Raw genomic sequence first — 52,867 nt, 5'->3', positions numbered from 1 at the left:
AAAGCCTTTTCCAAAATAAGAACACACTAAAAGGTTAATAGCAAAGAAATAAAAACACAAGTATTTTATCCTGGTTCGCTTGAAACTCAAAGCTACTTCAGCCCACCGCCAAGGTGATTTTGCCTTATACACATGGACTTAATCCACTATAATCAACATATTACAATAATCACAAAAAAATCCTTCTTTGTCTTCTCAAGGATCCAACTATACCCTAGTCTCCTTAAGGACTCACAAAGAACAATATTCTTTGTCTTCTCAAGGATAACCTCCTTAAGGAATCAAACAAACAATTTGAATAATATTTGTGTGTTACAAGATGCTTTTATACAAACAAATTTTACACAAATGATAAACAAACACTTAAAGAAAAACTGTGTACAAAATAATGATAGCTTTTCACAAAGAAATAGACTTGTCAAAATATTGTATCACCGACTCTTTTCTTCAAGTCTCCAAGTCTCGCTTATATAGCATAAGAAAAAGACCGTTGGAGGGAAAAATAGGGAAATCTCATAAAACGTCTGTCCACTATTGGATGGTGAAAGGAGTAATATTGCGTATTCTCCTTCGCCCACAAAATCAGTGACATGTGTGATGTATAGTACTGTCCTTTGCCCACGAAATCAGGTAGTGGAAAGGATATTCAACTTGTACTATGTACTGTTTAATCACATCCCCTTTTGATCTTATCTTTAAGTTCATTGCTTCTGATGAAAGTTGATGAAACATGAAATGAAGAAGCATAAGTTGGATTCAGAAACATCAGAATCTTTGGTCAGAACCTTGATAGCGTCAGTAGTATGGCTTGAGATATTTAGTATCTTCAGAGTCTTCAAAATCTACAGTCGGAACCTTGATAACCTCAATTGTCTAGCTTGGGATCTTCAGAATCTTCAGCTACGAAACACAACTTTAGAAGCTTGCCATTCTTCAGAAGTTTGGTGATCAGAGTCACATCCAGAAGCACAAACTGAGAGAATGTTGCAGCAACAACATAGTGTATCCTCAAAAGCTTCTCAAGAGTGAATTAGTACATAAGCAGAAAGATCATTGCAGCAACAACATTGAACATCTTTCAGAACTTCTTATAACTGGCGCAGAAGCGGATTTGGAACTCATTGTTCAGAAACTGATGACATTGTACATCATATACTCAGAATCATAACTGGTTGTTAAAGCTACACAATAACTAACTGTCATACCCCAAAATTTGCCCATTAATCTTGCAAAACATTTCTCGAAGCACTCCAACTTATTCTGCAAGGCACTGACCTTAAAGGACAAAAGCCCAGCTCACAACAGACCCAATCCAGAAAAAGGCCCAAACTAGCTTGCTCGCTAGGCGAGCAACTCCTTCGCCTAGCGAAGCTTGCGATATATCAGAATTTTCGGGCTTTATTCTGAGCCCATTAGGTCACCACAATCACTATAAATACCGACACTTCAGTCACGAAAATAGACAGAGGAAGACAGACAGAAACCCTGGCATAGAAACCCTGGAGACTAACTCAGAGAATTCCGAGTAAAGAAACCCTGAAGGCCGCTCATCCGCACCGAAGTTACCTCCGCCCAACTCCATCCGATACCAAGAGTGGTCAGTCCCTTCAACATCGCAGCTCAGTTGTAAACAGGTTTGCGCATCACTACTGTTTTATGCTTTTAATCGGTAATCTCTACATACATAAGGCATCATGATTAAATTTTCGGATATGTAATTTGATTTCACATGTGAATTTAAGTATGCCTGAATATCCTGAATGTTTGTCCATGCTATTCCTGTAATTAAATGCCATAAAGTTCAGGGTTCCGGAGATCATGCTGCTATCAAACTCAAAACCCGTAGTCGCTCGCTAGCACATCGCTAAGCGAGCCTGTAGCGAGCACTCGCTAAGCCTTCGCTAGGCGAAGCAGGAGCGAACGGGACAGTGGCTGTTTTGTTTCTTTTCTGTTCTGCCTTATGTTTATCTAATCAAGATCTATTATAATTCTGCATTATTTGGTCTGACCTTATGACTGTTGTGTTTATTTTGTGGTGCAATTTTCAACTGTACTTTATCTCGATGTTCTAACCCGTGTGCTGAATTGTGTAAAGGCTTACATATTCCCGAAGAAACGGTCGGCTAGGTATTCCACTTTATTTGTGGGATACCCTTATGGAGATGGATTCTGAATTACTTAATTTTAATGTGGAGATTCATCCTAATTACTTAATTAATTTTAATGTGGAGATTCATCCTAATTGCCTAATTAATTAATGTGGAGATTCATCCTAATTACTTAATTAATTTTAATGTGGAGATTCATCCTAATTGATCATAATGTGGAAATTCATCTTAAATACTTAATTGCAAAATATTGCCTTTGAATATGTGATCTTGGACCTCTCTTTGTTGCCTTACGGTATTACGGTCATGTCCCGCGAATGTGGGGATACCTTAGCCAAGACCCTTCGATTAAATCATCATGTCCCTCTAAAATAAATCATAGCCCCTCGGATGTTGCCTTCGAATATATGATTTTGTCCCTCGATGACCCTTCGGTGTAGCCTACGGTTAAATGATGATAGTCCCTTCGAATGCTAAGGTATCCTTACAACCGTTGCTTTCAATGACCAATCGATGACCCTACGATGACCCTTTTACATCCAAAGGATAAAACTACTTATTTCTCAATAATAAGGACGGTTTAACCCTCACAAGGATAGGAAATGCCCATCAAGACCTTGGGTAGGTATAACTCTTAATTGCTTACTCACAATTTAAAATACTTTTCACACTTCACAAATACTAGAAAATCACCACTTGGTATACATTCATACTAGAATCATTACTGAGTTATATTTTTCTAACCATTTTCAAAACTAAACGAGATAACCACTTTGTATACATTCATACGAGAATCATTACAAAGTTAAATTCTCTTTTTCAAAACATTTTCTAAACAATTCACGAACACTTTTTCAGACAAGGAAAATAATATAAGTGATCAAGCAATTAAGAGCCCATGGATAACCATGGATACAAAGGGTGCTAACACCTTCCCTTTGTATAATGTACCTCCCGAACCCAAAATCTAATTAAGGTCTTTCCTGTTCTTTTCCACCTTTCCTTATTGGATAAAAGAAAAGTCGGTGGCGACTCTTGCTAACCGCGACATTTGCTTTCCAAAGCAAACACACACGAAGTCAGTTCACCGTATGACAGAACTGGCGACTCTGCTGGGGATAACTTAAAAAGAGGTTACCTTAAAAAACAAGATCACTTATTCAAATTGTCTGATTTACTTTTAACGGATTGCTTGGGTATTTTATGCTTGAGTGAAAGATCCTACACCCGGATCTAGTGTACCTTAGGTAAGTAGCAATAGATCATCGCGACTATCCGGCGTATACTGGAATGGTCAAAATGATGGCTACGGTTAATGTGACACTTTGGATGTCCTGATGTTCCTCATGTTTACTTGAGGAAAATTTGGCTCCCGCGTGGTGTCAGCAAAGCATTAACCAGACCTTTAGAACCCTAATTGACTCATCCTAGCCATTAGAAAGTAGTGAGATAACTGACTTCGGTTCCGACTGGGGTTGGTTGAGACTCGATACTACACTCTTTGAGATTGGACTTTAGGGAAGCTTCGGTCAACCACTTGGTGTTGCACTGAGGTGGACTTAAAGGAAGATCAATGATTTGAGATCCTTCTAGAACCGGTTACTATTCTAGGACAGGTTGAACCAACCAAACTTCAGTGAGGAGGGTACTTACCTATGGAACTCATGCAAGCCTTAAAACCTAGGAATGATGGTTGTGTGACTTGCTTGTGCTTGTTATTTACTTAACATCATAACATCATAACATCATGATATCGTGGCATTGTACTAACCATTTCAAGGACTTCAAACATTGAAAACATTTCATACATTGCATAGCATAACATAACATTGCATAACAGGTACTCTAAAGGGATCAATGTTCTCACGATCTTCCTATTGCAAACAGAAAAATGGACCTCGAACAAACTGTCAAAGATCTCCAGGCTCAGAATGCTCAATTCCAGGAGATGATCTTGAACTTATCCAAGGGGCAGGAGGAACTGAAGGCTCTCTTGCTTGAGAAAAAGAAAGACAAGAAACCTGTGAGTTACATCAACCCGGGAAGAAGGCTCAAAGGACAGGCTGCAGGAGTCAAGATTAGGATTCCGAAGGATCGAGAAGAGGGGACAGAAAATGATTCGGAAGATGAGAATGCTGATCTTTCGACCATGAGGACGACGATGAAGATTATGAAAATAAACAGTACTCTCAAAAGATGATAAGTATAAGTTGCTGGAAGAACGCATGCTAGCTATGGAGGGTCAGAAGGTGCCCGGTCTGGATTTCGAAGGCTTGGGTCTGGTCTCTGATGTGGTCATTCCTCGCAAATTCAAGATCCCCACTTTCACTATATACGATGGGGCATCTTGTCCTCAGATGCATCTGAGAGCTTATGTGAGAAAGATTCAGCCGTATACCACTGATAGGAAACTATGGATCCATTTCTTCCAAGAGAGTCTGTCTGGCACACAGTTAGAATGGTACTATCAGCTCGAGAGCTCTAACATCCACACCTGGACTGATTTAGCGACAGCTTTCTACAAGCATTACCAGTATAATTCTGGATTAGCGCCTACCCGGCTACAGTTGCAGACTATGACTATGGGATCCAAAGAAAGCTTCAAAGAATATGCTCAAAAATGGAGAGATTTGGCTGGCAGAGTCAAACCCCCCATGACTGATCGAGAATTAGTGGACATGTTCATGAGCACACTGACTGGCCCATTCTACAGCCATCTATTGAGAAGTTCCTCATCGGGTTTCACTGAACTTATATTAACAGGTGAGCATGTGGAACGCGACATTCGAAATGGAAAGATACAGGCGGCTACCTCTGATCCTCCGGAGACTCCTAATGACATCACTGCCCCTCTGCCTAACCATGACGAGACTGTCAATGCTGTGGAAGATACTGATAACGATTATGACTTGGATAGCTGGATTTTCCTAACAACTGGTGACGGACTCGGCAATTGGAAGGCTGAAGACACTATCCTGATCTCCTTTAGTCAGGAGTAATTGTTATTGCTTATTTTAATGTATTAAATTTTGTTAAAGGTTTTGTCATTTTCATAAGCACATTCATATTCAATAAATCAATGGACCTTTTTGCATTCAAATATTGCGCTCTTTATCTTTCCTGTCATCTTTCAAATAAGCTATGTTTTCTTGCACACACTCACGTAACAATTTGTCGATCCATATCCACTCTGGATCCTGTTGGTAATAATTCTGCTACTGTGCATTATGACTTTGAAAATCCGATCTACCAAGCCGAGGATGGAAGTGAGGAAGTTTGTGAAGTACTTGAGAACTTGTCAGACTGTTACTGCAAGAAGGAAATACCATACAGCCGCAGGAATAATCAATTGAAACTGTGAATCTGGGTACTGAACTAGACAAGAACATTACTGAGGAAAAATCAAGAGATAATATGGAATGATGAATGTCAAGAAGCTTTTGACAAAATCAAGAAGTATCTCCAAGAACCTCCAATTCTGATGCCACCAGTTGAAGGAAGACCTCTAATCATGTATTTGACTGTGTTAGAAAATTCAATGGGGTGTGTGTTGGGGCAACATGACGAGTCTGGTCGAAAAGAGCATGCAATATACTACCTTAGCAAAAGGTACCAGCTGTGAAACAAGATACTCACAGCTCGAGAAAGCTTGCTGTGCTTTGGCTTGGGCTGCTCGCCGACTAAGACAGTATATGTTGAATCATACCACTTTATTGATTTCTAAGATGGATCTTATCAAATATACATTTGGAAAACCTGCTCTCTCCAATTTGAACAACAAGATGATTACTGAACTCTGCACGCAGTTCAAAATAAAACACCATAACTCTTCCCCGTACCGGCCAAAGATGAACGGCACCGTGGAGGCTGCTAATAAGAATATTAAGAAGATTATACAAAAGATGACAGTGACGTACAAAGACTGACATGAAATGTTACCATTTGCTCTTCATGGTTACCGCACTTCAGTACGCACTTCGACAGGGGCAACTCCTTTCTCTTTAGTCTATGGAATGGAAGCCGTCCTACCGGTAGAGGTTCAGATTCCCTCTCTAAGAATCATGAAAGAGACAGGTTAAACGAGGATGAATGGATTCAGACTCGACTCGATCAGATAAATTTGATTGATGAAAAGAGACTGGCGGCTGTTTGTCATGGGCAGATATATCAGAAGCGCATGACCCAGGCATTCAACAAAAAGGTCAAGAGACGGGTGTATCAAATCGGCGAATTGGTGATCAAGCGTATCATTCTACCACAAAGTGATCCCAGGGGCAAATGGACTCCCACATACGAAGGGCCATTTGTAGTTAAGAAGGTATTCTCTGGTGGAGCCATGATACTTGCTACGATGGACGGCGAAGACTTCCCACATCCCGTGAATGCAGACATAGTCAAAAAATACTACGGATAAAAGAGACCCGCTAGGTCGACGTACCTAGGCAAAAGTAAGGGCATCCCGGCGAACCAAAAGGGTTCGGGCAAAAATTAGGGATAAACATATAAAATGTACACCCGGCAAGTCGAAAACCTGAAAAGGCGGCTTGGGCAAAAAAGGGTATCCTGGTGGACTGAAAACCTGAAAAGGCGGTCCAGGCAAAAATTAGGGATTAAAAGTGTATGACTATGTCCCGTTCTCAGACAGCTTTATCCAAGTTCAAGGGACTGAACAAGCCAATCAATTCTATCCGACAGCAGGAGATGAGACGCTTAAAGACATAATGACAGTAGTAGAATTAAAATCAACAGGGCTTTTCCTTCATAGCTTTTCTTTATGTTCTCGACAATTTCCTCTTACTAGGATTTCTGTCTCCATGTACACAAATTGCCTGTTTATAGGCCCTCTTTCAAAATCAATATAATTTTATTTCCAAAAAGATGCTTTTGTTTTACTTTTTCTGTTTTGTTTGCATAAACATCCATTGATTTAATTTGAATTGTTATGTGCATTTGAATATGATTGATGTGTACCAAAAATGCATGCATAAAATAGAAATAGCAATCACTACGAGACTTCAGGATCGAGGAGAAGGTCTAACCATGCTTTCCAATGAATCCGGGTGCCGATTCTATTCCCCAGCAAAGCCAGTTATTCCCCAGAAGCAATTGGCATTACTAGACAAATTGGCCATCTCTTCAACCCCCAGCGGGCTTCTGTTAAATATTTCTATCATCAGACGGAAATCAAGTATCCCTAGCTGAGAAGGGGTCATCAATACAAGTATCTCTAACCAGAAGATGGGGATTTATTTTCCCCAGGGGGTCGCCAGAAAAAAAAAAATTGTTCAGACGCATAATTCATTCATTACATCATTTCACAGCATCCGCATGCATACATTGTTCGCATTATTTTCATAAACATAAAATATCTCATGCATCATGACATGGCATGAGACTAACTTTATTTTTCAGGTTAATTATCCTCCTGATACAGTCAAAACAAAGGTCCATTCAGACGGACATCTTTATCAATTACATGCAGGATTCAACTACATCTCTCAGATATAATCCATATGAACATTCATTCCACAAACACTCGGATATCCTCCTAATGGTGGCATCTTTAAGCCCATCCCAGATATTCATTGCAAATACAACCTATACAAATTCTCAGATACTGCCTAGCGTACGGTACATTCCGAGGTGTAGTCTAGCGTACGACTACTTTCTTCTTCAGATACAGCCTAACGTACGGCTCATTCTGCAACTCCAATACGGTCTAGCGTACGACCCATTTGGACCTTCAAATCCTCAGATACTGCCTAGCGTACGGTACATTCCGAGGTGTAGTCTAGCGTACGACTACTTTCTTCTTCAGATACAGCCTAACGTACGGCTCATTCTGCAACTCCAATACGGTCTAGCGTACGACCCATTTGGACCTTCAAATCCTCAGATACTGCCTAGCGTACGGTACATTTCGAGGTGTAGTCTAGCGTACGACTACTTTCTTCTTCAGATACAGCCTAACGTACGGCTCATTCTGCAACTCCAATACGGTCTAACGTACGACCCATTTGGATCTTCAACTCAGATACGATCTAGCGTATGATCCATTCTGATTCTACCTTCGCCAAAATACCGCCTAACGCACGGTTCATTCTGCAACTCAGAGACGATCTAGCGTACGATCCATTCTGATCTGTCATCCCGGCGAAGTCACCCGCCTAATGGACAACTCATTCTACTATTCACATGCGGTCTAGCGTATGATCCATCCTGATCCTTTATCCCCAGCAGTATATAACACACTCCGACTCCCCAGCGAAGTCGACAGCCTAATGGGCGACTCACTATACGGTCTAACGTACGACCGGTATGACACCCATGTCTCCAGATATCGTCTAACGTACGACACAATCTGAAGCTCTCATCATCAAACTTCCTGGATGGCATCTTTAAGCCATCTCCATCAAGACTAATTGACAAGTGCAAATTTTTGGGGCATTCTAGTGTTCAATAATCTTCCACCTCCAGACCACGAATGGCATACTTGCCATCCTAACTCTCTCGGTTCAAGAATATTGAACAGGGGCAGCTGTCATACCCCAAAATTTGCCCATTAATCTTGCAAAACATTTCTCGAAGCACTCCAACTTATTCTGCAAGGCACTGACCTTAAAGGAACAAAAGCCCAGCTCACAACAGACCCAATCCAGAAAAAGGCCCAAACTAGCTTGCTCGCTAGGCGAGCAACTCCTTCGCCTAGCGAAGCTTGCGATATATCAGAATTTTCGGGCTTCATTCTGAGCCCATTAGGTCACCACAATCACTATAAATACCGACACTTCAGTCACGAAAATAGACAGAGGAAGACGGACAGAAACCCTGGCATAGAAACCCTGGAGACTAACTCAGAGAATTCCGAGTAAAGAAACCCTGAAGGCCGCTCATCCGCACCGAAGTTACCTCCGCCCAACTCCATCTGATACCAAGAGTGGTCAGTCCCTTCAACATCGCAGCTCAGTTGCAAACAGGTTTGCGCATCACTACTGTTTTATGCTTTTAATCGGTAATCTCTACATACATAAGGCATCATGATTAAATTTTCGGATATGTAATTTGATTTCACATGTGAATTTAAGTATGCCTGAATATCCTGAATGTTTGTCCATGCTATTCCTGTAATTAAATGCCATAAAGTTCAGGGTTCCGGAGATCATGCTGCTATCAAACTCAAAACCCGTAGTCGCTCGCTAGCACATCGCTAAGCGAGCCTGTAGCGAGCACTCGCTAAGCCTTCGCTAGGCGAAGCAGGAGCGAACGGGACAGTGGCTGTTTTGTTTCTTTTCTGTTCTGCCTTATGTTTATCTAATCAAGATCTATTATAATTCTGCATTATTTGGCCTGACCTTATGACTGTTGTGTTTATTTTGTGGTGCAATTTTCAACTGTACTTTATCTCGATGTTCTAACCCGTGTGCTGAATTGTGTAAAGGCTTACATATTCCCGAAGAAACGGCCGGCTAGGTATTCCACTTTATTTGTGGGATACCCTTATGGAGATGGATTCTGAATTACTTAATTTTAATGTGGAGATTCATCCTAATTACTTAATTAATTTTAATGTGGAGATTCATCCTAATTGCCTAATTAATTTTAATGTGGAGATTCATCCTAATTACTTAATTAATTTAATGTGGAGATTCATCCTAATTGATCATAATGTGGAAATTCATCTTAAATACTTAATTGCAAAATATTGCCTTTGAATATGTGATCTTGGACCTCTCTTTGTTGCCTTACGGTATTACGGTCATGTCCCGCGAATGTGGGGATACCCTTAGCCAAGACCCTTCGATTAAATCATCATGTCCCTCTAAAATAAATCATAGCCCCTCGGATGTTGCCTTCGAATATATGATTTTGTCCCTCGATGACCCTTCGGTGTAGCCTACGGTTAAATGATGATAGTCCCTTCGAATGCTAAGGTATCCTTACAACCGTTGCTTTCAATGACCAATCGATGACCCTACGATGACCCTTTTACATCCAAAGGATAAAACTACTTATTTCTCAATAATAAGGACGGTTTTACCCTCACAAGGATAGGAAATGCCCACCAAGACCTTGGGTAGGTATAACTCTTAATTGCTTACTCACAATTTAAAAATATTTTTCACACTTCACAAATACTAGAAAATCACACTTGGTATACATTCATACTAGAATCATTACTGAGTTATTTTTCTAAACCATTTTCAAAACTAAACGAGATAACCACTTTGTATACATTCATACGAGAATCATTACAAAGTTAAATTCTCTTTTTCAAAACATTTTCTAAACAATTCACGAACACTTTTTCAGACAAGGAAAATAATATAAGTGATCAAGCAATTAAGAGCCCATGGATAACCATGGATACAAAGGGTGCTAACACCTTCCCTTTGTATAATGTACCTCCCGAACCCAAAATCTAATTAAGGTCTTTCCTGTTCTTTTCCACCTTTCCTTATTGGATAAAGAAAAGTCGGTGGCGACTCTTGCTAACCGCGACATTTGCTTTCCAAAGCAAAACACACGAAGTCAGTTCACCGTATGACAGAACTGGCGACTCTGCTGGGGATAACTTAAAAAGAGGTTACCTTAAAAAACAAGATCACTTATTCAAATTGTCTGATTTACTTTTAACGGATTGCTTGGGTATTTTATGCTTGGGTATTTTCTTGCTAACTATAACCTTGTGCTACCAGTCGAGCCTTGTTTCTGACAAGCTCACCCTTTTCATTGAGCTTATTTCTGAAGACCCATCTGGTTCCAATAACATGGAATCCATTTGGTTTTCGAACAAGATCCCAGATGCCATTTCTGGTGAATTGATTAAGTTCTTCTTGCATAGCCAAAATCCATTTATTATCCAGAAGAGCTTCATCAGTAGATGTGGGTTCTATCAGAGATATCAAGCATAGAAGAATCTCTTCAGAAGGTTTGAATAAAGATATAGTTCTGACTGGAGCATTTTTATCTCCCATAATCAGTTCTTCAGAATGAGGGGTTCTTGATCTACTCTTCTTTTAATGAGTTGGACCAACAACAACTTCTGGTTGAGTCGTATTTGAGTTATTTGCTTCAGATTCTTTAGCTTTGCCTTCTAAGTCTTTTTCTCCAGAATCACTATCCATGGATTCTAAAAGATTGATATTCAAATATGCAAATTTATCAACTAACTTTGACTTTTCAGGGTCAAGCTTATCATTGAACCTAACATGACTTGATTCTTCAACAATTCGTGTTTCTGTGTTAAAGGTAATGTAGCCTTTAGAGCATTCAGAATATCCTAACAATAAACACTTTTGTGTTTTAGAATCAAACTTGCCCAAATTCTCTTTAGTATTCAACATAAAACATTCACATCCAAAAGGGTGAAAGTAAGAAATGTTGGGTTTTTTGTTCTTCCCCAATTCATAAGGAGTCTTACCCATAATAGGCATGATAGAAATCATGTTCTGAATATAACATGATGTGTTAACTGCTTCTGCCCAGAAATGTTTAACTATGTCAGTTTCTTGGATTATGGTGCAAGTCATTTCTTGCAAAGTCCTATTCTTCCTTTCTACAACTCCATTTTGTTATGGAGTTCTAGGACATGATAAAGCATGGGAAATACCATTTGAATCAAAAAGATTTTCAACATGTTTATTTTCAAATTCGCCACCATGATCACTTCTGACTCTGACTATTTTGCAATTCGTTTCTGTTTGCACTAGTGAGCAGAAAGTAGAGAATACATAATGTGACTCATCCTTGTGTTTCAAGAACTTTAACCATGTCCAACGACTATAGTAATCAATGATGACTAATCCATACTTCTTTCCATTGATAGAGGTAATTTTCACTGTTCTAAACAAATTAATGTGCAAAAGTTCTAACAGCCTAGAGGTAGAAACAACTATTTTCACTTTAAAAGATGTTTTAGAAAACTTACCTTTCTGACATGCTTCACACAGAGCATCTAAAGCAAACTTCAGGTTGGGTAAGCCTCTAACCAATCCAAGCTTATTTAGTTGAGAAATCCTTCTCATGCTAACATGGCTCAAACACCTGTGTCATACCCATTGCTCTTCATTAACAGACATTAAACATTTTACATTTTGATCCTCAAGATCAGAAAGTCTAATTTTATAACTGTTGTTCTTTCTCTTTCCGTTAAAAAGGATTGTACCATCTTTCTGACTAACAACCTTACATGACTTTTGATTTAAAATGATATCATAACCATTGTCACTAAGTTGACTAATAGACAATAAGTTATGCATCAGACCATCAACTAAAAGAACATTAGTAATAGAAGGAAGTTTATTGTTGCCAATAGTTCTAGAGCCAATGATTTGTCCTTTCTGGTTTCCTCCGGAAGTTTACTGTTGCCATTAGTTCCAGAGCCATAGACCTTTTGCCCGTCATTTGTTGCGAGCATCGGCAGTTCAGGTACCATGAATGGTGTTTCAGCTGAGCTACTAAGGATGTCTACAACATAATTTACTTTATCCTTAGGTACCCACTTTCTGGGTCCTCTCTTGTTAGTTTTCCCATAGTTTCTTACAACTTTGGGTCTTTTAGAAGAAGGATAATAATGGGGAATTTGTGCATGATACTTAGGTTTCAGAACTGAGTTCTTACCCTTTGTATGTTTCTGTGTCTATGTAGAAATATCAATCTCAGTGCCAGCAGACACAAAATGCACATATAGAGGTTTTGGTTCAACCTTCAGACTTTCGTCGATTTTTATAGTTTTGTACAACCTAAACCTCTGTTTCCATTTTCGCTAACTCCATAGATCAGAGAATCCATTTTGCTTCTATCTATGCTTTTAGCCAAAAAGTGTTGGAATGCCTTGTCATATCTAATGACACAATCAGTACCATAAGCTTCTGAGACTGTTTCCTCCTCTAGTTTTGACATTTTACTTTTCAAAGCAGAGTTGTTACTTTCTAAAGAAAATACTTTTTCATTTAGAGAGGAAATATCTCTCTCAAGCTCACTGTGAGTTTCAAATGTAACTACTTGGACTTGTTTAAGGTCTTTGTATTTACTCTGAAGACTCTGGTACTTTTCAAGCATTTCAGAGACATGATTCAAGATCAGAACGAGATAGGTTAGAAAATCTTCATGGAGTCGAGAATTTCGAATTCTGATTATGATAATACATGTCTTTGGTTCTTCAGAACCTTCGGGATCATCTGTAGTTGCGATCAATGCAACATTGGCCTTTTCTTCGTCAGAATCTTCTTCTTTGAATTATGAGTCATCCCATATGGCCATCACCCCTTTATTTCCTTTGGAAAAATTCTTCTTATGCCTTATGTCCTTTTTCAGCCTAGGAGAATCATTTTTGTAGTGACCTGACTCCTTGCACTCAAAGCAGATAACTTCTTTTCCAGAACCTTGCTTCTTCTGTCCAGACGAAGAATCAAAATGACCAGCGGTCCTTTTGGCTCCTCTGAACTTTCCTTGACCATTTTTCATGTGCTTCTAGAATCTGTTGACTCTCTTTGAAATTAAAGACAGTTCATCGTAATCTTATGAGTCTTCATTAGATCCTTTTGATTCTTCCTCGACTTGATAAGCTCTTGGCTTCTTAGGATTAGACTTTAGAGCAATAAATTTACCTTGCTTTCGAGCTCAATCTCGTGGCTTCTTAAAGAACTAACAAGTTCTTCAAGACTGATACTGTTGATATCATTTGCCAACTTTAAAGCAGTTACCATAGGTCTCTATTTTTTGGGAAGACTTCTGGTAATTTTCTTGACATGGTCAACTATAGAGTATCCTTTGTCCAGAACTTTCAGTCCTGTAACAAGTATCTGAAACCTTGTGAACATAGTCTAAACTATTTCATCATCTTCCATTTTGAATGCCTCATATTTCTAGGTTAAGCCCAAGGCATTTGTCTCCTTTGCTTGAGCATTTCCCTCAAGAGTCATCCTCAGAGAGTCAAAAAGGGATTTGGCAGAATCTCTGTTTGTTACCTTCTCATACTCCGTATAAGAGATAGCATTTAGCAATATAGTTTTGGCCTTATGATGATTTTTGAAATCTTTCTTCTGTTGATCAGTCATAGCACTTCTTGCTATACTATTTCCTCCAGCATTAACTAGATGAATGTAGCTATCGAGTACAAGCTCCCAGAGATCAACATCTTAACCAAGAAAGAAGATTTATATTCTCTTTCCAATAATCAAATTTCTCACCATCAAAGATTTGTGGTTTTGCATGGTAATGATCTCTTTCATTATTGTTAACAATGTTAGTAGCGTTAGCAACGACCATTGTTTCTCACACAAACTTGGTCGGTACTTAACATGGTGAAGTGTTGATAAAACTTTTATCACAATCAGAACTGGAGCTTTGATGCCAATTAAAGGTGTGAAAAACACGAAGGGGGATTTGAATTGGGTTTTACAAGCAAACGCTTTTTCCAAAACAAGAACACCACAAACAGGTTAATAACAAAGAGATAAAAACATAAGAATTTTTATCCTGGTTCGCTTGAAACTCAAAGCTACTCCATCCACCCGCCAAGGTGATTTTGTCTTATACACAAGGACGTAATCCACTATAATCAACAAATTACAATAATCACAAAGAATACTATTCTTTGTCTTCTTACGGATCCAACTATACCCTAGTCTCCTTAAGCACTCACAAAGAACAACCTTATTTGTCTTTTCAAGGATAGTCTCCTTAAGGAATCAAACAAACAGTTTGAATAATATTTTATGTGTTACAAGATGCTTCTATACAAGCTAATTTTACACAGATGATAAACAAACACTTAAAGAAAAACTGTGTACAAAAAAATGATATTTTTCACAAAGAAATAGACTTGTCAAAATATTGTATCACCGAATCTTTTCTTCAAGTCTTCAAGTTTCACTTATATAGCATAAGAAGAAGACCGTTAGAGGGAAAAATGGGGAACCCTCATAGAGCGATTCTCCATTATTTGATGGTGAAAGGAGTGATATTGCGTACTGTCCTTCGCCCATAAAATCAGTGACAAGTGTGATGTATAGTACTGTCCTTTGCCCACGAAATTAGGTAGTGGAAAGGATATTCAATTTATATTATGTACTATTTGACCATGTTCCTTTTAATCTTATCTTCAAGTTCAGGGGGGGTGGGGGTGGGCGGAGGGTGGGGGGGGGGTGTTGGCTTCTGATGAAAGTTGATGAAGCATGAAATGAAGAAGCATAAAGCTGGATTCAGAAACAACAAAATCTTTGGTCAGAACCTTGACAACGTCAGTAGTCTGGCTTGAGATCTTCAGTATCTTCAAAATATTCAGAGTCTTTAGAATCTACATCAGAACCTTGATAACCTCAATCATCTGGCTTGATATCTTCAACTACAAAACGCAAATTCAGAAGCTTTCCATTCTTCAGAAGTTTGGTGATCAGAGTCACTTCCAGAAGCACGAATTGGGAGAATGTTACAGCAACAACATAATGTATCCTCAGAAGCTTCTCAGGAGTGAATCAGTACAGAAGCAGAAAGATCATTTCAGCAGCAACATTGAATGTCTTTCAGAACTTCTTATAACTGGCGCAAAAGCGAATTTGGAACTCATTGTTCAGAAACTAATGACGTTGCACGTCATATACTCAAAATTAGAACTGGCTGTTAAAACTACACAATAAAAAACCATTAGGGTACCAAAATTATTCTCACACAAATACAACATCTTTATCATCAAAACTTAAGGTATAAATACAAATCCAAATCTTGTTCTAACACAATTGTCTCCGTAAGGTAGGAGAATATGAATTTCGTATTTAATATCTGCAAGAGATGTGTACTCGTTGAGCTTAAACTTTCACCCAAGAGTTGTGTTGGAGAAAGAGACATTTACGACATACCAGTTGATGTTTGTTTGTGACATTTAAGACATTTTCAGTTTATGTGATCAAAAAACAAGAGCACCTTAATTTATAGAAGTTGTAGACAAAACGTGGACCATTCAAAACCTGGCAAGCTGATTATGGAGATATATCCCTAGTTTCGCACCCTATTATCTTGTTCCGGAGGTGTATCTCTGGAACCTCTCTTGAACATCCCGAAAATAGAACCTTTGAAAACAAAACTTAATTGAAGACATTTTTGACAAATGAGCAAATATTATTGGAAAGATAAAAAAATGTATTAAAATATTAAGAGATTGAATATATTACACTTCATTAATATTGACACAATTACATACACTTATTTGTCTGACTAAACAAGAAATTAAAAGGAATAAAAACATTTGTCGCCGACTAAATCTATGGGTGGTACCCCCTTTGACTTTTTTGCATTTGGTCCGGCAAAGTCTAGGCTTTTGTTGTTGAATGAGTTGTTCACTCCAGTGACGTAAGTGGTATAGGGCATCCCAGTTTCAAGTAAACTTGAACAAAATCTCGTGCTTTAGAAAGCCACCCAAAACACATGATACGATAATTTGGATTTTAAAGTGGGGCGATAGGTAATGGGAAAAGATTCCCGAAAAACTATATTGTGTCAGATCAACACACACTCTATCATACACACATGCTGTGAGGTGATCCATTTTCGGGAAGCGCATCCATTTTGCCTCCGATGCCGGTCCACTAAGGCAAGGAACGAGAGACTCATAAACTTCATCGAAGTTTTCTTTCTTTCGTACAACCGTGTGCATGATTCTTTATGAGTCCTTAACTCTTGGATAAGCTGATGGCAGACAAGTGTTTGCTTATCTTCTCCTTTACCGAATAAAGCCAAAACCACTCAATAATTGCAACTACTATCCCCCTTAACATTGATGATCCGCTCGATGTGTTTGTGCATAATACCGACATCTCATCAATGAAAGAAATTTGGGTGGAGGTGGTGTATGAGGTGGTTTGCTAATGCGAGCTCATTTGAAAACACTTTTTTGAGATTTGGAGTTGGTGAGTCCAAAAAAACTTTGTCAACATGTTCAAAATACGAAGGAGACCGCACTGTTGAATTGTCACTCGATATAGGCTTGAGCTATTTTGGAGCACCTTGTTTTATCGGTTGAGAAGGTGGTTTCAAGTCGGTGGTTTCCGGATAAGCAATCTTCCTCAATTGTTTTTTGATGTGGAATTTCATATTGTCATCGACTTTCAAAATATTTCTTGTATCAATTTCCATTCGGTCAAAATAGAGATATTCGACTTACCGTCTTTCATGACACCATCATCATCAAACCTAAAGCCTCTTTTAATGAGTGCAAACCTAATCCATTTTTATCGGGCTACCAAGTTTCACCTTTTTTGCAATAACACAAACACATGGTAGACCATATGTTTTCACAATTGTGCATCCCCATTTTGCGCTATCGGAGCCTACATTATTAACTCGTTTAGCCTCGTGAAAAATATAATTCAAACCTGCTCGAGATATGTTGCCGACCAACTGAGAATAAAGATTGTTGTCTTTAAATTTGTGTTCTAAAATTGTGATGCTCCAACCAAATGATGTATGTATCTTATTATGCTATTTCTAAATCATTTGGTTCATGGAGTCCCAATATCTACACAAATCGCCCTTACTATTTCCCAACCAATTCTTCAATGTAGCATGGGCAGACTCAACTTTTTTAGTTGTTGTATTTTCAAGGTGTCTTACCTGATCGACCCAGGTATAAACAATTTTCTCCTTCACCTGGTCAAGAATTGTGCTTTCAACATATTTCAACAAATCAGGATACTTTTCGCACACTTTCATGAAATGCATAACGAAATCGGCATATAATTATTTTGTGGAAGAATTTACTATACGATTCCATGCATCCATTATTTTTTCCCAACCACACCCGTCTTCACCCTTTTTCCATCTTAGGACTCTATATGTTTTGTCCCAACTGCGGGTTTAACCCGACTTCTCACATTCTTTATTATGTGATATCTACAAAGTAATGCATAAGGGAAATACCTTTGCAACCAAATTCTTCAAGGTGATATCACGATCGGTAACAATCACTTTACGTATCTCATCTTTGTCCTTCAACGTTGCCTGACACATCTCTAAGGCCAAAGTAACATTCTCATCTTTCTCGCTCTCTAGAAATGCAAACCTGACACAATAAGTCTTCTTAGTTGAGGTAACACCAACCATCTCCAATAATGAAAGTATATAATTTTTGGTCTTGTATGTTGAATAAAGTATGAGCACAGTAGGAAACATGTTGAACAACTTTATGGAATTAGGATGAGCCCAAATTATATCTCTAACGGTAACTCCATCATCGCACGTTCGATACCTAGACACATAACTGTTATCATCCAACAGTTTCAAGAGTTGTTGCATTTTAGTTATATCTCCCCTAAGCGACTTGTTAGTTTGGTACTATATTATACACTTGCTTGGTATTTGAGATATTTTCAGGTCTTTTACGTTTCAAAGTTGCAAGTATCTTTTTTAGTCGAACCAAATTCAAAGTCATGTCAGCAACACATTCCTTCTCTTTCGGCATGAGTCGACACACAATTAGATGGCCGACTAACTTTCACACAAATCACGGTTATGCAAACCACATATGACATTAAATCTCAAATTATTGTTTGCCAACATATAACACACACCTTAAAGCACACTGACACTCACTTTTCTTGAACCAGTGTCGTCTCGTTTAAAATTTTGGAGATGAGTTATATATTTCCTGCTTCTTTCGCACTTCATTGTCAGAAAAGCATATCTTTCATCCTAACCATTATCAGACCTTACGATAACCACACCAAATCCTAGCTTGGAGACCTCCATACAAATCATTAAAGCATTTGCTCACGGCATTTAAACTCTTGCTCATTTTTAAATTGGTTACCAACATCTACCTCATTCATAACAACACCTTGAATATTTGGAGAAACAACATGTTGGGGGAAAACACTGGGGTGCACCATATCTTATGAAAACAATTACCATAAACAATAAATAAGTGTTACTGTTGTAAATAAAGCTGGAAAATGAACACATACTATTACCGAAAATGCATTTCCAGATAAGTTCATAAATGTTCCAAAGATACATTTCCAGAAAAAACGCTAGTTTTCTCAGACAAAAACAAGATTAATGTGTGCAATGAGGCTTGAAATAAATGATCTTTACCTGGAATTCTAACTTCTTTTGCTCCCTTTGATGTGATGAGCCACAAGATTGGAGATTTAGAGTCAAAATAGGGATTGAGAATGGAAGGGTTTTTGGTGAGGGTTTGTAATGAAAAACAAGTATTACCATGTGATCATGCAACTCTGTCTTTATCAAATTATTCCGAAAAATTGACATGCAAAGGTGACAGTAATTTTCAAAATCCCGCTTCAAACTTCTGAAGATACATCTCTAGAATTTCTACTGGGCCGATCAATTATGAATATATTCCTAGAAATTTTCAGAGATGTATCTCCGGTATTAAAAAAATTGTACAACTTAGCTTCATTATACAATTCTAAAAAAATTGCGATGAAATGTAAGTACATTTTAAAATGGTTTCTCGTAATAACCGTGGTGATAGGTATTTTAATTTTAAAATATATGTAAGAGTATAAGGACAAGTCATTTTCTAACGAAAAAAATAGAAAAATTGTTGATGTTGCGATTTGAAGTGTGTAACCTTTCATCTATCACCATGGTTGATATAATTAACCATGATGAAAAGTCTTGTAATAAACAAAAAATAACTAAAGGGCATAAAAATTAGTTATTACTACGATTGATTAAACAGCCGTGGTAATTGTTAGATGGGATTTTCAACAAGAGCAAAAATCTCAGTACAATTAGAAGACTTGGAACAAGTTGAGGTCAACTAGATGTTTGTTGACGTGTTATGATGCATAAGTCGAAGTTTCAAGAGGAGAGGTACAAATGAGACTTAGTATTTTCCAGGAAAAAATATTTCCTCTAAGATTTCGACGACATGGTGGTTTGGGTTTGCAACGACAACAAGGTGCGTCGAAAAACAGTTATTTGTGCGCGAATAAGCGTTTTGTTCAAAATAAATAACTACTTCTCAGTCTTATTCCAAGGAACACGTGGGGAATATTCAGAAGCGAGGTACATGTAAGAATCTACATGGCGAAGGCTGGAGAAAACGAACGTTAGGAAACAATTATTTTACACTTGTATAAATAGGAGTTCTAGTGTTAGGATTCAAGGGTGTTCATTTGATTTCATTACGAAATCTCAAAAATACTCAAAGTACAAATGTTAGAAAGAAACGAGTTTCACTGAGAAAATGCATGAATCTTGAAACGCCATTTTCATTCAAATGCAAATCTTTTTATTTCATTTCATATTCTTTGCAAATTTACTTTCATTTCTCTTTTAACGTCATTATCACTTTACACTTACTTTACAAATTTCTAGCCTGTTTTAACATTGTCATAATTACTTTTCACAGTGTTTCTCTAGATGATTTCGACCAAGTCGAAATCCTTTTCTTTTCTTCACAAACTACAAATAAAAGTTTTTAGCATTATGTCCTAGGATTCTCTAGTTGATCCGGTAAGTAACCTTCAATAAGAGACTATTGTTTGTTTACCAAATTTCACAGTAAAGAAATTGGCATACCCAGTGGGACATGTGTTAAACTCTTGTCTTTTATAGATATTAATAGTTTCTCTTATAAACTTGTAATGTGTACATGAATTATTCTTAGTATTCTGTATGTGTTTAAGAAGTGGAAAGTCTTTACCAAAAATGACGCGTTCTCCTATAGATAACACCAGTTCACAAAATAATCCCCAAATTTTAGTAGAATAACCAGTCGGGTCGATGGTTGAAGAGGCGTTATTTCAATGCCCGTTAGAACAATTGTCCTGGTGGTATCGTCAACGCCAGTTGCACCGATACCATCACATGGGATAACACCCACATCACAACCAGTGTATACCCTATTTAACCATGTAGATGCAAGGCCTTTGTTTGTGTTATCAATGCCAATGAATAATAAGAAATACCCCCATGGCATGCCCATGTCAATGATGGTTTGCCTTCACACTAATAAGTCAACTTTTAGTGACAATGCAATGGCGACTGGGCCATCACACAATGCACATAATTCCTCTTCTTCGACAATAAACAATATGGTTTGACCAAGATGGATAGGCTACATCCCTCAAATAACGCCATCTTTAAATACAACCTCTATGATGGCTATGAGGAAACAAATGGATAAAAGTAATTAGAATTTGTTAACACTTTGACCCAGAAAATGGGGAGTATGTTTAATCCTTTGATTACAAACACAAATCAAACCTATGAGTTATTGGCCAATTAAATGGGTTGAATAAGTGATTTTTTTGGCACGCCTCAAGTTCAGGCTCAACCAACCCCCAGATGTTAACCGTTAGGCAGGTCGAAACGCCTGAAAAATGCGATGACCTAAATGAATGTAGGCCAAAACCAGAGCTTTCGGCCACCAGAACCTACCCCAAATAGGGAAGAGGAAGAATACATAGGTCAACACAATCATAGACCTTTGATGGTTAAGAGACACCAAGATGATGACCCGGTTCTTCGACATGTCCAACAAAACAACTTTGGTCGAACATATTTTAGCCCATAACGACTATAATGTGGGACTTCACATGCCAACTTTATATCTCCTTTGTCAGAACATGTTCGATAAAGAGAGTTTCCTAGGGGTTGGAAAGTCCACAAATTTACTAAGTTCGATGGTAACATTAGTGAGTCGACAGTTGAACATGTCACCAGGTATCAAACTGAGGCTGGCGATATTGCGAACAATGAGAATTTGAAAATGAAGTATTTTCCAAATTCTCTAATAAAAAAACCCTTCACTTGGTTCACCATACTCCCTCCATACTTTACATGGGTCAATTGAAGATAAGTCTGAAGGAGTTGGCTAGTATAAGTCTGGAGGAGTTGGCTAGTGTTACAAGAAAATTTCCTAAGTCGATTGATGATTATTTAAACAGGCTAGACTTCTTAAAGCAAAATGCTTTACACAAGTCCTTGAACACGAGTTAGTCAAAATGGCTGCAGGTGGCCTGGATTATTTCATTAGGAAGAAATTGGACACTCAATACCTTAGGGACATGAAACAATTGGCAGATAGGGTTCGCCAGGTTGAACGCTTGAAAGTTGAAAAAGCCAGAGGAATAGTATCCAAAAGAACATGTTGCGTATGTAAAGGCAGACGAATACCTCTCAGACCCATGCGATAAATATGTCAAAGAGAGTAAGGTCAATGTGGTTGAACTTAAGCTAGGACCTCCTTACATATGTAAATTGCTAAAGCCGTCGAACGAGAAGAATCTTGTCGAACCCGACAAGAATGAAAAATTCGTCACAAAAACATATACTTTTGATATAACAAAGTGGGACAAAATATTTGATTTATTAGTCAATGATGGACATATAATAGTGCCTCCGGGACTAAAAAATACTCCATCAAAATAAAGAAAAAAGAGAGGTTTTGTAAGTACCATGATTTTTTGGGTCATAAAACTTCTCAATGTGTGCTTTTTAAAGATTTGGTGCAAAAAGCTTTGAAAGAAGGCAAATTACAATTTGGCAAGAAGCCAAAGGCATCAATGCAAGTGGATGTTGACCCACTACAAACTAAGGATGCTCAATATGTTGAACCCATCAAGATCTTAATGGTGGAAGCTACTGATGATTTCGACATGGAGGTCAAGAAAGGTGAGCAGATTTTTGTAGTTGCTAATGCATAAATGTAAATTATGTACCCTCAAGCTAAAGAGGGATCAATTGAATTCTTGGAGCGCTACAAGTTAAGTGACTCTAATACGATGCTATGCCTATGGTGTAGTGTTGTCTTCGACAAACAGGCATCAAAGAAACTTGAAGACACCAGGATGCAAGATCCCAGAAGAAGAAAAGGAGGAAACCAAGCCATTAGGTTCATTTTCGACAAGAGAAGTGTTCCTCGCAAAAATAAACAATACATGAGGCGGTTTTGAGAGACTCATCGAAGAACTTATCATCCCCCAAGGAATATACTCAAAGAAAAATGGGTTAAGCCTCTAAACTAGCGGGGGAACTTTATCTAAAGTGGAAAGTGGTCGACACCAAGATATAGTTTCCAGACTAGAAGAATCAGAAGGTTTCGAAGGGTTAGTCACACATCCCTCCTAACAACAAGGGGAAAAACCTTATGACACGGACGTGATGAATGCATCACCAAAGAAAGAAGAAGGCTTAAAGAGAAACCTTTGCAACAAAGCGTGAAACCCTTAGGCGAAACGTGATATGCTTGTGTCGAAAACTCAAAAGAAACCCTACACAAGGAGACTGGGTGACTAAGAAAATAAAATAGCCAACCAGAGATTTTCCTTGAGGGTAGAACATATGGGCAGAGATGGTTCTAGAGAAAGAACAACTACGTCTGAATATACCCCTTAACTAGAGGAGGAAGTCCTTGAGTATACCCCTCAACCAGAGGATGTAGACCCTGAATACACTCCTCAACCTGAGGACAAAACTCCATAATATACTCCTCAGTTAGATGATGAGATGGTCGAAGATAACTTCAACATAAAATCTGAAGACGACTTCCAAATTAACTGTGGCATAGTTTTCGTGCTCTCTGCAGAATATGATAGAGTGTCAGAGGTATCAAAGATTGAGGAGGATTACACACAAGATGTGGCTACAAATCAAAAGCCTTTATGTTATTACGTTATGAACAATGGGTTTGTTAAGGAGAAACAAGACATTTTTGAGAGGGAAAACCCTTGGATGATGTATCATCTCAAACCTTTGTTCATTAGGGCGAATATGGATAATATGGTCATTAACAACGTTTTCGTTGACAGGGGAGCGACTGTCAATTTGATGTCACATTCATTGTTCAAAAGATGAGGAAGACATATATTGATAATCGACCTCACAACATGGTTTTATCGAATTATGAAGGCAATACCAGTCACATCTTAGGGGTGATTCAGGTTGAACTCTCAATTGGATCTACCACTAGGACAACCCTATTCATGGTGATTACGTCCAATGCCAATTATAACTTGTTACTTTAGCGTAAGTGGGTCCATGGCATAGGTGCACTCCCTTCGACTCTGCACCAGAGGGTTACCATTTGGCGTGAAAATGGCATAGTAGAAAACATTAAGGCCGACCAAAGCTATTACATGGTTGAAGTCAGTAAGTTTGGTAAGACAATTTTTGACAGAAACTTGGCGAAGATTTCGTAATGTTATGCAACAGAGAAGGTTTATACTCTTAAAAGATGTTACACGTTCTTGAACCTTCATCCTAATCATGGGTTCATCTGGGATAAAGAGCAGGTAGAAAATCAATTTGTCAAAGAAGGAATTATGCCACTCACAGGGTGGACCACTGTCGATGAAAATGACTGCTGAGTCAAATTCATTGGCTCGAATTTCGGCTTTCATGGCTAAAAATAGATTAAACTCGGTCCTTGAGGATGAAGCATTACAAAATATGGCTCTTGAAGCCAATGTCGAAAACTCTGATAAATTTGGAGATGGCTTTTATGGCCAGACAACGACTTTAGAAAGTCGGAGGCTTAATTATATCTATGACAACGAGCCTTTGAGGTTTGAAAAAGACCCACTTGATTCTACTAAAAAGATGCAGGTCTAAGACCCTTAAAGGAAGTAAATCTGGGTGATGGAGCAGTGAAAGGACCAACCTACTTCAGTGCAAAAATCGAACAAAACATGAAGAAAAAGGTGGTCGAGTTGCTTAAATAATTCAAAGTTTGTTTTTCTCCTGAACTACAACGAGATGCCATGGTTGATTTGAAACATGGTGGAGTTAAAGATGTTAATTCGACCTGGCAAGAAGCCGGTGAAACAACTATCGAAAAGGTTTGCACTAGAAATCATGTTGAAGATCAAAGAGGAGATTGAAAGGCTGCTCAGGAGTAAGTTCATTAGAACGGCCAGGTATGTCAAATGGTTAGCTAATATTGTACATGTTATAAGAAAATTGGAACTCTTAGAATTTGTACAGATTTCAGAGATATAAATAATGCTACACCTAAAGATGAGTACCCAATGCATGTGGCAGAAATGCTAGTAGATTCAACCACAAGTTTTGAATATTTAAGTATGTTAGATGGGTATTCTGGGTATAACCAGATCTTTATAACTGAAGAAGACGTACCTAAAATGATGTTTTGATGCCTAGGTGCACTAGGAACTTATGAATGGGTAGTAATGCCCTTTGGTTAAAAAAAATTAGAACGACCTATCAGAGAGCTATGAATTTGATGTTCCATGACTTCATAGAGACTTTCATGCAAGTCTACATTGATGACATAGTCATAAACTCCATATTAGAAAATGGTCACTTAGGCCATCTTCGAGAGTCCTTTCAGAGGATGAGGAAATATGGGTTAAAAATTAATCCATTAAAGTGTACTTTATGTGTTCATGCAAGAGACTTCTTGGGATTTGTTATGCACAAAAAGGCATAGAGATCAATCAAATCAAAACAAAAGAAATCTTGGATCTCAATCCTCCTTCGATAAAGAAACAACTTCAATCTTTATTGGGAAAAATAAATTCCATGAGAAGATTCATCTCTAACTTAAGTGGCAAGACTCAGTTGTTCTCGTCATTACTTCGACTCAAGAAAGAGAGTGACTTCACACGAGGGAGTGAGGAGTGAGCAGCAAAAGGCTTTCGACAACATTAAAGATTATCTTATGAAACCTCATATCTTGTTACCTTCAAGTAGAAATAAGAGTATGAAGTTGTACATAACTGCATTGGATTCGACCATTGGAAGTATGTTAGCCCAAGAGGATGAAAATGGCGTCGAAAGAGCCATTTATTACCTCAGTCGAATCTTGATTGATGCAAAAACTAGGTATAATGCAATCGAAAACTTATGTTTATGCTTATACTTCTCATGTACAAAACTTAAGCATTATATAAAATCAGTTGATGTTTATGTCTACTCTCATTTTGATGTTATTAAATATATGTTGTCGAAGTGGGCTTTAGAACTTATTGAATATTCAATGACTTATTGTCCTTTGAAAGCAATGAAAGGCCAAATAGTTGCAGACTTCATTATTGACCACTCAGGGGTTGAAGAAATAGAAGGTTATGTAGAAACTAGGCCTTGGAAATTATATTTCGACAGTTCTAGGCATAAATATGGAATTGGAGTTAGAGTATTCATAATTCCGCCAGAGGACATACCGACCAAGTTCAAGTTTAGAATCGAAGAAAATTGAAAAAAGTTGGTGGTTAGACAATTGAAAAAAGAAAATAGTTGGTGAAGAAAATAGAAAATTGAAAAAATTGGTGGTTAGACAATTGAAAAAGAATATAAATGCATCAAAGAAAATTTGATGATGTACTTTATAATGGCCAACTTCTTACTGAAACATTTCGACCACGTCTCTATTGACCAGATACCTCGACTAGAGAATCAAGAGGAAAATGACTTAGCTCAAATTTCCTCAAGTTACATAATCTCTAAGGAGAGATTAAAGGATTTGATTGAGATAAAAGATAAGCTAATATCAGTAGAAAGCTCTTCAGAGACATTGTTAATGTCAAAACTTGGGGGCACATGAAACTGAGATGACATCAAACTTAGAAAAATATGAGTTTTTTGAAAATTTTGAAACTTACAAAGTTTTGGTCATTAACCTAATGTCAAATAGCGATTGGCAAAAACCCATTGTCAAATACATGGGAAATCCAACAGGAGTGACTGATTGAACTGTCAAGTACAGAGTCCTGAATTATGTAATTATGGGAAATGAGTTGTTTAAGAAAACTCTTGAGGGGGTTCTTCTTAAGTGCCTTGGTGAAAGTGAAGCTTATTTAGTAGTCTTCGAGGTACATAGGGGATCAGGTGGCTCTCATCAAGCAAGTCATAAGATTAAATGGTTTCGATTTCGACTAGGGTTTATTGGCCAACTATGCTAAAAGATCGCATAGATTTTGCCAAAGACTATCAGGAATGCCAAAAGTATCCAGGTATCCCAAATGTGCCTGCAAGTGAGTTGCACTCAATAGTCAAGCCATGGCTTTTAAGAGGATTGGCTTTAGACATAATTGGCGAGATTAAGCCTTCATCGTTGAAAAAGAATATATATATATATATATATATATATATATATATATATATATATATATATATATATATAATATATATAATATATATATATATATATATATATATATATATTATTATATATCTTAGTGGGGATAGAGTATTTCACTAAGTTGATAGAAGTCGTCCCTTTGCCTAATGTCAACCAAGAAGAAGTGATTAGTTTCATCCAAAATCATATTATATATAGATTTTGAATACTTGAGACTATTGCCACTAAGGATGGCAAATGGTAGGGTTTGGGTAGGGTATTATAGTATTCATCCTCATACCTGCGATTTTAAAAAATCCTCGTACCCGAGCCTACACCCGCTTGGGCGCCAAAGTTAGAACATGTACTCGTGCCCTATTAGTATGTATGTACACATACCCGTACCCGTTACCCGCATTCCTATTAAAAATAAATAGATCAATTATAAATATCATATCATTTAAGTTTTTTAAAAACATTTAAAAGTTTTCCAAAAAAATTATTGTTGAAATAAACGAACACTTATATTAAATACGTAATGGTTTGACATTGATAAACTTTTTAAAATTGATAGACATACATTTTATATAATAATATAAATTAAAATATTTAAATATAAATTGAAATACATAAATATATATTGTGCGAGTATGGGACGGGATGAGTACCAAGATGCCCATACCCGCACCCATACCCACTTATTTTTGTGGGTAATCACTCGAGCTCGTGACCGTATCCATTTTTGCAGGTTTTACCCTATCCAATATGGGTAGTTTTACGGGTTCCCATTGGGGTGAGTCAAATTTCCATCCCTAATACATATTATCCATATAGATTTGAGCTATCATAACTTTTCCATCCTTCTCTTTGACAAAGAGAGTCTTATCAATTCCACCCTTCTATATCCATGGTTAATGATAAACTCAATTAACCTTTCATACCAAGCTCTTGAAGCTTGTTTTAAACCATACAATGCCTTCTTTAGTTTGAAAACATGATTTAGGAAGGTAGGATCAACAAATCCTTTTGGTTGTTCAACATACACGTCTTCATTTAAATAGCCATTTAAAAAGGCACTTTTAACATCCATTTGGAACAAGTTGAACTTTAAAAGACATGTTATCCCAAGTAACAATCTGATAGATTCTAAGCGAGCCACATGAGCAAATGTTTCATCAAAGTCCACTCCTTCCATTTGAGTATATTCTTGAGCAATAAGTCTAGCTTTGTTTCTGGTAACAACACCTTGTTCATCAGACTTGTTCTTATACATCCATCTAGTACCAATAACCTTTTTCCTTCAGGTCTTGGTGCCAAATCCCAAACCTCATTTCTTTTAAATTGCCCAAGTTCATTTTGCATAACGTTAATCCAGAACTCATTAATCAAGGTCTCCTTGATATTCTTGGGTTCAAATTTAGAAACAAAACAGGCATTTGGCACAACTTCCCTTGATATGTTCCTATTATAAGCTCCTTAGGATGATCTTTCTGAATTCTGATGGAAGGTCCTTTGTCAGTTGACTCAGTCTCTGTACGTTCAATATTAGCACTTGAGTCTGCAACATCTTTAGGAACATCATTCATAGATGTTTCAACATCATTTGTGACATCAACTTATTTAGTTAAGTCATCAACAACAATATTTATGGATTCCATCATCACCTTAGTTTTGGAGTTGAATACTTTATATGCTATAATATTTGTAGAGTATCCCAGAAAAATTCCTCATCACTTTTAGGATCCATTTTTCTCCTCTGCTCACGATCTGCCAAAATATAATACTTACTTCCAAATACATGGAAGTACTTCACAGTTGGCTTTCTTCCTTTCCACGGTTCATAAAGTGTAACAGATGTACCAGATCTGATAGTCACTCTATTAAGGATATAATAGGCAGTGTTCATGGCTTCAATCCAAAAATGATATGGTAGTTTCTTAGCATGAAGCATGACCCTGGCACATTCTTGAATAGTCATATTCTTGCGCTTAACTACACCATTATGTTGAGAGGTTATGTGTGAAGAGAACTCATGACTAATCCCTTCAGAAGTGTAAATTCATCAAACTTGCTATTTTCGAATTCCTTCCCGTGGTCACTTCTAATTCTGATAATACCACAATCCTTATCTCTTTGAATCTTTTGACAAAGTTCTTTAAATACTTCAAACACTTATGACTTCTCTTTGATGAAATCCACCCAGATGAACCTTGAGAAGTCATCAACAACAACATAGGCATACCTATTTCCTCCAAGACTTTCAACCGACATAAGTCCCATCAAGTCCATATGAAGTAGCTCTGGAACTTTTGAAGTGGTCAGATGTTGGATCTTTTTATGTGACATCTTTGTTTGCTTCCCAATTTGACATTCATCACAGATTCTTCCTTCATCAATTTAAGCTTGGGAATACCTCTGACTCCTTCCTTTGACAAGACTTTCTTCATACCTTTCAGGTTTAAGTGACCAAGATTTTGATTCCATAGCTTAGCTTCATCTGCTTCTAACATCAAGCATGTGGAGAAACAATTTGTTTCTTGAGGAGTCGACAGATAACAATTTTTTTATCTGGCTCCCTTCATGATAACCTCATTCTTCTCATTTGTTACCAGGCATTCAGATTTAGTGAAGTTAACTTTGATATCTTGGTCACATAGCTGACTAATACTTATCAAGTTAGCAGTCATCCCTTTAACAAACAGTACATCATCAAGACTAGGCAGTCCATGATAGTCCAACTTCCAACATCCTTTATTTCACCCTTTGATCCATCTCTAAAAGTGATATAACTAGTGGAATATGATGTAGTATCCACCAAGATTTTCTTGACATCAAACATGTGTCTAGAACAACCACTATCAAAATACCAATCCTCTATAGCATAGGCTCTAAGGGAGGTGTGAGCTATGAGTTAATAAGTTCCATTTCCAGGAATCCACTTTTTCTCTATTTTAACAATAGTCTGCTTTCTTCTGGGTTGTGAAACAAGTTTGGGATATCCATATAGTTTATAACAATGGGGTTTTATGTGACCAAATCTTCCATAATGATGACATCTCCAACATTGGGTCTTGCTTCCTGAGTAACCATCCTTACGTCTTTGCTGATGTTGGGACATTTGATTAGGCATCTTTTGTTCCTGTTTTCTTTTAGGAAGAACAAAATTCATTGCAGACTCTTTTCCTTTGTTCATCACAACTTGATTATCATAACCAAGACCTTTCACATTACCAGCATTCTTACCAGTTTGAAGAATCTCATCCAGCACATTAGAACTACTGTTAAGCATTCTTATAGACTTAGTCATATTATCAAGTTTTGAATTAAGCAATACAACTTCATCCTTCAGATCAAAGATGATACACAGATTCTCCACTTGCTCTGCCTGTAGTTGAGCAATGACTTTCTTTTGATATTCTTATAGTTGACACTCTCTCCATTTCTGAGGTGCAACTTCTTGTATAAATCAACAAGTTCATCAAAAGTGAGTTCTTCACAATCTAATTCTTCATCAGAATCACAAATTCCAGTCAAGGTAGTAACCTGTTTGGCAGGTTCCACTTCAGGATCACTTTCACAATCATCTTCTGACCATGACACAGACAAACCCTTCTTCTGCTTCTTAATATAGGTCGGAAACTCATCTCTTATGTGTCCAAACCCTTCACATACATGACATTGGATTCCTTTTCCCTGGTTAGTCTTTTCTTTAGTTCTGGGCCTTCTCCCAAAATCCTGATTTTTGTTGATGTCGAATGACTTGTTCTTGACATTTGATCTTGTATTCTAGTTCATCTTCTTCATCACTTTGTTAAATTATCTTCCAAGTAACACAATAACATTAGATATCCCTTCATCTGCATCCAAGTCACATTCCTCTTCTAAGTCTTCAACATTAGAAACAAAGGCTATGCTTTTCTTTTTTTAGATTTTTCACTGATCCCTAATTCAAAGGTCTGAAGAGATCCCATAAGTTCATCAACTTTCATGTTGTTTATATCTTGGGCTTCTTCAATGGCTGTTACCTTCATGTCAAATCTCTATGGAAGAGATCTGAGAATTTTTTGACCAACTTAGCTTCTGACATCTTCTCCCCCATGGCACTTGAGGCATTGGCTATCTTAATAATATTCATGTGAAAGTCATGAATGCTCTCATCCTCCTTCATTATTAAGTTCTCAAACTTGGTGGTAAGAAGTTAAAGTCTTGACATCTTCACCTTAATGGTTCCTTCATGAGCAATCTTCAGGATCTCCCAAGCATCTTTAGCAACAATACAATTATTTATCAGTTTGAAGATGTTCTTGTCCACTCCATTGAACAATGTATTCAATGCTTTGAAGTTTCCCTAAGCTAATTTATCATCTTCATCATCCCAGTCTTCCTCAACCTTCAGCACATCAATAATCTTACCATTTTTATCTCTAACCATTGGTGGATCCCATCCCTTGACCACATATTTCCAAGCCTTGTTATCCATGGATTTAATAAAGGCCACCATACGAGCTTTCCATTAGTCATAGTTGGTTCCATCAATAATGGGTGGTATGTTCATAAATCCTCCTACCTTGTCCATTGTACCAGAAAGTATCTTCCCTGAATCTCACCCAGACACAGAGCAAGATGCCTGCTCTGATACCAATTGAATATCTGGTATTCAAATATCAGATATCGTATGCAATGTTGAGACACTGATATCTGATCAAAACACAATGACAATATAACATATAATTATGAGTATAGAAAATAACAGAACACAGAGAGTTGTTAACCCAGTTCGGTGTACAATAACACCTACTTCTGGGGGCTACCAAGTCAGGGAGGAAATCAACTGAATAAAACCAGTTTGTAGACCTTCAACAAACTATCTCCAGTTTATAATCTACTCCCTAATCACTATCGGTGCTTAACTTTTACCTAAGACTCACCTAGGTATGAGACCCTTCTCACTTCCCTTTCAATCACAACAGTGATGAATCAATAGAGTTATGGAAGTTTCAGAAGTCACACTTCACAGACACATAATCATTTAATGCTTAAAAGCTTAAGAGTGATTGACAAAACTTACAACTCAATAGAGACAATCATACTCTTATATCAAGATGATATTAGAGAGGCTCATAATTAACATGAACACGCAAACCCTAAAAACTCAGTAAAACACTATTTGATGCGATCTCCAATTAGGTTTGTGGCATTCTATTTATAGCCAAAGTATGGACTGGATTTGAGCTTCAAACATGCAGCGAGACAACTGCCAAAAGTATGCATAAAATGAGGTCTACAATCAAGAGTTTCCTAAAATGTCTCAGCATTTAAAAAACATAATAACTTTAAATTAAAAAAGAATCTATGATTCCTCAATCTTGTACACCACATAGGATTACTTAATATTCCTAGAATATTTAGTAATCTGTTAATCAACCAACTGTTACCAAGAGTAGACCAGTATCAGACAAGACGTTAGGTCAATATGTTAGGACATCTTGTTCAACATGTTGCTGCTAAGTTAGTTTTACCAAAATTACTGCCAATAAAAAATACAGAGAAAAAACAGTTAGCATTAAATAACCTCTAAGCTTAGAATACATGACTTCCACCTTGTGTGTTTATCGTTCAACTCATCCCACTAAAAAGAATGAGGATTGCATCCTCTAGCTGAATAAAATTGAGGAAAAAATGAGTGAAACCTGAAAGTCGAGAGGTATTTTTGACCTAATTCAGTTGTCGATAACTAGGCATGCCTATTTCTAGAACATGTGCTTGCCACGTCTTTGTACTTCTAGGAAATTACTACCAACACTTTCCAACTTCCTTGTGGAATGGTAACATCCACCCTTTTTGATATACCGACCATTAATGGCCTACATCCAACTGGAGAAAACTTTGATCCTAATGAAAGAGATTAAAACACCATAAACTTAAACACAAACTGTGCTAACTCTGGAAAATATATTGAGGACTATCACGTCATTGATACTGCTGAAGTCTCTAACGAAGAACACATTGCCTTCCTTTCTCTGTGGCTGTCGAGATGCATTTTTTGTTGCAAGTCTTTGAAGGTGGCAAAAATATATTTAACCCTAGCCAACCAACTACATGAAGGCCGATATATTTGACTCAACCAACTGATTTTTGGATCTCTTTATGAGTCCTTAAGGATTAGCTACCAAGGCTCTAAAAAACCTCAAACCAAAAGATAACTTGCTGCTGTCTGGACCATACTGGCTGCTTCAACTTTGATTGAACGCCATGTTTAAAATTTCTTTGGATGTCGACAAGCCCAATGATGCTAATGAAATCATTAGGAATAGCCGTGTTGAAGGCGTTCGACTGGCCCAAATGACTCCAATTGATAAAAACATATCAGATCAAGAATCTTTTTTGGCCTACTTTCTGATGTTCGCCAAACGCCACCACTTCAACCCGACGCTGGTTCCTTTTAACAAACGAACTCAACTTCCTTTTTCAGCTGGATTGTCGATCCCAACCACAAAACCAGAAAAATATATCAACCCCCTAAAATCTTCAAAATGATTCATAGAGCGTTAATCACATAATGATCTTTCTTACACATATCTCACACGCTACGATGAGAACTTAATACAAACATATTCATGTCAAACCTATAATTTATTCAAATATATATTACAGAACCAAAACCTAAAATTTGTTGCAAGACTTCTATTCGAGTCAATCATATTCATGATTCAAATCAAATCTCTTTAGTTCTACTCATGATTCATTGTGATTCAAATCATACTTACATAAGCAAAATCCTAAATTTTCACAATTAGTCTGATTCGAGTATGCAAATATTATGATCCAAATCACACCTCAATATTTTCAAAATTTAACAAAAATTAAGTGATATCATGAATTGAGACTTATCATAACTTAAACCATTCTCATAGGCGTTTCTTGGCTCAAACCTCAGACTATTTAACTAGAAACATATTACATTGACCTTAATCAAATAGTTCAATTTGTGCATGCGTAAAAACGATTAAGCATTCTACCCTAGAATGTGCAGTTATGTGAGGAGAATCAATTATGACAAATAAAACAAAAACTTAAGTTGACAAGTAACAAAACATAAATGAGTAAACTCTAGGAGACATAACAACTTCATGGTAAAGGAATTTCCAATTCCTAATAACTTTATAGTCACCCCTAGTAACTTGAATAATCACAATATGTAGCATATAAACCCTCTAAATGAAGAAATTTTGAGTATTATTACTTCTCCGTCTCAAATGATCAAATCTATCCATCTTTATAAGGAAAACCTCATTCATCAGATGTAGTTTCTTAAAACCTAACTCATCGTTTATCATCAGTTGGTAACACGCGTGTCAAATCATCAATTGGTTTATTGCTCTTGATTTGTATTCCCTCTAAGAAACCCATGTTGAATTTTCTATATCTCATCATAAATGGTCTTGGGAATCTTCACATATAGCATGTGATAATACAAAGTAGAGCTAATAACTAACCTATAGAAAGTAATTTTTCCAACCAGGCTCAAACATTGTTGACTCCACCTACTAAACCTTTGTTGAATTTGGAGTAATATGATTAAAATGTCCTCTAACGAGTCTTATAACCACTATATTTTCTCCTAGATACCCATCCATACTAGTGGCTTTAGAGAAAAGAGTGTGTTGTAAAATCTCCTCAAGTAGTTGGTTATCAACATTCTTCGGAAAGATGATTTGTGTGTTCTTGTATGCTAATCTTTTTCCCCAACACTTTGAATAAAAGATCCAAGCAGTGCATATCACAATGAGCCTGTTATATAAAGGCCTTCACGAACAAGATAAAATCATCAATAAAAATAAGGCGATAGATTTTGGATTCATACATGCCAAGACACATTCGTTTCCAACACTCTACTTCCATCTAGTAAACAATAATGCGTGAAATTCTTTCCATACACATGAAAAATGAATAAGGAAAAAGATGTTTTCCATGTCTTATACTTCTTGAGGGATTAAAACTTTTTGTTTTCTCCCCGTTCCATATAACTTCTAGGTAGGAGATGGAATATACTAGTGGATTACTTAAATAAGTTGCGGGGGAAACTGAGAATCCATTTAAGTAAATCTTATGTAGGCATGACAACATAATCTGTATCTACGGGTATCCATCCAAATTCACTTTGAAGTTGACGGGGAAAACCCACTTTGTATAGGTTTGCATTTGAGTTTGAGTTTTCTTCAATTAAAAAATATGGAGACAGGTCGAGTAGTGGGGACACTAGTACCCACCCCGAACCCGCCCCGTTTATTTCATTATGTACATTATTATTTTGTTTGAAAATTTAGAATATTAAATACGTGACCAATATTTTGATATTTTGATTTGTATTAACTGTTTAAAATATTTGAAATATATGTATGAAATTTTTCGAGATTGTTTTATTTTATTATTTGTAATGTAATTTGATTTTGAAAAAAAAAATATTTTTATTTAAAAAATTAATTTCACTAAATAGATAGTGATATGACAGAAATGCATCAACTCAACCAGAATCCGTGTAGGATATGTTTGCATTTTAATTCTTCATCCCCGTTGGAGTTTGGGACAAAGAACAAAGATGTTTGGAGATTCGGACTTGAGTTTGGAAGAAGTAAAAATCGTTCTCAACCCGCCCTATTGCCATGCTTAATCATATACCTTTAAAGACATGTCTTGAGAGACATAAACACCTTATTTTATATTATACCCTGTGTAAGCCACAACATTATTATTATTATTATGAATAATACATCCCATAACAAAATTCGATTGATACAAGGAAACTATATCATTAAAAAAGGCTTGCAATTCACAATAACTTTTGATATAATTCTATAAACAACATTGCATAGTGATATCAGTCTATAATGAGAAATAAACTCAAGTTTATCTATTCTATGAATCATGATAATATGTGTATTATTGACAAAAGAAATAAGAGAATATTAACCTAAACATGATTTGCAAAGTAGAAAAAAGAGTTAGCCACGAAATCCCAACATTGTTGAAAGAAAAGAGAGGGATAACCATCCTCTCTATAAGTTTTATGAGGATCCATCTCAAATTGAGATTTCTTACATTCTGAAATCTGGATCATGATACTCAAACTATCATGATGACTTTCCAACAAATTCAGATCACTATTTTAAGACACCACATAATCCATATCTACCGTTGCTGAAAAGATCAACATATAGTTTGAGTATCATAACTTTAAAATTCATAGACTCGTCAATTGAGTTTCCAATATTATCTTTTAAAGTTAAAATTTTGTTCTTTTTTCTTCTTAGGATGATTTTGGAGTGATAGTATTTGGTATTTCGATCTCGAGACCTGCACTTATTTATCCGATTTATCAAAAATAAAAATAAAATTACTATATCCATAATGAAACCTGTTTTGAATACCATGTATCCTAAGTAGAAGTTTTTTCCTCTGAAAATATTGTCAAATACATATTTATTCTAATTCTTCAAAAATGTATTAATGTGAAATAAAGATAAAGTTTTGATCAAATATGAATTAGTATCCTACCTCTTTTTTAGTCACAATATGTGAAAATCTTTGTGCGTGATCCAAATCACTTCAAATTTAAAAGGACAATTAATGTCATTGTAAGGCTCCCTTTTAGACATCATTAAAGAGTGATGATTAGATTGCCTTGTAGGCATAACTTTAACAACTCCCTCAAAGAATTTAAGGCGTCATACTACATTGCAAAGAATAGCGTCAACTTTTTTAAAAACTCATGGTCATTCCACTTAGAACTTCTCCACCTAAACTTTGTCCTTACAATATGAATCTCAATTAAATTATTGTCAATTATCTTATTAGAAAAAAAGAGAAGTGTGTTGTATCAACTTATGAAGGACTAACAATTTTATTAAAGTCATCCATCATTAACCAAAACTCTTGAATTCTTATAACAAGTTTCATCCCTGTGCTATTTCTCTCGGTTTCACGCAATGTTTTAAAAATTTAATCGGGATGAAACTTTTAATTTAAAGTTCAATTAATTCAACTGATACACAATTATATATTCGTAATTTAATAAATTAATAATATAAAATTGAATTTTATGATACACAATCAATTTAATAAAATAAATGTTTAAAAAATCTATTATAAACTTAATATAATAACTAATTGGATATTCGTGTATCCGCATGATTATTAATGTGTTACGCATATTTATTTTTAAAAAATAATAAGAATGTCAAAATTTTTTTTTATCAAAAGAATTTATTATTTTTAAAAGAAATGTATATTTGATTTATATATGAATTATAAATTATTATATCTTAAATTAAAAATAAATTTAAAATATAAATATTAGTAACATAAATAATTAAAAAATAATATTTTTTTCCATATTTGAATTCATACATTATTTTAAATATATTTATTTTTATTTTATTTAATATATAAAAAATATAATAATACGTGGGTTCGTACGAATTCTAGTGTGATACCCGTGCGAACTGTAATAACCCATTGATTAGCACGAATTTTGGTCTGGATACCCTTGCGTTCGCACGAGTACCGGTGAGTTATGCACGTTTATTTTTAAAATATAATAAAAATGAATAGAAAGAAAAAGAAAATTGCTCATATATTAGTCAAATATTACATCAATAATAAATAGTTCAATTTATTTTATTAACAAATATTGTATCTTAATTTTAAAATAAAAATATTAGTAATAGAAATAATAAAAAAAACAACACACTTTTCTGTGTTTGGATTCATACATTATATTAAATATATTTATTTTTATTTTCTTTAATTATACAAAAAAATATAATAACTCTTGCATTGGTGGTTTTTAGAGTTTGTGTAAATTGTTAGAAGAAAAGAAGAAGGAGAAGAAGAAGGTGGGGTTAAAAGGAAGAAGAGGAAGAAAAAGAAGAGTTTGACTGAGAATCGGAAGAGAGAAATGAGGAAAAGATGATGGAGATGTTTGAGACATAATTGGTAGAAGAGAATTATTTTAAAAGTTGGATTAGATAGGTTTCTTTGGAACCAAATACACAAAAAAAAATTGATTCTTATCATTAAAAATATGAAAGAAAGTATAAGAAATACTAGAAATGAAAGGAGACATGGTTGAGTGAAACATCAGCATAAGGGTTAATATAGCTTTTTTTTCAAAACATAAGATATTTTTATATGGACGATATCAATAGTAGATATAATAACACAATATACTAATATTACATAATATCAACATTTATTAAGAATAATTCGAACAAATTAATGAATTACAATAAAATAATTTAAACTAATTTAAATTAAAATTAAAATAATAAAATATAATATCTAAAATAAAATTTAAATAATTAAAAATACTTAAATTAAATATGATAAAATTATAAAAAATAAATAATAAAATATACTTATTTGAACAAACAAATTTAAATTGAACGAAGACAAACAATTTATAATTGAACAATGACAAATAATATTGAATTGGATAGTATGACTATGTATGAAAGACACAATCTGATCATGATGGAGTTTAGTTGAAAGAAAAACTATAACAAAGTGATATAACTTAAAGTTTGTATGGTTGTAGAAAAAATAAGAAATTCTTTTTTATGAACTAGAAAAATTTTAAATTTTAATATTGATATATTAAACTTTTAAAAAAGAATTATTAAAAAATAGTTGTATTTTTTTGAATCAGACGGTTTTATAAAATCGGTTCAAATTCTTTAGTTCGAACATCTTTTAAAAATTTAATCCAATTAATCTTATTTTATTTCGATTTTGCCCCACTAACTATTTTAAAAAGTTGATCAGATTGAATTCAGTTTCAATTTCCGATCCAACTAATTGAACGGATCGATTTAATCTGGCAGATAAAACATTCGTTTCATTAGGACTAGACTAGAGTGTTATTAACCAAATTTTTAATTGTATTATACTCTTGATTTTGAAGCCCTAAAAAAGTAAATTAAATCGTATTATGAACATGTAATCGTGTTAAATTTTCTTAATAAAAAGCTTTGTCATTCATTATAGTTCTATTTGATTTGAAAAGATTAATTGCAATTTTGAGTGGGGAGATATTTGATTTTCTATTAAATTAAAAAAAAAATGAAATGGCCGTAGCTATTTTATTTCACAATAAAATAAAAAAATAAGTGGACACAGTACTCACATCACCAAAACCAACAAATCCAAAATGAACTACCAAGCGGTAGCGCTCGCTTTCATGGCGGCAATTTGCACGTCGACGGTAATCGACGACGAAAACCTCATCCCTCCTCGCCGCGAACTTTACGATAACGGAAGAATCTTCGATATCACTCACAGGTATCACCCGGACATGCCAGAGTTTGAATCTAAAAACGGTATCGGTCAATTCCTGTGGCTTCCAAAGAGCATGAAAAACGGTTCCATCGCTAATAACTCTGAAATGAAACTTCCGGCTCATACCGGAACTCATGTTGATGCACCTGGCCACGTCTACGATCACTACTTCGATGCTGGATTTGATGTTGATTCACTCGACTTGCACGTCCTCAATGGTTGCATCTTCTTTTCTATTCTTCTTTTTATTTACTTGCTTTTGTTTTATTGGTTAGGGTTTATTAAGCTTGTTTTGTTTATGTGATGAATTTTTGCAGGTCCTGCTCTTTTAGTTGATGTTCCAAGAAATAGTAATATAACTGGTATGCATAATCTAGCTTGTGAATTTTTTTTATGTTTAATTTTGGTTTCATAAATAACTTAATTCAATGTGCTTATCATATAGAAATGCGGATGTATAAGTTATTTTGTTAGTTATTTCTATAACAAAAGTTACTATAAATTGCCAATTTGTATTCATATATACTGTAACCTGTTTTTAAAGACTATCTTGAAAAACTTATACAAATAATCTGAAACCACTTAATGAGCTTGTCATAAGTTGTTTGTATAAGCTCTTTCTTAGACTTCGTTTGGAATTTGGATTGATGAAATGGGATGAAATAGAATTAAATTTCATTGTTTGGATTAGATAAAATTGAATGGAGTGAGGTATCGATTCCATTCCATCACTTTCCAACATATTTTTTCCTCTCCAATTTGTGTGTAAGGAAGAACTTGCTTTATTCCGTTTTAAAATATCCAAATGATGGAATTGACTCTCCATTCTGCCTCGCACCATTTCCATTCCGCACCGTTCATTTTATGATATCCAAAGTTAGTTTAAGAGTCTCACAAGTTGGTTGTATCAATTGATAACGATTGATAAAATTAAATAAGTCAATACAAACATGTTCGAAGTGTACACCATAGTCCGGAGGCAACTTTTGAAGAATTTGCCTATTTTAATCTAATTTTCTGATAAACTGCTAAATTTCAGTGTTTCTTTCTGCTTAAAATTAAATGGTTTCTTATTCTATTTTGGAAAAGCTCTGGACTATGTTTTCTACTTCTATTTTTTCATTGTTCTTAGCAATTGTTGATCAAATGGAAAATATGTATTTCTTTTCCAGCTGAAGTTCTGAAGTCATTAAATATCCCCAGGGGTGTAAAGCGTGTACTCTTCCGAACATTAAATACCGACAGGTAATGTGTGTAATAGTACATGTTAAATGATCGGTACTATTGTAGGAAGTATCAGAACATTTTATTTACACTACAAACCAATTTAAACTGCAGCGCTGATAGTTACAACAAATTTAATAAATTTGAAGTAAGCATCCATGAAATACAATCAGCAAAGTTCCCGAAGTTACAAAATTTGTGTTTGTCTCAACTACTTTTGACTCTTCTGTTCATTTCAATTCCTGTATGCTAAACTTAGTGTAGCTTATTGTATTCTTATTCATTGTACTGGTATAATTGGCCATGACCCCATTGTCCATGATCAATAGCCCATTAAAATGGGGGTGGATGTTAAGAAAGAGAAACACTTAGTTATGATATATGGGTTTTTATGACCACTGTTTAAATACATTGATAATCCACTTATATGGTTGATGAGTTCTTGAAATTATTTCATAATGTTTTAACTTAGCTCATTTGAAGCCAGATCAGAAACTAAAGCTTTTTGAACTTTCAGGCGGCTTATGTTTCAGAAGGAATTTGACTCAAACTATGTGGGGTTCACTGTAGATGGAGCAAAATGGCTAGTGGAAAACACCGATATCAAACTTGTTGGTAGGCATAAATTGATGTTATGTATTTCGACTACATTTGTCATTATTTGGCCAGGTCTAGTTTTGCACTTGTAAATTGCTTCACTTTAAGTTGTTTTTCTTGACTCTGACTTCATAGGTGTTTCATACATATCATGCAATATTTATTAGATGAAGATGTATTAGGCTCTATAGTCAATATCAGTCACAGTGGGCGCTATAGCTGCGCATAAGTGTTTCGTTAAATCCTGCTGCGTTGCACTTGTGAGCAATAGCTGTAGTGACTACTACAGGGGAGCTCTTGTAAAAATTCAAATATGTCCCCAACTTTTAGATATTCCCTTTTTATTTGTGTTGACTTTTTGGTTACTTACTTTATATTGGGTTTGAATATTGGTAATTATGAACTTCGATTTTTAGCCTGTATATATGGTATAAAGATATTCTAATATCTTTAATTTTGTGTATTCTGTTATTTTTGAGACTTTATATATGGTATAAAACTTTGGGAGTTGGCCGCCACGCTCTGCTATCCGCCTTTGACTACATAGATATTAAAATATTTTTTTTGCTCTGCAATGAATGAGTTGAATAGCCAGAATTTTATTTTTGTTGATGCATATAGGGCAACATTTTCATTTACTTGTGTGAGCAACTAGTGTTCTGAATTAATTTGACCTCATCTTTATGTTAGCTCTATTGCATTATTTATTTGCAACTTAGAACATAGAATTGCTATTAGTTTGTTGAATAAAACTGTAGAAGAGTCTTTCTTAATCTTAAAAGGTGACTAAATGTTTCACCGTTTATTTTTTTACTGGTATTCAATATAATAATGGCAAGTGAAGTAGATTTATAAGATCACTCTGCACCTTGAACTCCCTCTCTCCCTTTTTACCAGACCACTGTAATGTACTACTTTTTACATCTTCATATTGTATGTTTAGCTGAGAAATGTTACACCCTAATTCATTTCTATTTCAGTTCTTATTTTTTTTTTGCTCAATTTGTTGCCTGACATATATCTCTGTAATGTCATGTAGGTATTGACTACCTATCTGTTGCTTCTTATGATTACTTGATTCCATCCCACCTTGTGTTTTTAAAAGACAGGGTAAGAAAAAGAGTCTTTTATTTCTGAGAATTTGTGTTTTTTTTATTAGAGAATAGAGAATACTATTATATTTTATTCTTCAACAATAATTAGTATAAATAAGGAAATTACAACTTCATATTGAAAAGGAATATTTTAGGTGAATATTCTAGAAAAACAAAATTTTAAGAGAGTATTATTATAATAAAAAGAACTAAATATAAAAAAGAAATAAATAGGGAAATTTCATGGTTACTCTAACACCCCTCTCAAGTTGGTGCATAAATATTATTTATCATGCCCAACTTGCCTATAAAATGCTCAAATGTGAGTCTAGTCAAACTTTTGATAAGGATATCTGCAGTTTGTTGACTTGAAGTTACAAATGGTAGCCATATGAGACCGACATCTAATTTCTCTTTTATAAAGTGATGGTCTATCTCAATGTGCTTGGTCCAGTCATGTTCAACTAGATGATGAGCTATGCTGATGACGACTTTACTATTAGAGTATAATTTCAGCAGAAGTTCAATCTTAACTTTCAATTCTTCTAAAACTCTATGGATCCACAGTTCTTCACAAATACCTTGAGCCATAACTCTAAATTCAGTCTGTGGATCCACAGTCCTTCACAAATACTTTAAGCCATAACTCTAAATTTGGTCTCTGCACTACTTCTTGCTACCACTCCTTGTTTATTACTTCTCCAAGATAAAAGATTATCCCAAGGTACAATATTCAGAGGTTGATCTTCGATCCATTATTGATCTTGCCCAATCAACATCCATGAATATAGACATTTTCTTTCATTAGTCATTTAAAAAAAATAAGCCTTTCCTGGATTAGCTTTCAGATACCTCAGGATTTTGTATATAGCCTCAAGATGTTCCTCAAAATAAGAATGTAAAAATTGACATACCGAAGGAAATTTATGGTCTAGTATGAGAAATAAATTGGTTTACCAACCAATCTTTTATACATTAAGGTGTCCATACGAGCTTCTCTTTCTTCCAAAGTTTTGCATTAGGTTCCACGGATGTATTTGCTGGTCTACAACCACTCATTCTAGTTTCTTTCAGTCAGGAGATCCAAAATATATTTATGTTGGGAAATGACATTTCTCTTCTTTGATCGGGCAACCTCCATACCAAGAAAGTATCTCAAGGACCCTAAGTCCTTGATTTCAAAGTTGGCAGCTGGTTTCTCTTTTACTCTAGCCATTTCATCTATATCATCTTCGATAAGAACAATATCATCAATATAGACTATAAGTGCAGTAAATTTTCCATTGTGGGAGAACTTTATGGACAATGTTTGATCAGCCTGACCTTGAACGTATCCTTGTTTTTTCATGAATTGGGTGAAGTTTTCAAACTAAACTCAACGACTATTTTAGCCCATACAAGGACTTCTCCGGTTTGCATACATTAGATCCAAAATTATTTTCAAAACTAGGAGGTATATCCATATATACTTCTTCGTCCAGAACACTATTGAGAAATGTATTCTTAATCTCTAATTGATATAGAGGTCAGTCTAAATTAGCAACAAGAGATAAGAGAATTCTTACGGTGTTCAACTTTGCAACTGGAGCGAATCTCTCTGAGTAATCTATCCCATACCTTTGAGTGAAACTTTTAGCAACCAATTGGAATTTATATATTTCATTTGACTCATCTAAATTGTATTTTGCGGTAAACACCCATTTGCATCTCACGGTCTTCTTACCATTTGGTAGTGTCATAACATTCCAAGTCTTGTTCTTTTCAAGTGCTCCCATCTCCTTACGTACAACTTCCCTCTTAGGAATTTTTAGAGCATCCTATATACTTTTTGGAATTTCAACACTATACAATTGTGAGGTAAAAGCAGATAATGATGAAACAGATTTTAATAGGAAATAAAATTGAACAGAGGATATTAAATGCAAGACCTGGTTGATTTTCTAATAGCTATTGGTTCATCAATATCAGGATAGATGATACGACTATCAAACATTGAAATAGATTTATCTTTCTTTTTCTTAAGAGACTCATCATTCCCCAACTCAGATTCATGGTAGTGTTGGGATGTGAAACTCATCACTCTGTTTGTGATTTTTCTCACAAAGACCTTCCTTTCCAAATCTTATTCTCCGCTTCGAATGTATTTTCTACAAGTGTTTCGTCATTATATGGCATTTCTATTAGTTCATTATCACCATCTTTAATAATCTCATTAGTGTTTTCATGAGAAAATGTAGGGCCATATTTACCAAGTTTCTCACTTATAACAGGAGTAGGTTCAGTAGGTGAATCATGACTATTTGTTGTTGGTGCCATAGAAGTCTCCGAATTTTGTGATATTGGGAAAGATGAATTAAAATTTTATATGTCAATTTGAAATGAGTCTTCTTTAAAGACATCCAGTTAATTAAATATGAAGCAGTTAAAACAATTTCTTATTTGATAAAAAGTAAAACACAAGCTAGTTCTAATAAATATTTATTTTTTCTTTGAGCAACTCCGTTTTGCGGGGGATATTAGGAGATAGACTTTGATGCATTATCCCATTTTTACTTATATCCCATTTTTACTTATCCCATTTTTACTGGAAAAATCATCCAAATTTGTGTTGAAGTACTTTTTGCCATTATCACTTTTAAAAACTTGAATATTTGTTTGAAATTGATTTTGCGCCATGTTAAAAAAATCCTTAAAAGCCTTACAAACATCAGAATTTTCCTTTAACAAGTATAACCAACTTACTCTTGAATTGCCATCTATAAATGTAATGAACTGTTTTTTGAGAGAAAGTACACTCATTCGTTACGCTCCAAACATCGATATGAATAAAAAAAAAAGATTTTGAAGGAATATAAGATTGGATACGAAAATGAGAACATGTTTTGCAAATTCACGAGCTCACACTTAAATAGCGATAAATTCTTATTAATAAATAATTTTGGAAACATGTGTTTAAATAACGGAAACTAGAATGACCTAATCGTAAATGTCAAAAAATACCGTTGTCATCATTATTTAAAGCAAAAAAAGATTCAAAACTAGAACTTATTCATTTGGAAGGTCGTAGCTATTCATCTCCAAAATCAAAGTAATATAGTCTTCTACTCTATGTAGCATTGTCAATCATCTTCTCCGAATTCAAATCATAAAAGACACATGAGTATGAGTTAACTTGCTGACTGATATCTGTTAAGATAATAGAAAGAGAGAGAATGAACTGATTTGTATTTCATTCCTATTAAAATAGAAAACAATCAGTAACTATATATAGCTGGAATAGTTTGTTATCACAGAGAGGACAACTCACTGTCAAATTTACAGCTGTGCCCTAACAAACTAATACACACGATAAGAGAATAAAACAAACTGTAGAGTATTCTATTCTAATAGTCCCCCTTAGAATCAGAGGGTGTTTTCAGTAACTCCCTTTTACTAAAAACTCTTAGCTTGTCTCTTAGAGGCAGAAATTTGTCAGCAGAGAGAGATTTGGTTAGTGCATCTGCCCATTGATCTTGAGCAGGAACATGAACCACAGTCAATCTCTTGCTGATGACCTTTTCTCTGAGGAAGAAAATATCTAATTCCATATGTTTTGTTCTGTTATGAAGCACAGGGTTGTGAGCTAGAGTAACAGTGCTTAGATTATCACATAGGATCTTAGGAATCTGAAAAGTGCAGTGTAATTCAGTGAGCAGAGATTGAACCCACAACATCTCAGAGGCAAGCTGGGCCATGCTCCTGTACTCTGCTTCAGCACTTGATCTAGCCACAAGTTGTTGCTTCTTTGACCACCAAGAAATCAGATTTGGCCCAAGAAACACACAAGCTCCTGAGGTTGATCTCCTGTCATCAGGATCTGCAGCCCAGTCTGCATCACAAAAACCTAAGAGAGAAAGAGGCTGCTGTTTAGGTGCAGGTTGAATGAGAAGGCCATAGTGAAGTGTCCCACTGAGATACCTCAGTATTCTCTTGACATCTTTCCAGTGATCCTCCAAAGGGTTGGACAAAAATTGGCACACCTTGTTAACAGCAAAAGACAGTTCAGGCCTGGTCAAGGTTGCATACTGCAATGCTCCAACAATAGATCTAAACAAGGTGGGATCAGCAACAGTATCTGACCCAAACTTAGAAGTTTGCTGCTAGATACCATAGGTGTAGGCATAACACTAGCTGTAGTCATATTCACTCTAGCAAGCAAGTCACTCACATACTTGGTTTGAGACAAAATGATAGAACCATTAGGCAGATGGGAGACTTCAATCCCTAAAAAATAATCCAACTTACCAAGATCTTTTAGAGCAAAATAGAGTTGAGACTCTAATAAGTTGAGCAATATAGGAAGTGGAATTCCCTGTGATGATGATATCATTAACATAGACTAGGACCATGATGATGAGGCTGCTGGTGTGAAGATAGAACAGACTTGGATCACACTTGCTAGGTTGCAGTCCATAATGCAGAAGGGAACCCTTGAGTCTGTCAAACCAGGCTCCCACGAGCCTGCTTTAGACCATATAAAGCCTTGTTCAGCTTGCAAACCAAGGACTTGTCAGTAGACTCAAAACCAGGAGGTTGTATCATATACACCTCTTCTTCAAGAAGCCCATTAAGGAATGCGTTATTAACATCAATTTGCTGCATTTGCCAGTTATTTGTGACTGCAAGGGTTAGCACAAGTCTGATGGTAACAGGTTTCACTACTGGAGAAAAGGTTTCTGAGAAATCACTTCCAGCCTGTTGGTGAAAACCTTTGGCAACAAGCCTTGCCTTGTATTTGAGAGTGGTACCATTAGGGTTTTCTTTTACACGAAAAACCCATTTGCAGCCTATGGGTTTCTTGGATTCAGATGGAGGCACCAAAGACCAAGTCTGATATTTCAAAAGGGCCTGATATTCATCTTGCATAGCCTGAAACCAGTGAGGAGTAGCCAAAGCCTGCTTGATTGAGGTAGGTTCCATATGAGTTAAGAGCAAGGTAGGATTGACTCTAGGCTGAAAAATGCCATTTTTGGCACGAGTTAGCATAGGATGAATGTTGAGAGGATGAATGGGAGGAATAGGGACAAAATTAAGGGAAGAAGTAGTGTCAGGAGAGTTTGAAGAAGGGGAAATGGTGCTGGCCTCAGCCAGATAAGAGAATGCAGAATGATGCATGGGAGAAGAAGGAGAGCCTGCATTAGAAACAATAGGAGATATAGGCTGAGTTGAAATGGAAGAGGGGGGGTTTTCAGCAATGTGGGACTTAGCAGTAGAAGAAGATGGCTGAGAGGAAGCAGTGGGGGAAACATGCTGCAGTGGAGGAATATTAAAAGTAGGTATAGGAGGAGAAGCAGAAGGAAACCAAGAGGCAGAAGTGGTGGAAGTAACAGGAGTAGAGGAACTAGGAAAGAGCTCAGGATAGGGAAATCTAGCTTTATGGAACTGAACATCTTTAGAAATATAGATGTGTCCATCAGCTGAAAGGCATTTATAGCCTTTGTGAACAGAAGAGTACCCTAGGAAAATGCATTCCTGAGATCTAAAGGAAAGTTTGTGAGAGGTATAGGGTCTAAGGAAAGGAAAACAGGCACATCCAAAGGCTCTAAGGGAAGAGTAGTCAGGAGATTTGTTCATTAAGATGGAATAAGGAGATTTATTTTGAAGTGAAGCACTAGGTAACCTATTGATAAGGTAGGCAGCAATGACAAATGAATGATCCCAATACTTGAAAGGAAGTTTAGAATGAGCAAGGAGAGCAAGTCCTGTTTCAACTATATGACGATGTTTCCTTTCCACTATGCCATTTTGATGGTGAGTGTAGGACAAGAGAACCTATGAGTAATACCTAAGGGAGCAAGAAATTTGGTGAGAGGCTTGAACTCACCACCTCCATCACTTTGGATACCTTTGATTTTACAGTTGAACTGAAGTTCAACCATAGACTTAAAATGAATGAATTGAGTGAGGGTGTCAGATTTTAGTTTTAAAGGGAAAACCCAAACAAATCTTGAGAAGGCATCAACACAGGTCAGAAAATAAGAGTAACCCTCTGAGGAGACCATGGGTGCAGGGCCCCAAAGGTCACACACAACAAGTTCAAAGGGACAAGTGAATGTGGTATTGGACAGTGTGGATGGCAGACTGTGAGACTTGCCTAAACAGTAGGCAAAAGACAGATCAGTGGGAGGCTTTTGAGGGATAGGAATTTGACAAAGTTTTAGAACTTCAAGAAGTGCATGGTGATGAGGGTGACCAAGCCTAGTATGCCATAATGCATATTTGCTACTAGATATATGAGCAGAATTATGCATGGCTGAAGTAGAGTAGGAATTAGGAGCAGTAGATAAATGCACAGCAGGAGAGGAATGAAAAATAGAGGTAGAAGCAATTTCATTACTGTGAAAATCATCATTCCAATAGGATAGACAGTTGCTAGAAGCAACAGGATTACAATGAGAACTAAACTTAGAACAAAAATTAGAACTAGGAGGCTTAGAACTAATAGACTTGGACACAAAGGCAATGGGCTTGGCAAATTTGTAGAGTCCATCAACTCCAACAGTGCCATGAAGAAGAATTTCAGAAGAATCCTGCGATTTTACAACACAAAATTGAGGATGGAATTCAAAATAGACACGATTATCCTGAGCAAATTTGCTGACACTGATAAGATTTTTAGTTATGTGAGGAACAAGAAGAAGATTATGCAAGATTAACGAGGAGTTAGAGTGATTAGAAGAAGGAAAACTCATGGAACCTACAGAATCAATAAACAAACCTTGACCATTCCCCATGAACACTTGTTCAGTTCCAGGCAGTGAAGATGCATCAGACAAATTTTAAATCTCAGGCGTGACATGGTGCGAAGCACCTGAATCCGGATACCACCATTGGTTGTTAAAGCTGGGATCAGAACCTGCTAAGAAAGCTTGAGGTTGAGGTTGCCTCGGTGGTGTAGGTCTTGGTGCAGGAGCATAACCAAAGGCAGAAGGAGGATATGGTGAGCGTGGCATCATCATGAAAGGATTGAAGGGAGTTCTTGGTGAAGGATAGGACGGAGCACCTGAAGATGAGTATCTATGATAGCATATAGATGCTTCATGGCCAGGTTTGTGGCAGATTTGACAAGAAACTTTACCAGATCTACCACCTCCACGTCCAAATCTTCCACCGCCACGGCCAGATCGACCACCACGGGATCCATAACCATTACTGTCAGCGTTGGCGTTAACATGACTAGTACTAACCGGAAAATTGGAGGCAGTATCCACACCAGAAGCTTCAGTCGAGAACGATTGAGATGAGAACGACGGTGGTGTGTTTGAGCAAGATTCACCGAAATAGGTTCAGTAACCACAACTTTACGATTCTTCTCCAGACGCGATTCATGAGCAAGGAGACTCGATTCAAGCTCTTCTATCGTACTGAGATCCTCTTTGCTGTTCATCGCAGCAACAATAGGATCATACTCTTCAGGAAGAGCATCGAGAACTATTTCGATGAGATTTCGCTGAGGAACAAGATCACCAATGGATACCAGAGATTCACTGATGTCACGAACACGAATCATGAATTCAGTTATCGTGCGCGAACCTTTGGTGAGATTGCGAAGTTCCGATCGGAGTTGACGCGCTTGGTAGTGAGCAAGGTGTGAAGTAACGTTGAACTTCAGACCACACTTGCCATGAGTACGTGCAATCAACCAGTTTCGGAAGAATGGAATCAGAGATTGTAGAGAGGAGCCAGGTGCAGATGAGCGCATCTTGCTGTTCCCAGTCAAGATACGAAGGATTCGCACCACCGGTGACCGGATCTGCTCCGGGAAGAAGCGCGGAGGAACAAGCGGCGTCGTCACAAATCGTTGCAGTTTGTGACCGCGAATCACACCTTCAATCTGCTGTTTCCATTGCTTGAAGTTTTTCTCATCAAGCTTGACAGAGATGAGATGCGAAAGTTTGATGTGAGGAGAGAGAAAACCGCCCTCAAAATTGAAGGGAGAAGCCATGGGAGCACGGGAAAGAAAGGCTCAAGATACCATGTTAAGATAATAGAAAGAGAGAGAATGAACTGATTTGTATTTCATTCCTATTAAAATAGAAAACAATCAGTAGCTATATATAGCTGGAATAGTTTGTTATCACATAGAGGACAACTCACTATCAAACTTACAGCTGTGCCCTAACAAACTAATACACACGATAAGAGAATAAAACAAACTGTAGAGTATTCTATTCTAATAATATCAAGACTACAAGAAAGATTTGGGACATGAAGGACATATGTGAGTGTTAAACTTGGAGACAACATAACATAGCCTTTACCTGCAATAACTGAAAAAGAGCCACCTGCGAATTTTATCTTATTATTACGTGCAACAGGGACTATATGAAGAAAAAAATGTAGATTAATCGGTCATATGATCAATAGCCCCTGAATCTACTATACAGGTATGATTGAGACTGACACTAAAAAATGTACCTTTTTGAGTTATGAAGCCCGAATGAGTTGACTCGAGAAATTTTAAAAGTTTGTCTATTTGTTCCGAAGTGAATGACAACTGGGTTGAGGAAGACTTCTGCCCTTGATCATAATTATTAACTTGAAATGCACGACCCTCATTATCACTTTTCTTCTTCCAGTCGTTTCTACTATCACCACAATCGTCAACCTCAAATACCTCTCCATCAAAACTCTTGAGAGTAATCTTTTTTGTTGAAGCCATGACTGATGATTGAAATTCGATTTGGATAATTTTTGAAGAATGAAAGCCCTAATCCCAATTTGTTTGTTTTCTCGAGTTAGAAAACTGTGAGTATTCCCACTAATTAGGCAATACTGTTACATTTTATTCTTGAGCTTACAACTTCATATAAAAAAGAATATTTTAGAAGAACAAAATTCTAGAGAATATTATTACAGTAAAAAGGACTAAGTATAGAAAAGAGATAAATAGGGGAATTATATGGCTACTTACTCCCAACAGTTTTATTTTTAGTTAGCTGATTATTCCCTACCCTTATTAAGGTAAAAGGAATCACATTTCAAGGCCATTAGGGTTAACCTATGTTATTTTCCCATAAATTTGGGATTTTTCTTTGTTAATCTGGCTAAGTAATTGTCGATGTCGGCGTCATTCATTTTGATGGGTCCAATGTTCCATACACAAATGGGAGCTTCAGTTTTCATCCGTTGTGTGTATTTGTTTTCAATCTACATCATTTGGTGTTTCCACCAATAGAGTTAGTGTGTGTTTGGATTCACAATAGAGATAGCTAAAAGTGATTTTAGACACATAAAATTGATTTTTGACATATTTGGGTGAATTCACAATAGAGGTGTATGTGTTTGGATTCACAATAGAGATAGCTAAAAGTGATTTTAGACACATCAAATTGATTTTGACATATTTGGATAGATGATTTTGTTTGAAATTGATTTTGTCTTCAATTGATTCTATCGAAGTTAGGACTTGTAGCTTTTGACTCTAAATTTGATTTTTACACATGTTTATTGTTCGACTTGCTAATGTATCCGAACATAAACCGCTTTACATTAAACTCACGTTTAACTACAATCTATTTTACAAAATCAATTTCGTTTATATTCAATTTTTGTTACCGTGAAAGTTGTTGAAACTGATTGACAACTCGTTGATGTTTTATTTGCTGGAGTCTTGACTTTACATCAATCTCAATGTTTGGGTGATTTGATGTCTGTTCTACTGATAAAATATTAAACTTGATTGTTTGAAAGATATTTTGTAACTAGTTGGTACACAGGTGAGGTTTTAAATGAGATTGATAGTGATTTCTTATGTTCCTATATGTATAACAGAAGATTGAATATGCTTAATTTATACTTGAATAAGTACAATAATCAACATGGCATGAACTAACTACTCCAAATACTTCAGGAAATCATTCTTGTTGAAAGCCTGAAACTTGATGATGTCCCAGCAGGATTATACTCAGTCCACTGCTTACCTCTTAGGTTGGCTGGTGCTGAGGGATCACCAATACGATGCATTCTAATCAAGTACTAAGGTATGTATGATTTTGAGGTGCACGATCTTGGGTTTCCTGTTAAATTTTTTATTTTAAAATTTCTGGTCTAACAAGAGTATGTGCTATGTATTCCATATTGTTCCTGCATTGAATTCTACCAAAAGAGTTTAATTCTTTTCGCTGAATTAATATCTAAAACACAATTTGAAATTGATGCAGGAGGAAGTGCTGTCTCAAATGCAATGGTAAGAGGGGATCATCAATGATGTATGTATGTTTAGAGCAAGAGGTAGAGAGATGCATCAGTCTAATAGCTTTTCTTTAATATAGTTTGCCAGCTACTTTGAACCAAATAAATTGTCGCAGTGGCGTCTTTATGGAGGTAGATAGTAACATTACTGTTCTTCATCTTTAGTAGCATATGTTTCCATTACACTTATTAAAAACATCAAATATAGATAAACACTCGAATATGTT

The 52,867-nt window shown here is 36.0% G+C and overlaps 1 protein-coding gene across 1 annotated transcript; it reads left to right on the top strand.

Annotated features, from left to right (window-relative positions):
* The first annotated feature begins 39,308 nt into the window (after positions 1–39,308).
* LOC127114512 (cyclase-like protein 2) lies at positions 39,309–52,863 on the top strand. Its single transcript, XM_051046602.1, has 7 exons — positions 39,309–39,710; positions 39,810–39,854; positions 40,665–40,737; positions 41,234–41,331; positions 42,353–42,423; positions 52,300–52,429; positions 52,610–52,863. Exons 1-6 carry the CDS (start codon positions 39,365–39,367, stop codon positions 52,426–52,428), a joined length of 762 nt encoding a protein of 253 aa, XP_050902559.1. The 5' UTR covers positions 39,309–39,364; the 3' UTR covers position 52,429; positions 52,610–52,863.
* Positions 52,864–52,867: the final 4 nt, after the last annotated feature.

The sequence above is a fragment of the Lathyrus oleraceus genome, unplaced genomic scaffold (assembly GCF_024323335.1).
Source record: "Lathyrus oleraceus cultivar Zhongwan6 unplaced genomic scaffold, CAAS_Psat_ZW6_1.0 chrUn0533, whole genome shotgun sequence".
NCBI lineage: Eukaryota > Viridiplantae > Streptophyta > Magnoliopsida > Fabales > Fabaceae > Lathyrus > Lathyrus oleraceus.
The sequence above is the reverse complement of the archived record's forward strand: the minus strand, read 5'-3'. Positions and strand labels throughout refer to the sequence as shown.

What these genes read in the sequence shown, in the direction of transcription:
- LOC127114512 (XM_051046602.1), top strand. Translation starts at nt 39,365, where the DNA reads ATGAACTACCAAGCGGTAGCGCTCGCTTTCATGGCGGCAATTTGCACG. An exon ending in CGACTTGCACGTCCTCAATG is followed by an intron (nt 39,711 to 39,809) that starts GTTGCATCTTCT and finishes GAATTTTTGCAG; the next exon opens with GTCCTGCTCTTTTAGTTGAT. An exon ending in TTGTGTTTTTAAAAGACAGG is followed by an intron (nt 42,424 to 52,299) that starts GTAAGAAAAAGA and finishes CAAATACTTCAG; the next exon opens with GAAATCATTCTTGTTGAAAG.